Source organism: Coturnix japonica, chromosome 1 (genome assembly GCF_054131305.1).
Source record: "Coturnix japonica strain WE chromosome 1, WE-NBRP24, whole genome shotgun sequence".
Classification (NCBI taxonomy): domain Eukaryota; kingdom Metazoa; phylum Chordata; class Aves; order Galliformes; family Phasianidae; genus Coturnix; species Coturnix japonica.
The window spans coordinates 85,016,524-85,088,612 of NC_140663.1; the positions used below are offsets into that span (position 1 = coordinate 85,016,524).

Genomic DNA, 72,089 nt, shown 5'->3' on the forward strand with positions numbered 1-72,089 from the left:
CATGTATTTCTATTTCTTCCACTTTTAACCTTTCATTTAAAATGCAAAACAATTTTTGTTTCATTGTTACTGAGAAAACACCTAGAAGGGTGTTCTTCCAACAAACCAGGCTGAAAAAATGCAAGCCTTAAGAGCCCAGAAGCCTGAGATCTGCTAATACAGATGTACTCATTCTTAATACGCAATCTTTTTAAAGTCAGTTTTGAGTTATGACTTTAGGGGAACACTGACTTGTGAGTTTTGATTAAAACGCATCAACAGTAGTGCCTGATCAGGTTATTGAAAGGGAGAAAATAACCATCTGTTCCTACCTCATAGGCAATCTTCAAGAAACAGTTGAAGTCAGTGATTTTTTTCTTCTAAGAAAGTGGCAGTATAGGAGTGGATGAATCAGATAACTGGTGGAAACTGCTATACTCAGCTATTACTGCTGAGGTGCCTGCTAAGTGTCAAATAGAAAAAGAAAACAGTCTTTGTGATTATTAGGGAAATATGTTGATCAGAAAATAAAATTTTGTCTGAATATGACAAGCCCTGAAATGACAGCTGCTTACTTTGCAGCCCCTCTGAAACGCATTTGTGAAGCACTGGGATGCTGCCGTTCTCTTCCCTATTCAGCACCAGCTTCCATCTCCACGTGTCCGCACAGCTCTGCCCAGAGCAAAACCTCTCAACTTTTTGAAACTGTGGTCCATCTAGTGGACACAACTCGATATTACAGCAGCAAAATTCCCAGCTGCTTATTTAAGGTATGCTAACATCGCCTATGCTTGAAACTTATTATTATTATTTTAAAAGCTTATTTGCAAAATATTCAGGCCTGCTAAAGAGCTTCTCTGATGGGAAGCTTTCCTAAACAAGCCTATTGTTTTTGACAAGGTTATATTCTTGCTTTTCAGATTCACACATACATCCTGATGATGCTGGTGGCACTTCCTTCAAGTTCAAAATCTGGACTCAGTTTGGTTGGCTTCCAGCAGATAAATTCCCACCCCCAGAGGAGAAGTGGAAATTTCATAGAAGAATGATTGATTATTGCCTGAGAGATCTGAACTGTGTAAATGAATTAAAGATGCACTTCTGCAATCTCTTTCCGCTTCCTTCAACAGACGTTACAGGGAAGATTCCTGGGAGATTTGAATGAATCCTCTTGCTTGTATGCCCTAGATCTTGCTGCCTAGGAGATGTACAAATAGCATATCTAATAGGCAGAGTATCTGAATTGCATCTAAAAATAGGAACTCTGAAATTCAAAGGAAGAATCTTGAAATAGCCTGATTAACAAACAGATTTTCATATCAGTTTTACCTGAGAAGAAGAGTTAAGAATATTCTGAGTCCCTTTTAATCTTGACTGCAGTAAACCATGGAAGTAATCCCAGACAAAAGAACAGGAAACGTATCACAGAACCCTACTCAAAAACACGATATGATTTTGAGACCATTTTATCGAAATTATTCAGATGTAGAGCTTTTTCCAGCATCAAATCAGAATGTTTTCCTGCTAGAAATGGTTATGCTACTGATTTCACATCTGCTACGTCAACATGGAGGGGTAGAACTGCTGCTGCCTGCATGCTATAGTCAGCTACTCTCCCTGAAACCTCTCTTCACTCTTACTGGCTGAGTGAATGAGTAACTGATGAATCTGTGTCTCTGGATCACAGCCAGCACCCCGATCAACCCTCCTAACTCATCTTGTTGACTTCAGCCATTTAACAGAAAGGCCGTAACCACAGTGCAACTGGAATGTGGTTGCAGGTCTTGCTTTGATTGTCTTCGAGCACAGAATGTCCTGCTGTGCATGCTCTTTTTCTCCTTCATGTAACAGTATCTGGCTAATTAATTGCACAGTAGGCTGTGATACCCCTAGTGCTTCACATAATGAGTGGGGCTGATTTTCTTTGACCAGTAATGTCATTAAGAAATTCATATTTCAGGTTTGACAAGACACTTTTGGTAAGTTTTGTGTGCTTGGAAAAAAAAAAAAAGCAAAAAAAAAAAGCCATTGAAATAGAAAAGCTAAAAGAAGAATCTTTAAGCTTACCAACTTAGCGATTCTGAGGTTGAAAATTACATTCTGAAGGAGCTTTAGTTCTAACTGCCTTCAAGGCCTCTTTAGCCAAAGACAGACAATGAAACCCTATGTGAGCTGTCATCTGGGAAACTCAAAAGCATAATAGTGAGTTGGATGCTAAGTGACGTATTGGTATATGTTGGTGTGATAGCTTAAGCTTCTTATTTGACTAATTTGAACTCAAAATTTACTGTGCTGTTATTTTCTATTGTTTGTTTGTTTGGGGAGTGAAAGCCAAGGATGAGTATAGTGAATTTACACTCTTTTGAACATGGTGGATGTTGGTTTTTCCTATTAATACTAATATTCATATTACACCAGTTCTATTTCTTGCATACAAAATACATTAAAAACCTTCCAGCTGTGTATGATAACATTTACATTCTCTTCAGAGAGGTGTAGGCGTGAAGGGAAGGAGTTGTTCTGGTTATAAAATTTGCTATGCACGTCACTGTGTGTTTCATAGAATAAAATTCCTTACACACAATAGAAGAAATATTGAAATCTGCAAGGACTCTGGGAAAGGTGTTTCCATTTTTATCTACAGAAAGTTCTGTCTTCTGTGGAGACATGTGGCACCTTCTGTCTGTGACTCTGGAAGTTCTACCCTTACTCTGGAGAGGCAAAAACCTAATACCAGGCAGGCTTTGTTTCCAGCTCATTTTCAGAATAGAGCAGTAAGCAATCTTCCCAACGTCAGGGGGTGGTCTCCAGGCACTGATCATGACAGCAAGTGAAACATAAAGCAAAACTACTTCTGGCCCTTGTGACCTATTTTGTTATTGTTTTGCTACACAGATGCTATTCAAAACAATGGAAATCTACTAAGGTTGAATGTTCTGAGAAAAGTGTAATTATCTTTATAAATATTGCAATATGCCTACAGGACAGTGTTTTTATTACACAGCATTAATTTTAAAAGTAGTCATATCTCCCAGGAGTGCAATGTCCTGTGAAGTGGCATAAGACCAACAGAAAACTCAACACATCCATTTTATCTTTACTGCTTTCTCTGTTATGCCCGTATGTTATAAAATGCAGCAAAGCATATAAGAAATCTGGCGGTCCCACTTCTGTTCATACTGAGGTATAATGCAGGGAATCGAGAATGGAGCAGCTGCCTGATTTCTAAACCATATTGCTTTTATAGACTCTTACATAAATCCTTTTTTCTTCTGACTCTGTATTTACCAACTCAAGGGTCTGTCTCATTGTTCCACTAGTGCACTACCTGAATTCACAGCAAACTAATAAAATATGGCAATAATGCTTGTTACATATGGTATGTGGAACACAGTTCGATCCCAAACACTCTCCTGAAAGAACCTCAGACCTCTCAAGCAAATATTAATGTGAGTAAAGTTATCTGCAGCAAAACAAAACTAACTTCTTCAAAATGGTGGTGTGTAAATGACATAGCACAAATGCCATTCTTTGGGAAAGCAAGATTTTTCATACAAAGAGCATATAGAGCCACCACTGGGATGTGTGAGTAGAGTGGAGAGTATGCTTCTATGCATGCCTTTCCCGTCCTTACTCCTAGCAAGACTCCAAGTGGGGCAAGATCTCCAAGTGAGGTTACAAGCAGGAGTAATAGTGATAAAACAAGACTTTGAATTAAAAGAGGGAAGACTTAGGACAGATGTTAGGAGCAATTTCTTTACTCAGAAGGCAGTGAGGGGCTGCACAGAGAAGCTCTGGATGCCCTGTCACTGGAAGCATGTGAGACCAGGTTGGATGAGGCCCTGGACAGCCTGAAATATTGTGGAGCATCCCTGCCTATGGCTGGGGGTTGGATCTGGTTGGCTTTTAAGGTCCCTTCAAATCCAAAGCTGTTCTAAGATCTGGAGGCTGTACCTTACCTTCAGACTGCAGCTAATGAGCTGGCAGCATAGCTTGATCTGGGTCCCGCTCATTTAGAGGATTCATTTTCATGCTTTGGTCTAAGGAGAAGATGCTTTCATTCTTTGTTATGGATAGAATATCTGGATCATTTGTTCATTGTAATTTGGAGCTCCTAGCACTAACAAGAATATCAGAAGCTTTTCTGCTTCAGCTTGTGCAACTGCTAGGTCTGTGACATGTCTTTTGATAGGCCTGCTTACTTTGCTGTATTATAACTAGTAATTAAAAATTTATAATTAGACTGATATATAACCCTTTCCAGAGATACATGTAGCATTTTCCTGTCTACCAGATGAACATTCCTTGTGGCTGACACTCCTCAGAGCAGCAAGCTGCCATATCTCCCACCTCCTGGCTGCACTGAGCTACCTTTACCCTGTCAGGAATGAGGTGTTCCTTGGCACTCATGGAGCCCAATGTTAGGTACCTGGAGAACTTTAAAACTGAAATAGGTACTGTGTAGGTTTAAGAGCCTTAAGAGTTGGGTAGCAGCTAAAGAGAAGCATTTAATATCACCATTTATAATTGCAGCTAAATTCTGCCCAGTTGCCTGCTTATGCGCCTCAATACCTTTTTGGGATCTGGCCCTAAGGGTTTTTTTTTAGACGTACTTATGCATTAAATAATAAAAAACAGGCAATTAAGAAGTCTTACTTAACTGCGTTAGCCTCTTGAAGAGAGCTACAAATCAGCCTCATTTCCTCCTCCTGAGAATCGTTAGATCATTTGTTACAAGGGCAAAGGGAGGCTCTGCAGCAAGCCTTCAGCCTATTTCATCGTAGCAGAGTGCAGGGCTGTTCTGTGGAGCACTCTTGTTCACTTGTTTACAAACCATATGCACTAAATTGAGCATCCCTGTTGGATGTTTAGTTTGAAAAGTGATATGTCAGTGGCTGTTTAATTAGGACTCTGCAGCCCACCTTTCTAAGTTGCTGCTGCTTATTATAGTGTTCCCTGATTGGTAATATGCAGATGCTGTTGGCAGAAGTAGTGGTTCCCTTTAGCCTGAGTGAAAGAGCTTTGCCACCTCTAACTTGGAGTTATGTCAGCAGACTCGGACCCCAGGGGCTGGGGGTAAATGTGGAGGAGACAAACAGCCTTCTATTCTCTGCCCAAGGAGGGTGCTGTCAGTGAGGGCTGTTGCTGTGCTCTGTGGCCTAGGAGAGGAAATGTTATGCTGTTGCTGCCTGAGCACCCTGCTCAAGGTGCTTCCTGAGGTTTCTCTGAAAGAGTTGCAAGAACAGGTGAGCAAGCTCTTTGCTGCTTCTCTGTTTGGGCAAGGATGTGAGGTCATATAACAACCAGAACTGCTGGAGACCAGCACCTCCTTGGATGACCTGTATAGAATGAGCTGCTTCCAGTGTGCCTCATTCTCCAGTGATGCCGCCTTCTCTCATTTGGAAGGCAATTAGTATTTCTTCAGAAGATTAAAGGCCTTAAGTCTGCCTTTATTCAAAGACATGCTCCATTATGCTGTACTGAAACAGTAAAATACTTCTGAAATGAATTGTAGTATGCTATTCCAGTGTCCTGGTTTAACATTAGCTTTCCTAACTATTTCCTGTCTCTCTGCTACTGCAAGCTTTAGGGAGGAGGGAAAAAAAAGCCTCACCGCACTAATGGTGCTCATGGGAATTGTGGTACTGATAGACTCTGAGAATTAAGTCGTTCATTCATACTGAGGTATAGCAGCTGGGCCTGTATTCTTAGCTCATGCAGTTTTTCTGCCTATAATGTACCTTGCTGGAAGAGACGGTTTTCTCACACCAGTTCTTTTTTCTGACATTCATCTTCTTTATTCATCTAACATTTTCAGAAGAGCTAACGCTAATTGAATAAAATAGGAACAACATGTCAGTACTTTCTGCCTTCTCCAAAACTCTGAATTACATTTTGTTCCCCAAGTTCAGTTCTAGGGCCAGCCTAGAATTCAACATTTTTATCAAGGATCTAGATACAAAGGTTGAATGCATCCTTAGCAAGTTTGCCAATAACACTAAACTGGAAGGTGCTGTTGGCTCTCTGGAGGCCTTGCAGAGAGCTCTGGATTTGTTGGCACACTGAGCAATAATTAATGGCATGATATTCAACAAAGGTAAACACTGGTGCTGCACATGGGATGGATTAACGGTGGACATAGGCACAGACTGGAAGGTGAATGGCTGGTTTGTAGCCCAGAAGAAAAAGACCTGGGGGTGCTGGTGACAGCAGTCTCGGTGTGAGCCATCAGAGTGCCCAGGCACCCAAAGGGGTAAACAGCATTTTGAGGTGTGTTAAATATGGTATAACCAGCTGGTTAAAAGTGTCGATTCTCCATCTATATCTGACACTGATGCAGTCTCACTGGTAATATTACGTGCAGTTCTGGGTCCCATATTATAAAAAAGACATTAAGATACCAGAAAGCGCCCAGAGGAGGCACCAATGCTGGTAACAGGGCTAGAAGACACATCTGGAGGGCAGAGGCTGAGAACACCTGAGCTGTCCCACCTGGAGAAGTGGAGACCAAGAGGTGACCTCACTGCTTCCTACAGCTCTCTGAGGAAGGGGAGGGAGGTGCCAGGCTCTGCTCCTGGGTAGCAGAATGGGGATGGTACAGAGCTGCCAAGGGAGGGGCATTAGGGAAAATTTAATTACCCTGAAGGTGATCAAACATTGGAATAGGCTTCTTAGCAAGATGGTTGATGCTCCATGTGATGCCGGTGTTCAATAGGTGTTTGACAATGCCATCATTAATGTGATTTAACTTTTGGTTAGCCAGAAGGAGGTCAGACAGTTGGACTCACTGAAAGTCATTCCAGCTGACCTATTCTATCATCACATTATATGCACTTTTAAGGAAGAATTTCTTCTAGATGGTAGAGACAATCCACATATACGTTCAGGCATAAGGTGCAAAAATCCCAATGCGGGAATAGGGTGGGGTATGCAGCTCAAGATGCAGTTCTTTTATTCCTTATTTTGGAACATTGTCCCTATTTTGTAGCTTGCTTTATCTTGGGACAAAGTTTAAGCCATTCTGCTCTATTTTTCCTCATTCTCTGGCCTGTTATGAAGTGAAGAATCATCAGTGAAAGCAATATACTTCCTTAAATGGCTTTCTCCAGGCAGTTTCAGGATGATAGTTTTGTTTGTTTTAAGACTTTCCTTTTTCATTAGGGCAGTCATATTTTCTAGGATGGAGATGCAGGGATCAGTCATGCAATGAATGTTGCTCCCTACAGAACACCAAACAAGAGGCATGACTTAAGCCCATGATCTTGAGATGACACCTTTCAAGTGTTAATATCTCCATTTTATTCACTGAGAGACTAGCAATAGTCTAGAAGTGGTTTTTGGCCATTTCCTTCACCATGCACACACATTCTTTTGATGAGTGAAGAAAAGCCAAGGAAAAGCCTATGATAATGAGATCGTAAGAGCAATATGAAAAGAAACTAGAAAATGCTGATAGTTTTTATTATTATGGTAATATGGCATAGGAGCAATTTTTATTACTCTAATATAGACTCTTCATGAAAGCAGTAAAAGCCAGAACAAGCAAAGAAAGCCAAGCAACGGTTAAATTGTTATGGGTATTTAAGAAATTGTACACACAACAGCAAAACTACTATCCACTTAACATGTTTAGGGCTGGGAAGTGGTGCTTGATATTAAAAACATTGCAGTAGCTCTTGTAGTAAACACTTTCTGTCATTTAAGCTAAAGAAAGGATTTGCATATCCCGGTTTCTGCAAACAGAAGTATTCGTCAAGTGTTGCTATAGTCATTAATCACATCCAGTACATCTTAAGGACTGGTTCATGCTGAACTGTTGTAGAAACCGCTTACACTGAACAGAAGAAAAGGAGGAAGAAGTAACATGAATGAAACATAACTAGGTGCGGTACTACAATTACTCTGTTTTGTAAGGAATTACCTACATGTGTGCTATCATTTGGTGACAAAACTGTAAAATACTGATAGAGGCCTTAGGGTGAAACAGGTATATAAAATCATTCCCATTCTCCTGAAAATTGTGATATATATATATGTATGTATGTATATATATATATATATATACACACATATATATATATATACACATACATATATATATGTATATATATATAATGTATATAATGTATATATACATATATACATTATATATACATATATATATATATATGTATATATAATGATAGGATGGGGGAAGGTGGTAGAGCCAGCTACATCAGCAGGGATGGCTGTAGAAAATCCAGGCATTGTTTGGATGTGAGAAAGTCAGATTTTAAGATTGTTTTATTCATACCAATAATTATTCCTAGTTAAATCATTATTTTGCTGTGTTGCTGTTAGCTTGGGATGGTGTTTCTGTCCTATTAACCTGATATGCACACTTACATCTGTTGAAGGGAGGCAAAGGTGAGTGAGGAAGATGGAAGGGTTTCTTCTGACAGCAGTTATGGCTAAAGTGTCATCTAGAGCCTTGGCTGCACCTTTGGGCTTGGACTATCTAAAAACTTTTGAAGTTAGCTGATGGCAGTATGCTCTGCTGCAAATTCACTTTACAGGTCCAGATTTGATTATAAATGTGATACTGAGCTAATGGTTTACTATGGGCTTTCTGCCAGGCCAGGCAATACCAGCTTGCCCCCAGCTGTGTAAAACAGACAAGCACTCTGTATAGTGTTCATCAGAAAGTGTTTGTATTCACAATATTCAGCAGTCATGGATGTACCAATGACTGGAGGACCACTGTATGCTGTATGTAGTTGCACCGAAGACAGCAGGATACATCTCAGAGCCAAGTGTTGGTGTTCACCTGTCTCCAGCTCACAGAACAATAAAATCCCGTTCCACCAAGCTTTGAAGACATTAGGCACCATTGGGCTTCACCCGAAGTTGTTCCATATTCACCACTGCTGCCACAACCCCTGGGTTGTACCAGAGGAATAAGAAGAGTGTCTGTGTCCCATCCGTGGCCAGGTGGGGCCAAAGCAGCCTTCAGGCTGGGAGCAGCATAGAGCAGCCTTGAGCTGGGCAAACTGCTGCTGCTGCATCAGCTACTAAGAGGACACTAACGTGCTCTGTGAGAGTGCTGGAAGAGAAAGGCTTCATCCAGCAAAAGAAAATTTCTGTTCTCGGTTACAGTTCTTCCACAGCTGCTTTGCACTTCCCTTGTAGATGCAACAGGGCCCCAAAATTCAATTGTTGGGATGGAAACATGTTCAATAATGCATTATGAAAAAGACATGGTAAAAGAATTCCAATATAGATAGAGAGTTTTAGTGCCAGATTGTGCCCTGGGATTCCAGCACATATCTTTCATTTAAGCCATTAAAAACGTTCATGTTTCAAGGAAGAATTTGTGCTTTTGACACAATTCCCTCTTTTTCTTTGGGAGCCAAACATTTTCTGTGGTAACAGAAAATATTATAACAAGAATAATATAATGCATTTAGGCATTAAAATGAATAACAGTCCTTGATCTATTTGCTGAAGATTACAGGAATGAGATGTGAAAGCTGTTAGTGGCTTAAAGATAGACATTTGGTGTAATTGGTTCTGCAGCTTTCTTTTTATTACACAATACAAAGAAGATGACTGGAAAGGTGTCCAGATCCTCACACAACACAGAAATGTTGCTGCGCATCTGATGATCATATCTTTGGCCAGTTGTTTGCTGCATTTCATTGCTCTTTGAATTGAGTGATGTGAAATCTCAGGGCAACATGCTTGCCACACATGAGTTGCTGCCTCCATTCCAGAGGGGTCAAAACCTTAGTGGTGAGTGTGTAATTGCTATATATATAAGGGAAACATTAAGCCTGTTTCCTGTACTCACAAGGTGCCTTATGAATGAAAAAGGCATTGAATGAATGGAACACTTCTTTTTCCCCCAAACGCTCAGCCCTTCAATTTCCCTATTGTTTCCAACTGGGGCAATATAAGTGTATATAGAGAGAAACTTTGTCCAGGAAGAAAGAAATAATTCACATCCTTCTCCTCTATCTCTCTAAATGATTAGGATAATCTCAGTGTATTTCCATTCAGTTTGTTTCAGGAATGGATTGGGTTGCCTTCCTGCCCTGAAGTTATGGTTCTTCCCTGGGGTGTAGGGAGAGCTGGAGCTCAGCCCAGTGTTTGTGGAACTCTCCAGTGCCTCCAGCACTTCTGGGACTCACGCCTTCAGCTGAAGGTGAGGTCAGGGTGGTGGTGGCACTGCAGTTTTACAGCAACATCCCTAGGAGCCCTTGAGTCCTTAAGTTAAAGTAAACTCCTCAGTGAGCAGATGGGTGTGAAACCATCAGAAATCTATGTGGCAAGCTCCACCAGAAACCTAGCTTGCATTAGAGGATGTTTGTAGAAGTTGAATTTTCTCCACAAAAATGCTGTTTTGTCAGAATCAATTATTTTTTTTGTCATCTTACGAGAGAATTCCCAGCTTCTTTCTAGCAAACATATTTTTCACCCTTTCCATTCCTTTATGTATAAGGCACGGATAACGCCCGGTGTTTATTCCCTGGGAATTCAGTGCATATCTTCAGATTTGGTCTCTTCTTTTAGGAAAATGTAATGCTCTGCATTTTTGGCTGTTGAGTGGACCGCAGTAGCAAAGCCAAGGGGCTCTGCTCTTAGCTGCTAGCCACAGCTAGCTGGGTGTGGTTCGCAATGGTTTAAATACTTACAGGATGCCAGCGGAGGGTGAAGTGAGGCAGGGGGGAAGTGAGGGAGAGGACGTGTTTGTTTGCTTTAATCTAAATGTACAGAGTTCTCTCCTCAAGAAAATACTGAGAAGTGACAGCATCGTGGTGAGAAAGGAGGGGAGGATCCTTGCTTTTTTGTTGCTGTTTTTCAGAAGGTTTGAAATGTTTGCAACAGTTCTCCAATATTTGCTCCAGCTTCTGTGTGAAGTTCCCGATCTGTGGAAGCAGTGAGCTCCAACAGGAGAAGGTCAATTTGAACAGCCAAATGCATGGGTTCTCAGCACACCTGTGCATAAGGTGACCACATCCCAGCACAGTGCTGCTCTGCCAGAAAGAGAATGTAGCAGGCAAACTGAGTTTCCTCAGTGCTATTGGCCATAGATCTGATGTACCAAGAGTGTCTGGCTGTGGTGGTCACCTGGTTTTCCATTAGGATTTTCTGGTCTTTGTTTTCCAGGGTTGCCCTTAACACTGCTGAAGTTCATGTAGTAATGCAGCCTGATGGGTTTAAGCAACTTGAATACACAGAAAAGATGAAGACTCTCAGTGGCTTGTATTTCAACTAACGTTTCCAATGAAAGAGTCATAGCAGCCATACCCTGGTCTGCTCCCTCCTCTCCCTTTGTCAATCTGATGCGTTTGTACCAGTATGCTGTGCTTTCTGTACCCAGGTGGTGAAAGGGGGCACCAGTAAGTTACAGTTTCTTTTTGGAAAGCCTCCATATCTTATCAGATCTGTCATTGCAACATTTCAGCCGAGTTCCTTATTCATAACTTTATTTTACTATTGCACCATCCCTCGTTGAAGTTGTGTGGTTTGCCACAGTTCATGGGTCCCCAGTGCTTAAAGTTAACACTGCGAAACAGTATGGAGATAGAAAGCAGAGACCCTCTCAGTTCCACTCTTTTATTTATTTATTTATTTAGTGTTCTTACTCCTCGTGAAATCTCCAAATTCGGATCTGCCCATGCCTCTAAAAGTGACACTGTATACTCCAGGGCACTGTTACACTGCTAAAAATGGAAACTTGATGCTGCTTCTTGTGGGGTGGAAGGGAAACTGCTGAGAGAGGTGGTGGCTTTACCCCAGCCGCCTCATGATGCTGAGTGCTGGGAGCAGAATGTTGTATAAGATCTCTGAAAATGCAGCCACTTACTGCTCTTCTATGTAAATTCCAGATTACGGGCCAGATTCACTGTTGACATAAGCAGATGCAAATCTAATGAAGTCACTGCAGTTACTTCTACTTGTGCCAGAGGTGAAATTGTCCCTATTTTTGGAACACGCTAGTTTTGTGCTGCAGCACTGACACTGTATTGTGTCAAAATCATTTCTGGTATGGAGTGGTGCCACTGGCTGGCATGGTACTCCATGCCAAACATCTGCTGAGCAGTGGTGTTGCTCCGTTTTCTGATGGGATGTATTGTGCTTCCGTGCCATACCTGAAGGCATCCAATAGGAATTGCTGCAGGATCTGAAATAATGAGGAAATGTGCACTAATTGAATACCTGAGAGTTTCAGTATCCTGTGGGAAATAACACTGTGCATGTCAGTTCATCTACAAGCCTCTTGCAATCCCTTCAGGTGCTTGGGGTGTAAAGTGATGTTCAGTACACTCCCACCCCAACACATGGTGCTGGTTTAGTAAATAGACAGTATTTCCATGTTTTGGCATCGTTCTGGTTTAAGTGGATTTTCTCAACAAACAGATACTTGAGTATGAGAAGAGCTTTCTTGTGATCACAGTATTCCAGGCTTTTTGTGGTCTGTACTAACTGCAGGGGGATGGGGAGCCAGAGTGGGTGACGAGACTCAGGGGTGGTCTCCTCTCTCTGTTGTCTAGCAGTAGAACCTGAGAGAATGGCATGGAGCTGTGTCAGGGGAAGGGCAGATGGGAGTTAGGGACCAGTTCTGCACCAGAGGGCAGTGTGTATGGCACAGGCTGCCCAGAGCAGTGGGCATGGCCCCAAGTGTCGCAGTTCAAGAAGCATCAGGGCAACTTTCTCAGTCATATGGTTCAGTTTTTTGTGGTCCCATGTAAAGCCTGGAGTTGGACTTGGTAATCCTATGGGTCCCTTCCAGGTCAGGATACTCAATGATTCTGATTCATGTGGAACTGCAGGGCTGTTGTATTCAGCACAGCCAGCCTCACTGCTGGGGTTGTAGAAGTTGAGGGAAGGGGGTTTAAGAGAACCATATAGCCCCAGTTTACCCTGGATGGACAATCCAGTTGGCACTGGGTTTTCCTCTTTTTTCAAAATACTGCAGCTGAATGCTATAGAGAAATGCTTTCTATAAACAGGGAATCCTACCAGGGTCAGACAGAGCTATTTTAACCTTTGTGCATTTGTCTCACTGTTCTGGCAGAGGAGACGTGTGTCTGTTTGTGTGCATCTACAGAGAGAGAGAAGGTACACATTTAGAATATTTGAGGTTTGGGCACTATTAAGTATAAGTTAACTTCAAAGCAATTAATTATTGTTATTAATGAAAAAGAAATTTGAAATAATTTAAAGGGAAGAAAACAAGAACAAACAAGCTCAGTAGTGCCCAGACTTATAACCTGGGGTAATGCTACCAAAGCAGACACTGACTCATTTCCGTGTGAGGAATGGGATCAAAAGCCTACAACAGCGGTACTCCAGTGGGGCAGCTCATGGGCAAAATTGCCCGTGCAGAGGTAGGCCATGATTAGTCTTTGTTCATTGGTTCTAGTGATACTCTGATTCAGGGCTGCTGGGTGGTTTTCAAGTCGAGTAGCACAATTAATTAATTAAAATATGGAATTGTGGAATCATTTGCACTGAAAAGGACCTTTAAAGATATCTAGTCCAACTCCCCTACAACGAACAGGAAGCATATATATAAAATAAAACTGAAAAATTTGGTGGACCACAGGTGGGAAGAGATTCTTCAGGGAGCTGAAAACACATCCCATTTGCCAGCTTCTATAGGACAGGATCCTTCCTCCTTTATCCTGGATGAATTTCCAGACAGCGCTTCCAATAACACAGAAAGCAGAGATGGGCCATGCAGGTAACTCTTGGCTGGGGGGTTGTCCCCGCACCCGAAGGAAAAGTTACCGCTAATAAATAAGATGCCAGCGGTGATGTAGCTGTTAGTTAGTTACCCGCGCTCATGCGGGTCAACTACCGCCTCTCCTCCGGGGGACACCCGCAGGTGCCTCCGGCCGCGATGCGCGCCCGCGGGGCAGAAGGGGGGGGCTGGGGGCGCGGCCTCCTCCCCCCCGCCCCCGCGGCCGCTCCGCCGCCACCTCCGCCGGGCGCCCCGCGCCGCCGCCGCCGCCGTCTATAAGTGCGGGCGCGGGACGCGGCCGCCGCCGAAGATGCGCTGGCAGTCGGCGCTGCGCGGGGCCCCGCCGCGGCCGCCCCGCGCGGAGGAGGAGGAAGAGGAGGAGGAGGGGGAAGAAGGCGGTGGCGGCGCGGGGCGACCGCGGCCGCGGCCATGAGCTGCTCGGACGTGGCCATGCAGCAGCCCGGCCCGGCGACGTGCGGGGTTCCCCGCTACGCGGGCCCGCCCGCGAGAGTCTGCCAGCAGGTGAGGAGCGGGGATGCGGCGGGGAGGGTGATGGGGGTGTAGTAGCGGCCCCCCCCCTCCCCCTCCCTTGGCGGACTGCACGGCGCATCGCTGCCTGCTCGGGGCGGAGACCTCCGCCCGATGTGCCGTGCAGCCCCCGGCGCGCTTTGGAGATGCGGGGAGCCGGTGAGGGTGCCCCAGAGCAGCGGAGTCTGGTAAGACTTTGAAATCAATCTGAAAGCCAACCCCAGTGGTATATACCTGGGGCGCGAGGCTGGCGAGAGGAGAAAGTTGCTTCTCGCCTCCGTCTCCGCTGTGCGCTCCGCAGCCGCGCACTGAGCTGAGCGTGCGGCCGCCTCGGGGATGGGACCGCGCTGCTCCCGGCGCACCAGCCGGCTCTCCTGCGGGATCGCTGCGGCGGGTTGCTGCTGAATTTGGTGATCGGATGTATTTGGAAGGGAAAAAGAATAAAGAAAAAAGAAAAAAAAAAAGAAAAGAAAAAAAAAAGTGAATCAGGAAATTCTTATCAGGCTGACAGCATTTTTAGACTATGCAGTGCGTGGGTGAAGTGGGACTAATATTGACTTGGCCCTAATGTAGTCATCTGAGAATACATTTTTTGGTTGTTGCTGCATTCCATAAGGTTTTATCATTATTATCCATGAAGATTGTTTTCTCCGTACATGGGAAGTGACCCCTAATATCAACTTGCCTGGGAGACACAAATATGGGCTAAACCATTAAAATTCCAATCGCTTGTTATTGTTTTTTCTGTATCATTGGGAGGAAGAGTTTCTGCAGAACGGCACCGAAGCAGACTTTGCCAGGTTGCTCACGTTATTCTCTGTAAACATGGGCTCTGGAAAGCTTACGAGTTTAGTCTGTTTCAGTGGTGCCTGCGTTATTATTTCTTCTCTAATCTAGGTCACAGCTTGCAGAACCCTCACCTTGTTCAGTGGTTTTTAGCTGTGAACTTTGAGTATCTGGAGCTCCTGTTAGTAGCCTGCTCAACTTGGAGGGGAAAAAAAGTAACCTGAAGTGAGTAGACTCCTCGATTAAGACACCTAGAAGTAGAAAAGTGTTATTTGGGCCTGGGTGGACTTTTTGGCACTTGGCTCTGAAGGCGCTTGGCTGTGTTTCTTTTCCAGCTTTTGCAGCACCTCGTACGTGAAAATCTCTTGAGCACCCATTAGCGGCTGCGTCGCACTCCCCGTGTGGTTGCTCTTTATTTTTAAACAGAATCAAGAAGTTTCTCCACCAGCTGTAATCAGCACCACATCAGAAACGTCCCACAGGCACCATAACAAAAGCCAAAGTTTCTTGAAATTTCGTTTTAAATAAACTGAGTTCCTGTGGCTTGTGCTATTTATGAAATGTGGAGGTAGAAATGCAAGGCAAGAAACACAGCTCTGTTGAGCCAATGCAACTTAGGAGCCATGGCCAGTACAACGTATCCCGTTTCCACAAAAAAGCATTCTAGAGCTCTCTGTCCCAACCGTTATTGACAGCTTGTTTTAGTTAATTCTGCTTGTGCCAATTTCACTGGAACATTTGGAGCTGGAGGGTCTTCACAAACCAGTCAAGTGTCAGGCTGGAAAACCAAGCTGCTCGTACCGAACTGAGCGCTGCGCCCTCTGCCTCCAGCAGCCACAATCTGTGGGGCTGTTCGTGGGTTTTCCCTCAATCCAGTGCTTTTTAAAACATAAGAAGTAGTAAAGATGGGATAGATTCCCCATATCTCTGCAGTCTTGGTCAAGTGATTTCTTGGGTAATGCATGACATTCTGCAAGTCTCTGTTTCTTCCAAATCATCCTGTCAAGAACATTTAATCAAGTGGTAAAGAGCCTAAGAAAGAGGGAAGAAGAGTCTGTTGCCAGGTTTTTTGTTTCTCTTTCCACATGTGTTCAACATGTAAGACACTCCTGTGCTCTTCATAGGGATGATGACCGTTTTAAAGAATTTTCTTCTTTGCTGGAGTCAAAACTGTGGTTTAAAAATAACAATGAGGGAAGATGTATTAGGGGGGCATCTTTAAAAATAAAGCCCTGCACTGAAGCTGACAGAGCGGAGCTCACCCTTAAAATATCCAAGGACTCCATTGGGGCATTTTCCAGTGCTTTCATACTACCCTGTTGTCTTTCCATAGACAGTGGAGGAATTTGTGTCCCTTGACTACCCTGTTAATTTCAGTGAGCTGGAGGTGTGTTGCTTTAATTAAATCTTATGCGTCTTCATAGGTCCTTGTAATGCATCTGTCACAAGCACAGTGGGTGATGCTGTTTCTGTGTCACTTTTGTATCCCTTGAAGATCAAAGCAAGTTCCTTAGCAGTGGAATTACCATTGCAGATAGACAGGTTTGAGCTCTGGGCACAGCACCTCTCTAGAGGCCAGCTCCTTCTCCTTCTGTAGGTTGCACACTGCATATGTGGATATGCAGAAATGTCTCTGGCAAGCAGCTGACAGTGTTACTACTCTGTGCCGAGCAGGGTTTGAACAGTCATCTCTTTTCTGTATGTAGCAGAATTTGGGTTGCTCTAAATGATGGATCTTATGTGCCTAGACTGTATTTTATGTTGTTTTTCTCTTTAGAGAATGCCCCATCATGCCTTGTTAGAAGATATTCCACTCCAATGGTACTCCAACATTTCTCTTCTGTAGTTGTCACTCTACTGAATCAGTGCAGATCTGATTTTGACTTGCACAGTGATGTGGAGTTTGTGGAGTCCCCACTTTAAACATTTTGAAGCCAAGAAAGGACATGCTAGCAACTTAATTTAGATGAGACATTTTCTTTTAAAGTGCTCAGCAGACTGAAGCCTGAATTCCTATTGAATGTTAATGGGAGTGAAGGCTTAGCACCTTAAATCTTTGAGACTGCTGAAGTCCAGAGTGTTTGCTGGAGAGAACCGAGAGTATGTATATATAGGTGCTTACATGGTGCTACAAGGTACTAAAAAGGCCGTGACCCTATTCCAACAGATAAAATGGGGCTTCTATGTTCCTTTGCCAAAATACAGAATGCATATGTGATGGTGTTACAGTAAGAACATGTTATTGTTTGTGGTACAGAGCCATGCTTGCCAGAGTGTAAAGCTCTTTGGTATGGTGAAATTGAAACTCCTCTCACAGTTCTGAAACTGCAGTAGTAAGTCTTGGATTTCTTATATCTTGGGTGAGGAATGGGTGTAACAAAGCTTCTCGTTCAAAGAGACTGGATACACTTAATTGGAGAAGTATTCTGATTTATTCTTGGTATACAGGGGACACATGACAGCTTGACAGCTTGTTGTTTAGGGACAGTGAGCTGCAGAGCTCAGGCTAAGGTAGGATTCACCCTGTCTCACTCACAGCTGAGCTTAAGAACTTTTACATGGGAAGTTACAGTAAATGGTAGTTTTGGAACATCTCCATGGTATGTAGATGTGGAGAACTAAGCCAAACAGCATCCTTGCTACATCAGTCTTGCATAAGGAGCTGTGATAATGCTCAAGTCAGACTTTCTTCTGGCATTGTTGTAGACAGACTTTTTCCAGATAAGGGCTTGTCTCTGTTTGCAAATTAGGTCACTAATTCAACTCTTCCTTCCAGACTAACAACTCTGCAGACAAGGACAAGTCGTGCTCAGCGTTCTGTCAGGTGGCTGTAGCTAAACCCTTGCTTGCATAATGTAACTCAGTTTTCCAGAAAAGTTCTTTGCATCACGTGTTTGCAGCATTGAGGATTGATTTACAACACTGATGCTAGGTGTGCATGGCAGTCCACAGCATCCGATACAGCAGACAGAAGGGCAGAAGGAAGCTTTATGTTTTGTGTTTTCTTAGCTCAGCTCCTTCCTCAAAGCTTGTTCTAAAGGCTGATGGGTGCCCTGCTACTGGCTTCTCTACAGAATGAAGGGCTTCAAAGACTGCTTTCAGAATTACAGGTTGCAAAGCTGGGATTAAGTTCTCTGGAGGGGTAGGAGGAGGTTGGCTTTTTTTCAGGGAAGAATTTTGTTCTTCTTGTTTTAACCTCATGAGAGAGTACCTGCTACCGTCAACGATTTGGCTTGCTTTACTGGTTATTCTGATATGGACCAAACTCCATTTGGTCTTCCTATAAATACATACAAATGGAACTCAAGGGTCTGATGCACAGTTCTGTTCAGAAGTACTCCAAGAGATGTATAAATTCAGACTTCTTCCACTGCTTCCCTCCACCACCTGGATATTGTGAGGCCTTCAGGCTCTGCTGCTGAAAATCCCATCTCTCACCTGGAAGAAAGAGTGTAGCTTTGCTATCTGATTTCTTGATTGAAAGGGCAGTAGTTAGCACTTCCTATTTTCAAGGCACACATCAAATGCTGCTTTCAGGCTTAGCATTCCATTCCATGATTACTTGAAATTGTCTTGAATACTTTCTGTGTTATCAATAAGAGCTCCACAAACAGAGGACTGTCCATGATTTGCCTAGGGTTTGTTACTGAAATTCCTTCTCAGAAGCTCATGTCGAATGACAGCCTTTTTCTCAGGATAGGGTCATATAGTATTTCCTCAGTGTAGTGGTTCTTTATTTTTGGTTCCTGTTCTTTCTCTCATAATGGAAAATCTGTAACAGGTGGCCACAGGCACACCAGACTTTCATGCTTGGGAGCATAAAGGACCATATGCTGCACTATGGCATGTATGGAGATAATAAGTTGTAGGAACAGGCAACCAGCTTATACGTAATATAAGAGCCAGCCTGAATTTTTGATTCAAACTCAGCTTAACTAAAACTTTTTCCGTTCTCAACTGTGATTGGTAGATTTTAGGGTATCCTGCCTACTGGCTGCTTTCAGCTGGAAATGAATTTTTTTTTCAGTTTATGAAAAGGAATGTTCTGACATTTTTACCAGACACCCCGGCTGAGATCCGGGACCATTGAAGTCAATTGGACTTTTGCCATTGGCTTTCATGTGGCCGGGGCTTCACTGCATGAGGGCATTTTCCCCTGGTTCTGAGTAGGGTATGTCAGAAAATAAGGGGAATCTGCAAGACAGAGATTTTTTGGGAAATTTTAATCCACGAGCTTTCTTACTGTAAAAGATCCGAGCTGTCCGTTTTTCTCCTAAAGACTGTGTGATGCTTATCTGGCATAAACCTTCTCTTCTTTAATATTTCCATATTGCTGATTAGCTTTGGACCTTTAGCTTCCGTTTGTTAGATCACTTGCAGTAAGAGCTTGAATTCTCTTTGTTATAAATCTGTGAATATGCAAAACATGAAAAATAATATTGGTTTAACCTGAATGGAGCCCACGCTGTACAGTATTATTTACTCAGAGATTGGACCATTCATCCCTCAGCCACAAACTTGTGTCTAATATTGAATGTGGTATCAGATGCTACATACACTGAATTTTTCATTTATCTACCTATTTTCTAGAATGTTAAGCTGAGTTTAAATTCTATACTCTGTGTCTTGGCCAAGTTGAGATTTTCTGTGTTTGTTTTCTTTTTTCAGAGGCTGCTTGATTTTGTTCTCTAGCCTAGGAAGAAGGAGGTGAAAATTATAAATATGTAAAACTATTACAGATAGGAACATAGGCAAGGCAGAAACAGTGTTTGGTCAGCACATACACTTTATAAAGACCTTGCAGGTACTGTTGACTGCTTAAATATGTGCCAGAACTCTTTGTATGAAGGAAATAGAAGTGAAACCAGGCTAGCCCAGCTTGGTTATCAGAAACCTAACTTGTGATGTTTGTTTTTTTTCTCCTTCAGTTTTATTTTTTCTTCTCTCATCAGAGTGGTACAAATTCATTTAGTTTATGGTCTTGCCTACTTATCCACTCATTCAAATGCAGCTGGAAATGCAAAGAAAAAATTACTACTATGGTCGGAAAATGTAACGTGGAATTTACATGTACACAGAGGTATAATTATGTGGGAGTCAGGGAGATAAACTTTTATTTTTATTAAAGGATGCATGCAATGTAAAAGGTGTATATCCATTGCATACAAGGACAATCTGCTTTATCTCTCTGTAGTTTCTTATTACAAACAACAACAAAAGCAACAAAATTGGCTGATAATTTTTACCTGAAATACAAATTAAGTAGTATCTGATCACAAAGTTGATTTGGTCTTGAAGCATCTTTTAATTAGGACATTTTATTTTATTTTATTTTATTGCAAAAAGCTCTCCACAAAGCATAACTTTTCACTGTAAATATCTTAGGTCTGTACACAACCCCTTGTAGTTGTCTATCAGTACTGCTATCTTTTTTTACATTAAAAAAAAGGACTCAGATTAAATGTTTTCAAAAACAGCAAGTACTTGGAATGTCTTGTAATGACTACCCATGGACTGGAGGGGAGGGAAGAGAGTTGAAATGGAAAATGAATTAGATTCTTAGGCTGTAGAAAGGGGAACATTCCTGCACAGAGAAGCGGCTCTGGAGATAAGTTTTAATTTCCTGAGCCCCAGTCTATATGGGAACACTGAAAGACTTCCTTCCTGATAACCAAGTCAAGCCAGGGGCTATATTAAACAATGTGTTTCTGTATATAATTGTGTGCTTGTGTATGTATTTGTGTACATGAAGTGTAGATACAAATAGTGTACCTATAATGATAGAAACTAACTTTGAAAGTGAGTTGCATGTATTCAGAGTCTAACAGACATACTGTATCTAAGATGTTGTAATATGTCAGTATCTATTTGGAAAACTTTAAACGATCCCTTCCATACTTTGTCTCTATTTAAAATAAATAGTTAAGAATAAATAAAATTAAAAATCTCCTTCCCAACCACTTTTTAAGAGGATCTGAGTTGTAATGAACCTTTAAACATTTTCAAACCACTGAGATAGGTGTGTTATTGATTCCTAATGCATGCTTCTCCTGTGTATGTGATAACTGTTTCTGTCTTGTTGAGGTCTCATCCTTTGGTGATTATTTAGACAAAACGATAAAGGTCTCTGTGAGTGATATGTGAGCAATTCAGAAGCAAATGTTACATTTTTTGTTTGGTTGGGTAGAAAATGTGTAAAACGCTTACCATGAAAAGTACAGGTCACTTCAAATTCTATGTTTATAAAAGTGAGTCTGATATTTTCAGGCTATCTTTAATTTTAGCAATTAGTTTCTAATAAGACTTTATTATTTGTTTTTTTTTTAATTTTTTTTAATTGCTGTTTATTTGTTTTGTTTGTTTTTTAGCATCTTGTGCTAAAGCTGTTTGTCCTTCTCTAAGCAGAGCCACAGTACTACTTACTTGTGAAACAGAGATTTATTTGAATTTCAGGCCCTTTGCCTAGGTCTCCCAGACTTTAAAAAAAAATCTGGTTACATCCCTCAGTGCAGTTTGTACAACAACAGTGTAGTGTATAAGTGTTGTATGTGTTCCAGTTAATCTACCATAATGTCAGATACACTGCTTAATTGCTGTGAGCCTGTAGTACTGTAGGGTTTAGTTCCACTTGCAAGGAGATCTTCCTTATAATTAATTGGTTTTAATAACCACTAATAAGAATTATCTCCTGAATTTCTAATTTGTGTTACAAAGGGATAATTTTTATCAGCTTATGTGATTTTAGAAAGCACTGAATGTACGTAAATTGATAGTATACAAGATTGGAGAATGGCTTACAATTATTTCTAAGTCTGACAAATGTATTTATTGTATAACTGGAACTTTATAGATTGAATAGTTGTTTAAATTGCTCTACAGAACAACTCTGGAAAATGAAAAAGAAAAAAAAAAAAAAAGCCATAAAGTTAAAGGGATTCTGATGGTGCTAAACTGTTGCCAAGCAAACTATAAAAGATAAGTCAAGCTGTAAGACTATAGAGAAGCGATGAAATACTTCTGCATATGTGCTGTAGTTGTTTTTGGGTTCCTGAAGCTGCTTGTGTGTAAAGTCAGCTGTGGAAATGGCTAGCTGGCTAAAAGCTATGATTCCTGCTGCACAACTGTTGTGGGGAGCTTTTTTTTCTGTGAAAACAGTTGTAAAGTGGAACATCTGAAAAATATGTTCCATGCAAAATGGATCTTCACACACATTTATTTTGACATTTAGGTTTGATTTGAGAGAAAGAGAGAGGATTCAGAAATAGCTGTTCACAGATGGCTTGTGCTAGCTTGATTTTTTTTAAATGCTTCTCCGTGTTTTTAGTTTGGAGGGATTTTTTTTTTTGCTTGTGTTTGCAGACTTGTCAATCCCCCTCTTCCTCCAGATCATATGTTTAAATTTTTTATTGCATGAATTTTTCTCCTTTCCTCCAGAAACTTGTGTTAAAACAAACAAACTAAAAAAGAAAACTCTAACAGCATAAAATTCTCACCACCTGAAGAGTTACTTTCTTGTGACAAAAAAACAACCAGCCAAAAAACCCACACGCTTTCCTGGCCCTCAGTAACAACATATGTATTTTGTGAACTTCTGAAATGGAGAGGAAGACTTTTAATGGATAGTGAAGTTCACCCACTGTTCCTGTCTTCACACTAGGAGACTGCAGCTGGCAAAGCTGGGTGGAACTTAAGGTAGAAGGGTGAAACATAGAGGTTGTGTACGTGGCCACCGGATTGCAGGGCTGGACACAACCTCTGCAGCCCTTTCCGATGAGAATATCCTTTCCAGGTGGGAGTCAGCAGTGAATTGTTAGAGTCTGCCTGTTTTCTTTTGAAGGTATTGGGTGAAAGCCATTGCTGTTAAATTGCTTGTGGCTGTGAAATGTGTCTGAGGAGCAAGTCCATCTGTGTGTGAGGAATTAAGATTCTAAGTAAGTGCCGCTGGTAATCTCTTCTTTGTAAAGTGTTGGTGCAAAATATCCCTGTAGTCCAACTGCAATGAACTGAAATTAATATTCAATGCATTCAGTTATTTTTCTTTAAGGAAACCAGATGCTGAGTTTGTACTTGAATGCCTTTAGTGATACATCTCTTGTTTGTTTTGTTTTTAATCCCAGAAGAAATTAGCTGTATACAACAAGATGCAGGAGTCTCTGGAAGTGACCCTTCCCAGCAAGCAAGAAGAGGATGAGAAGGATCAGCCAGCTGAGATGGAGTATCTGAACTCTCGCTGCGTTCTTTTCACCTACTTCCAGGGAGACATTGGTTCAGTAGTGGATGAACACTTCTCAAGAGCCTTGAGCCAAGCCAGTAGCTTCAACCCAGAAACTGCCCTTACCAAGAGCAAGGCAGGGCTAAGTCCTTTGTGGAGAGGTAAGAGAAGCAGGAACTTGGGCTACATCATATGATGAACATTATGAACATTACATTGCGTCTGAAATTTTGCCCCCCTGTGCATGTTGAAAATTTTCCCCCAGAAATGAAAGAAATGAGGAGCTGCTTGCAATTGATCTGGTGCATTAAAGGGGAAGGAGATTCCAAAGGCGTGGGAGAAGCAGGAGTCTCCCACTCTTCCCATAGCCCATGGCTCTGCAAAGGCCTGGAGGGAGCCTGGAAGAGCTGATGTGGCTTCATAAATGTTTGCTGCAAGATTTGAGGCTTATTTTTAAGCTCTAGGTGTGAAACTTGGACTTCAAGCCAAGTGTTTGGAATTCTGGCTGTGGAAGTGAAGAGACCCATGCAGCATACTTGGGTAACTTTGCCAGGTGATTAAGACTCATCTGTGGCTCTGGGTAGGGAGGAGCTGGAACAGGCTGGAAAAGACTTGGGTGAAGCTCTGGCCCATGTGACTGTAGCCTGCCCCCAGCAGAACTCATAGGAGCCTTTGCTATGGACTTTCTGCAGATCAAGTAGGGCTGACAGTACTCCGCTTCCTAGCAGGGAGTAGAATCTTGGTCAGTGTTGTGAGGCATTTGAACAGCACTGTAATGTTCATGCTTTATAATGAATATAAGCATTATCAGTATAATATTGAACAGATATTGCCAGATGAGCTAGATAGATCTTATAGTTAAGATATTCAAGTTGGTGGCTGGGGAAAGGTAACCATTAGGACACTACTTCCACTGTGTTGCGTGTGTCAGTCTGTGCAGTTTTTCAGATACACAATTGCATGAATTCTGATCTCTTTATATGGATTGGCAAAAGGATTGTAAACTAAGAATAGTGAGTAATGGCCTTGCCTCAAGCTAAGTGAGAGTTTCTTGGAGGATCCTTGTATGAGTGGTGGTGTTCGCAATCAGTGATGCTGAGGTGAGAGTACTTTAATGAAAGTCACAGATAATAAAGAGAGGATTTTTGGAAACCACTGTGAAGAGAAAAATAGCACAGAAGGACTTGCTTTCCAGAAGGATAATGACAAATCCAAGGAAGTTTAAGAAAAGGTCAGCAGAAGTGGCTAGGGAACTAGAGGAATTTATGGCTTGAGACGAGACCATTAATGTTAATGAGAAATTTTCCGTTGACTTGACTGAGAGTAAAACTGAGTCTGTGTTTACTAAAAAGGAGACTAGAGCATTTATAAATGACCCTGACATACTGTAAGTGTTTTAGAGATGGGATCAAGGCAGTCACTGGAGATCCATGCCTACAGCAGACCTTCTCTACTGGATGTTGAGACAAATCTCAGTGTGGGAGTTGTGTTCTTCTCTTTGACCTCAGACACAGCCTATTTTGCTCTGACCCTCTCAATTGTACACGACTCCACAGAGTTACTGGGTTCAAGATGAACTGGCACAACAGTTCTTTACACATGCTGACTCCTTAGCCAAGGTGCCCCATGCCATTGGATCATGGAGGTCTGCATGTCTGGAAATTGTTCCAAGAACAAAGTATGAAGATAGGCCCTCTATCATCACTGAATCTGCTAAAGCAGTGTGAAAACACCCAAGGAGGTTGCTGGGCAGGGCTGCTGTAGGGAAGATTACCATGTTTGCTTCTCCAAAGAGATTTGGCAAGGGCTTTATTGGACCCAAATGAGCTTCAGAAATACAACCATTTGAAAAAGCGGGGAAAGAATGATGCTAATGCTTTAGTCTTTTTGTTCATCTACCATTGTTGAAGCAGCTCATTTACAGCAAATGCATATGAATTTGCATTCCATTACTTTAAGAATTTAAAATAACACTAGATTGAAAATCTTTAATGAATATACTTTGTGGAAAGCCTGACTTTCTGTCAATAAATAAGAAAACATCAGTAATAAATAATAAATTGCAAATAAAATATTCAAAAATCAATTTAAAAACAATTAAAAGGATTTTGCATTTGCAGTAGCTGTTTTAGAAAGTATAGATTTAAGTGGAAAATGTGTGAGAATTAGCTGTCTATTCAGCTCATTGTATTATCATTTCTTTGCCTGAAAGGAAGGACTGTTTTCTGCTTTTTTTTTTTTTTTTTTTAATTTTTTAAATTTATTTATTTCATCTAATTTGTAGCTTTTTTAGTGTTCTGATGGATATGTGAACTATAATTTCAACATTATGGTATTATTGCTTTTTTTTGTTGTTGTTTTAAGAAGGAATTTTGCTTGTGTGTAGAAAAGAGAATCAGTTGTCTTTTGTATACTGAAAATACTGATCAGATTAAACTAAAATTATTTTCAAGATTGACCTTCTATGAACTAGAGATTCCTACAGTGGTCTCAGGTAACATGAATCCTAATACCTGATATACCTGAAATCTTTTTGGGGGGCTACACTTGAAATTGATATTACCTTTATAGTGTTTTTATCAACATGTTTTTTCCTAACTGAAGGGGAATTATTGTTTTCTTGGTGGCTGTTATTTTTCCCCTCTTGCCTCAGTGGAAAAGTAATGTTGTGCTTCAGAAAATTCCATACATTGTCTTCTTTACGGCATGTGGGCATTGGCATGTTTTCCTTGTGTGTTGGCCAACCAGTAACATTTACATTAGTCACCACTTTGTGGTATCTGAGATCTTGCCATCTCCCTGCCTCCTTCCACTTCAGAATAGGAAATAGTGGTAACTAAGTATCTTCCTTGGCACACAATTTTGGTTATACACCTCCTCCTTCCCTCCCTAAATCCTCTGGAAACAGCTCAGTTCACTTTTTTGTTTCTGAAGTATAGTGCTGAAATGGCTGCCTCTCCATTGCCACAGAGGCCAAGCATTTGGCGTGATAATATCTATAAATGTCATTGCCTGAGCTCACTGCTTCAAGGGAAAGAACACTCTTCAAGTACAGGGGAAATGTGTGGTAGTTGTGGATTGTAGTTGAACACAGAGATGGTTCTTTCTGATGATGATGTACTCAGTATTTAGCAGTGTCCTCTGTGAGCATTCTGATTGGATGAAGTTTTATTGCAAATTCATATAACATGAATGGGCACTGTACCCAGAGTGATATGAGCTCACCTTGACCAAAGAGGTTGTCCTTTGCAGTTATGCTCACTGGTGTGAACCATGACAGTTTCTGACAGTGACAACAGCTTTGTGAAATGGACATGGGTCTGACAAATGGAGATGATCAAATGTGTTTGCTGTGGCCTAGATCTGTTGTCTGATTGGTGAAGTCAAGATGATATGCAATCTGGGATGAATTCATATTGGTAGATTCAGTGTTTTAGAGTGTACTCTCCTGATATTAAAATTATCCTGCAGATAGTTTGTGGTTTTCTCTCCTTTTTTGAAGTGAGGTGGTTTGGATTTAGGGCTTTTCCATTCTGGTAACAGCCAAATAGTTTTCAAAACTAGCTCTCCATGATAGTGATTAAATTTCCAGAATACTGATGAGACATTATCAAGTTGTTTCCCTGCTAAGCAGTGAGGAAAATAGTAGACTGGCTATGAAGAAGCTTGTTTTTGCTTTTCTTTTTCTTTTTTTTTCTTTTTACAATCCTATTGCCAACATTAAGCCCTGTAAACTCTGTGTCTCAGCCTAATCCTAACAATGAACATATGAACGATGAACAATACTGGTTTCAGAGGGGTGCTGAAGCTTCCATTATATGCTTGAAGCTCTCTCCAGTCTTCTAGTATGAATCACATTAGGAATATAATGCTAAAAAAAGATGCAATCTTTTGAAGAAAGCCATATTGCAGTTTGCTAGATAGGTTTGCATCCTCTGAGAGGGTTTGGCACAAAGATAAATTCTTTACGATTGTCCATAGTGCATTTGGGAAGGTATTTCCAATACCAGAAGTTAATCAGACTCAATAAATTCCATAGATCCCAGCCAATTGATTTGTGGAAAAAATATCTGTTATTTTAAAGGATTTTAAAATAGATATCTAAGTGTTGTAGTGATACAGTCAGAAAACACTTTTACAGTTTTCGTTTCCAAAATATTTTATGTAAGCAAAGTTTAGAGGCAGGAGTGTTTGAAGAATCTGTTCATTCTCAATGATGTCTTCACCCAAATCTTGTTCCAGCTGCTTGTTAAACTAAGCAAAACAAAAAGTTGTTTAGAAAAAATATGATAAACATTTTTGTAAATGCTATACGCGGGATAGAGAACTCCTCACCTTGTCAAATATTACACTTCCATGGCATTATTTCTTCATAGGCTATTTTTTTGACTTTGTTCTTTAATGAGAGGTAAAGTCCTGTATTTTTATGTTTCCATCTTTGACCAAGAAAAAACAACAAAACTAATCCAAGCTATTCGAGCTGTGACATATTGCATGAAGCAGTACGTTTAAACATGAGTTGGCAAGAGTGATGTGCGAGCGGAGATGCCAGTACTTTCCTACACATCAAAAACACTAACCGCTCCTTCAAAAGAGGAATTTTTAGAATGTGATTTCATGATGTAGAGTTATTGGAATCCTTTTAAACACAAGTTGAGCCCTAGCTCTAAGAAGCAGCAAGACTTTTATTTCTGACAAAGACTTCTTTCAGCTACATAGGTGATATTGTTAGCCTGATCCTATTGGATGTAGGCAACATGGTGCATTCTAGAAGAAAATAACATGGGGTGCATTCAGTTGATCTCTACCCTTATTAAAGCATGCCATAAATTTGAAGAGAACTGGTATTCTTCTAATAGCCGTTTGTCTCATTTTGCAGTGTGAGCTGTTTCTCTGTCCCGAGGAGCAGTCAGAATCACAGAAGCTGTTTTTTTAAATGATATGTTCTGGTCTGGTCAGGAGTTAGCATCTCCTCATATTTCCTGTGTCAAGACCCTGAGTGACCTGTTACCGTTCAGCCTGGAGAAGCATCCTCAAGGATGTCTAACGTGTGTAAAAACCTGGTATGAGGAAATGAAGATGAGGGATTCAAGCTTTCCTCAGTGGTGTTTGTTGACAGGACAAAATGCAATTGGGCATGAATTACAAAGCAGGAAATTCCATCTGAACACAGGAAAATGCTTTGTTTGTTTGTTTCTTTATTGTGAGGGTGATCAGTCACTGGATGATGTTGCCAAGAGAGGGTGAGAAGTTTGGTTCTTGGCCAAAACCTGACTGAATATCATCCTGGATTATCTTCACTGGGTGACCTGCTTGAACAGGATTGAACAAGATGATCTTAAGATGGTCTCTCCACCTCAACCATCCTGTGATTCTATAATTGCTGAGGAAGTGTGGGTTCAGCATTATAAATTCGAGAGTAGAAAATAACTGAGGTGATTTTGTCATTAAATCATTTTTTCAGCTCCACTCATACTTAATTTCTCTCCCCTCTTCCAGAAAACTCAACAATATCAAGCCAAAGGAGCAGTTTCCCAACTTCGTTTTGGACCAGCTCTTATCAGCCTCCCCCACCACCATGCTTAAGTGGAGTACACCCCGATTTCCCCATTACTGCACCAGGCACCTTCCCAACACCAGATCCCAGCAGCTGGCCAGGACACAGCCTTCATCAGACTCCCCCACCTCCTCCCCCTGCTGCAACTGAATCTTGGCATTATCCTTTAGCATCTCAGGTGAGCCCTTCATATGCACACATGCATGACGTGTACATGCATCGCCATCACCCTCATCCACACATGCACCATCACCATCCCAGCTCGCACCGCGACCCCCGCTATGGGTCTCTGCTGATGCCTTCAGTACGTGCAGCCAGGATTCCTGCTCCCCAGTGTGACGTGACTAAGACAGATCCTGCTGCTGTCACCAGCGCTACCTCAGCATGGGCTGGAGCCTTTCATGGAACGGTGGACATTGTGCCAAGTTTTGGGTTTGATGCAGGTAAGATAGTTCAGTTTTGTCTGTGGCTTGTTTTAAGAGGAAGAATTTGAGACAAGCATTGGAGTCCCTACAGCTCAAGTAGTATTTTTTCTCAGAGCCTTCTCCAAATACATTTACAGATGGGAATCCCTCCTGAAATTGTTGTCAGGGCAGACATACTGTGAAAAATCCAGCTCTCAGTGACTTTTGATGAAAGACCAGTGTCTCTTTTGCTCCCACTCAAGCCAAATGAGTTGTAGTATGATGCACTCTTTTTTTTTTTTTTTTTTTTTTGTCTGGTTTAAATACTGTGGGAAATAATTAATTACACTTCCATGTGGACGCTTCCATCTTGTTCAGCTAGTTAGTGTGTCCATTCACCAAAATATAGCTCACAAGAGGACTGAACTAATAACTTCTCAGTACATGAGGGTTGCATCTTACTGATTTAAATTGGAACAGACCAGCATTTCCTTCCTGTGTGTATCCAGGTGTCATACAGTGTGGAGATGGTGGTTAAGCTGCGCTCACCATCACACTAAACATTATCATGTAGGCTCCAGGCAGGAGTCTCCAAATTAGATTTATTCTACTCCTAACCTACAGAGTCTTCTGTAAGCTACATCTTCTGCGTCACAGGCAAGTTTTGATTTGAAGGCTCTTACCTCAGTATTAGGAGCAGTCTGTCAACCCTCAGTGTTTGTAGTCATTTGGTATCAGGTGATGGGTGACTTTATTTCCAGTGTCTCCTTCCACACTCATGTACAGTTATGGCCTCCTTTTTTAGCTTGGTAGTTTTCTGACCAGCAGAAATCCTTAAAGATTACCACTTAGACATCTTTGATTACTTTATTAAGGAAATAATGGGTTTGCATCTCTATTCTCCTTAGGGTGTCTCCGCTTTTGTCTTCTTGAAACTGTCTTCTTGATTGCTCTAGCTGACCAATTCAGTGTATGAGAAGAGCTTCCTTGCTTTGTGTAGTGTGTAGAAGAACAAAGAATTGGCGGTGGGGAAAAAAGTGCTGTTTCTGAAATATGAAATATTAGCAGCCACATCCCAATTATTACCAAGTGAACCTACTAAAAACCTCTCTTCCCTTAATAGTAACCAAGAACCAATGACCTCTTGTCAACACCATGCCACTTGCTCCTTCAAGAGTTTAAGAAAAAAAACAATAGGATTCTTTATACTAGACAATTTTAGTCTTATTAATAACATTTCCAGCCATGCAGATGATACAAGAGGTATTGCATTTTATGCTTATAGGTATAAGACGATAATCTGACAAGACTGTGATAGTAAGTTCTGTCTTTCTGACAAATTCCAAAATATAGGTTGCTTTCTCTAAAGCAGGAGAAAATTGCTGTTGCCACTGATAGAGGGGATTAGCCAGCTGGTCTGACAGTGGTCCCAGTGGTCTGGCTCCAGAACTCTGGAAGTTGACTTACCTTTTGGAGGATGGAGCAGGGAATGCATCAAGGACTGTTAGTCAAGAACCACTTCATGAACCTCACCTAGGCTGTGAGTTATTCCAGCACTGGGCAAGTTGGCTTGCTTACTGCTTCTTTGTTCTTCTAATAAACCCTCTTCTTTGAAGAGTGTAGTATGTCAAAATAACCTGTGAGTCCTAGTACTGTCCTACAGGGCTAATATAGTTTTTGCTGGTGCTGCATTCACGTTGTGAAAATCCCTGTGGAAGGGTGCAGCTGGATGCTAATCTCCTCAGGACCCTGATTTGGCAGTTATTACCAGTATCTTACATGTCCTATAGTTGTCTATTCAGGGTGGGAGCAGTGGGGAAGGCATGGACAGTCAGTTTCTGGCGCATGCTTATTGAGTAAGTCCATGTGTTCCTGTGGGAGAAATAAAAAAGGAAAGATGATGTGTGACTGTTTTGTAGAAACAGAGAATGTCAGCAGAGATCTTTGCTTGTTCCCTTTCCTCTCCAAGGTGGGTTTTTTTAATGCACAAATCTCCACATCACACACAATTTCATTGCAAGTATCTCTGCTGAGGGCTGGCAATCTCAGCAAAGAGTCTGAAAACTGGCAGGTCTGGAAAAACATACTCTCTTCTCAGAAGAGGTTTCCCCTAAGTAAGGTCCTAGTGACAGGAAAACCTCAATTTTTGAATTCTTTGTCCATGACTCCCTAGAGAATAAAAGCTATTGTCCCTGGAACTATCAGTGTGTTGTATTCCATGAGCTTCAGGTGATTTATATGATGAGAAGAAAAGAAAAGAAAAGAAAAGAAAAGAAAAGAAAAGAAAAGAAAAGAAAAGAAAAGAAAAGAAAAGAAAAGAAAAGAAAAGAAAAGAAAAGAAAAGAAAAGAAAAGAAAAGAAAAGAAAAGAAAAGAAAAGAAAAGAAAAGAAAAGAAAAGAAAAGAAAAGAAAACTCTCTTGAAAAAAGCTAACACACATAGAGGGTGCTTTTCTTAGCCCTTCCGATATATGAGTGCAAATGATTTTTTTTTTCCTTGCCTCCTTACAGTGAGTCACATTTCTTATGCTACTGTCATATGGGATTATAGAAACATTTGCAAAACTCTTCATACTGAATTAAATGGAGAGATATCTTTGGGATCAGAGCAGGCTGGCTGTAACCTTACCCTCATCCAGCTACATTGTTGCATCTCTGCCATACAAAGCCAAATATACCACCTCCTGAACGGATGATACTGAATCCCTGAAGAGGTTAAGACGGGCTCCCCTTTCATGCTGGGTGTCATTTAGGAATCTGTTTCAGAACAGATTGTATGGGACTTCAGCATCTCACTGTTTGCAGGGCTAATAAAGTATTGATCTGTCATGCACATCTGTTTGAACTTACATGGTCCTGTTTTAGAGGGATGAGTAGGGATTTAAGTACCTGATTCCCATTAAATGTGGCTTAATCCTCGTGCTGTATGTTGCAAATTAACCCTTTTAGGAGCTTCTGTGTTGGTACAAGTAGGATTAAAGAAAGCACTAGTTTAAATCAAATCTACTGCAACTCTTGTGGCTCCTACTATACCATGACTTTCCCAAGCTGAAGTGCTCAAAATAAGGACCAGTTTTGTATCAAGTACTGAGCATAACATGTTTATAGACTAAGCCTTAGTCCTCTGTCTTCCTAATGCCAAGCAAAGCAAGGTCAGCCTCTAACATGCTGACTGCAGCTCATGGCACATGTAGATACAGCATTACTACAAAATCCTTGTGTTCATATTAAGGGTGTGCTAAGTTGGGCATGTAAAACCAGGGAGAATTTCTGCCTTGTTGCCCCTACAACTATCAGTGCTTGCCTGTGTGCCCTCAGGAGCAGAGAAGCCAGCACAGGCACTCTTCAGGTGTTGGTCAGATCCAGCTGTGCTGCCCTGTGAGGAGTAGAGTGCCTGCTGTTGTAGAGCGTGCTAGAAGGAAATCTTGCCCTGCTGTTGGACAGATGTGCTGGACAAGGCTTTCTATAACCCCAGCACATTCAAAGCAGAGCAAAATTGTGGCCTATCTGAGAGCTGCAATTCTGTGTTCCAAATGCGCTGCACATCTGTCACCAAATGCAGGTGAACAATTGGTGTTCTCTAGTTCTGGCTAATTTCTGTAGGTCATCATGTCCCGCTGAACACAGACTTGGAGTGATCAGCCTGTTGCCTTCTGCAGAGTTGTCTCTGTTCATACATGCTACGAGTTTGTCACCATTCATCAGGTTTGTTTAGATGTTCCCACACAGCCTGTGTTCTGCATGTGTGTCAGGCAGCAAGCTGCAGCTTTGGCCTCTCGGAGATGGGGAGTTCTGCTGGTGCAGAAATACTGGCTCATGCAGCACAAGCTAAGATGTCTTTAAGGAGGAGAAAATATTTGTTCTAGCAGCTGTCTGCAAGCTAAAGCTCTTGGTTAGCGAGTAGGGCTGCACTTGGATGACTTGTTAGAAGCGCAGTTAGTTTTGCCATGAAGAATATGGGAATATAATGAGGAAAAGGCATGGAAAGTGTTCCACATTCAGATCTGTAGCTAAGGCAACTTTATTTTTTTGGATTGTTTTCCATGGTTGTTTGGACTTAATGGCTATACCTTAAACCTGTCAGATGCAGTTGTTTCTGCGTGTTGCAAAGATGTTTAACTAGGAAGGTGCCTGATCAGTTGGTATCTCCCTTCTACTGGTCGTTACCATGAGATAGATGTCCTCTTAAACAGATGTGTGTATAATTTGTTTTTGCTTTTTAACCAGTATGAGCCATATAATCTCTCTGTTCTCCTCAGCTTTCTCTATCTTTGGGGCCCTTTGTTGGACTGATGACCTTAAATGACTCCCATACACTCCAAAAACTTCCTGTTGACTCCCCCCCTTTTTTTCCCCCTTGCTTTAAAAAAGAAAAAGTAAATAGAAGGGAAAAAATATAACAAAATTCTCATCACTAACTTTGACATAGCTTTGAAGTAGACTAACAGCAGCTTATTATGTCTCTGTCTGTAAATGATACAGCCAGAAAATCTCTTAACTCATAAACAAAAAGAAATAATCCTCATCTAGTAAAATCTCTGAATGTGGCTTACCTTAGTGGAGGGATGTCTCAGTTTTTTCAGTCCAGAGAAATATATGCAAATGCATGTTAAATGGAGCAGAGTGTTTGGCTATATGATCAGATATGGAAATGGGTGATCTGTGTTCAACTCTTCTTCAGTTCTCACCAGTTACCAAACAGGCAGCGTCAGTGGCTGCAACATCAGTGAAATCTGAGAGAGTTGCACCTATTTAAATTAGAGGTGGATTTGGACTTAAATTCACAGCACATCAGGTAATTTGTGCATTGGTTGTAGCATAGGAAGACAATATATGGCACAATGCAGAACAGAGCATCACTGCCCATACAGCAGTACTGGGAATTGCACCTTTCACAAAATTTAATTTGTTTGACACAAAACATCAAAGGGCAGGTTTTACACCAGTGAGGCGTGTGTTACTACCTCTTAAAACAAGCGCCTGCATCTCTCCTTTTCACTTTCCCTGTAAATGAGCAAAACCATATCTTCTTTGGGAAGTTTCAGCCCCACCTCCTCCACTATGGTCTGGATTTTAGGTATCCGCCCTGTTGGGTGTAAATCTAGCATAGATTGAATCCCTCTGGAATAGAGGAATCCCAGATTGTAACACAGGTTCCAAGTCCGTAATGCTAAAGCCACGACATAGCACCACATTTATTAGATAGTCCTCACTTTTTATAAAGGAAAATGTTAGAAGAACTCATAACAAATGCAAGCTGAAAACCATTAATTTTTCCCATGTGGAAGCACTAGCCATTCCTGGCTAAAAATCTGACACTCTGAAGGTGAAATTATTTGGGTTACTTTTTGTATTTTATTTATTTATTTATTTATTTTACTTGCTGAATGAATACTTTCCCTTCTTCCTCCATAAGGTGAAATGCCATAGAAATGGTGAAATACTACAGTGTTACAGATTTTTCTGAAAAGAGATGGGGTCAGTTGCTGGCCCCTATCAGGAAAAATGATGATGTTCTGTAGCGGATGGTCTGCGTGGACCTTGTGGGGGGATTTTATCACACCCGGCTCCTTTCCAAATGAGGCCAAAACAAGAAAGCGCACATGATTTTATCAGAATTCCTGAACTGTTCGAGCCAATCTAAAACTTGAGTGGGGTTTAAGCTTATCCCATGTAAATGATAGAATTGGAAGTAATAGGAGTGTTACTAACAAATCCACTAGGATGGTAAGTTATATTTTTTGTTGTTGTTGTTGTTTGTTTGTTTTGTTTTTAAATTATTATTATTTTTCTAATCAATAACTTTTTATCCTTACTTTGCATGCTTGGGGAGGCAAGGGGAGGGTGAGGAAGAAGATATATCAGATTTTAAGTGTTACTTTTCTTTTCTGAAATCCAGGTCTACAGCATCAGGACAAGAGCAAGGATACTTCTTGGTTTTGAAGTCCAGATATAACTTAAGACCAGCTAGAGCTGGAGTCAGCGCAACTTGGCGGATGACATAAGCATCGCTGACTCCTTCTGCATGGGACAAAGGACACACGTGAAGATGGAGAGCCAACTATTCTCGTTTTGCTATTGAGCCTTTTAATTGCAAGGCCACTTATGGGTCCCACAGTGTTGGAAAATGAACAACAGAAAAACAAACTCGCTTTTCTTTCTTTCTTCATCTGAGCCTGCTGCAGCTGGGCAACCTAACTCCTTTCTGCTCTTTTAACAGTGTTTTTTGTTTTGTTCAGCTTGATATTTTTATGAACAGTCTCAACTATCGGGAAGAAGACTCCCCTGACTGCAGTGCGCCTCCTTTCAGGAATACATTATTTTGTAGCTCTTTGTGCATCTATTTTTGTAGAAATACAGAAAGTTTGGTTAAGGATTGATGGGCTATTTTAGGATGGCATATTTTTTTAAAAAAAAATTGTAAAAATTGTTAAGTTCTGTTTAAAGAACTTGCTCTCAGAGAAGCACTGGCAAGAATGTATAAAATGCTATTTTTAGATGTCTGTGATGTGTTTGTGCATTTTGTTTTTGTTTTGTTTTGTTACCTCAAATGTCTGTCTTTCCCTTCTTTTTAAAGAGCTTGTTTCCACATTGCTCGATCTTGATGTTTTCATCCTTTTGTTCTAGCTTAAGCAAGTATAATACACACCTAAAGTTTCAGCCAAATATTTTTGCTGCTGGTGTTAGATTCTAGTAAGGGTGTTTTTATTCATGTTTCTAAAGATGGCTTTGTGCTGTGCTGTCAGAAACTTGCAAATGCCTTTAGCATGGATCAAAGCCTAGAGTTGCAGGAACTGCATTTCCAACCCATTCAGTCTCTTAAAATGGACCAAATATTTTCATGGATTTAAATCAGACCTGAGTTTGGACCTCATCCGTGATCCATGGAAGCTGATGAATGCAGTTTCCTATGAGTAACACTTCAGGCTCTCACAGTAATCATAATTACCAGCATATTCTTATTTTAACTCAAAAGGCAAGACTTTCAGCTAAGCTATTTCGAGGGTTTTAAATTGTAACATGAATGTTTAGGAAGTAAATGTCACTTTCATAAAAATGCATGACTCGCAGAAACAAAATATTTTCAACTGGCCTCATCTGTCTGCTGAGCACCTCATGGGAAATGCTGAAACATTCAGATGCTGTTGACTTCAAAATCTGGTTGTCTAACCTAAGGTTTGCTCAGGGCCTTATGGATCCCAGCTACTACTCTTGAATTTTGTAAGAAGTTGCACATGCTCAGCACGCACAAAAGGTGGGCTGCATTGCTGCCAGGGTAAGAATCTGTGCTGGGAAGTGACATGGCCATGTCTAGTCACAGCACACTGCAAAGTGTATGAGGAGTCCCATTTCTGGCCTGGGCCTTGGGTCTGACTTACTTACTAATGACTTTAGCTGAAGCCAAGAACATGATCCAATCCTGAATAAGGGCTGCAAGATTGCCTTTAACAGCCCCACTCCTGTGATGGCGCTGTCCAGCCTTAGTAACTCCAGCAAGTGACAGTAAGTGCTTATCAGACTGAGCACTGGATCAGGATTGCCAGATCCTGCCTGTTGCTTGGAAATGTTGCCTTTCTGCTTTGTATACCTTACGTGAATGAATACACTTGGAATCACTCTGCAACGCTTCCCAAGGCTCTCATAACTTATTACTTTTCTGTTACCATTGTTTTCAGGCATACCTGTCAAAAAGACAAACCACCTACATGGAAACCAAGACCTAAGCATAAGACTGATATAAGGAACAGTATAATTTTAAGGCAGCGAGTATTGTGAATGTAGGCTTGTCAGGTGGACACCACATGGATGTATGTGTGAAAGGGGAGGGGGCGTGTTGGGATGTGCCTGCCAGTCTGAAATTCAGGCCTTCCTCCCTTGTACTGTTTTTTCTCGCCAAGCTTTTGAACCTGATTCTATGAGGTGTTGAGTTCTCCCTTGACATAAAAGAGGGCTTGACATACTGGCATTGTGGGCAGTAGGATTATATCACAGTTTGATAAGACCTTTAAGCGTGGACCTTACTGATGTGAGGTTTCACACAGTGTTAAAATGCTGAACTGACTACCCCTATAGGTTACTTAAAAATAATAGGGTTATAGTTCTATGTTGGGATGCTGAATTAAATGCTATTCTCCCCCTTTCCCACCTCTTATCTTTACAGTCTATCAATATTTCTTCCTTTTATTGAGATTCACTCTTTTGAGAGTTCTGTATATTATTGTTGTTCTGGTGGAAAGGAAGGTATCGGAAGCCTCCATGACTTGTTTATTTATTGGGGCAGTATCATTCAGGAAATATGAGTTCCTGAGGTAAATTAAAAATTAGGAATTCTTACAATATTAGAGATACTGAGGAAAAAATCCAAGCTTTTTTTTTTTTTTTTTTTTTTTCCTCCCAGTCTTGGTAAAGCTAGAAGGCAAAGAGGCAACATTTCACAAGGGAAACAATGAGGAAAGTTGTAATTTAGCTCTTTGAACATCAGAGTTGGATAGTTTAGGGCAGAAGAGAGCAAAGCAGTATTTCTTTTTGAGATGTAATATGTTTGACTTCCTGAAACAGTTTAGTTAATGTCTAGGAAGAACAGTCACTTCATTGCCTTTCTCTTTGCAAGTTCAAATGGTAAAGGATCTCCTCTTATTCCCTGTAACTGTCAAAAAGGATTGGGACAGGAACAGGGAAGACTGAAGTTTGCACTGAAGTTTCCCTTCTTGACTGTTTTATTGAGATAATGGGTAGAGGGCATGGACGTTTCCTCAGGGACTGCTGTTATGTGCTCAGTTTCCCCGGCTGAACTTGTGAATGTTCTTACAGAACTTGTGTTACTCTCCAGGCTCTAGGAGACAAGTGCCAACAAAAACCTGCTATCATCTGTAGCTGTTCACACGCCAGTCCGCCAGCTTTGGAAGACAAATATGTTCAGTTATTTTTCCTCAGCAACAAACAGTCCCCTGTACTAACAACAAGTGAATGCCTGAGAACATAGCAGTAGCCTTGCTTCTATTCTCTGATTTGAAGGATAGGAAAGAAAAAAAAGATTCTGTGACAAGTTTTTAAGTTAAATTGGGCAGATATGATTCTTTCTCACACATGCTCCTATACACGCACATTTACACACACAGAAATATGCTTATGAGAAGCAGATGCTATGCTAATGCCACTCTTGAAAGAGGAGAGGAGTGCTCACTTGCGATGTTGCACTTAAGGCACACTGATGGCAGTTATGTGTCTTAATGTGTTACTAAGGGAGTTTCATTTTTTCGTTTTGTGTGTGTGTGTGTGGTGGATTCTAATGCTATCCCAAGAAAGTGAATGATTCATTTTCTGAGGTCTTATATAAACATGATGTACTCTGTCACTATTTCTAGGAGGACATAGGGAAGCTATTGTTTTATTTCAAGAAAACCTAAACATTAAAGTCTTTACACTTATCCAGAATTTTATTTTCTTCCTAGTAATGATGAAAAATTTGATCTGTTTTTGTGTCTTGTTTGCTTGAGGGCAGGGGATGTTCAACCTGTCCACCAGATTTTGGAAATAAGATACCCATTTTGTTTCAGCTGGGGCATTTCCATCCCTAACAAGATGATGTAATACTACAGCTACTAACCACCCAGCAGATTTTACTTCTGGAAATCTGAATAAGCTATGCTTGATGACAATAAAATGCACTTTGTTATGATTCTTCTCTTCACAAGACAACAAATTTGCTCATCAGCTTTTCTGATGCTTCTTTCGTAGTGTGAAGTGTTCAGTGAATGTCAAGATTCTCCCAATATTCTGTTTCTCCTGCCTTGAAACATGCTTTTAAGGATTATTTTCCTATCACAGCTTTTGGAGAGACAGGTTGCACACCTCTTGAGAGCAGAGATTGTATAAAGGGAATGTTGTGTTTTCCCCACTGTACTTATGATCACTCACCTTGGCATGCATCCACCTCTTCTGTTTCCAGTCTATCATGTGCATCTTGCTCTTCTCCCACACATCTTTGTGTATATGTATGTATTTATATACATATATATATACATGCACACACACCTAGTTATACCTAGTTCCCTCTTCCCTCCATTCCACCCTCATGCTTCAAATGCGCATTCTTTGGAAATAAAGCAAATGACATTACTAAATCTCATCTGACTGAAACAACATTAGCAACAAAAAAATAAAATAATTTTTTTTTAAAATGTAGGCATTTTAATGCATTCTCTGCATTCTCCATAGCCTCAGGAGTGAATGGAATTTTTCTATACTTAAAAAACAGTAATAATAAAATTAAAAAAGGAAAAAAAAAAAAAAAGAAAGAAAGAAAAAAAAAAAAAGAAAAAAGAGAGAGAGAGAGAGAGAGAGAGAGAAAACAACCTCTCCCCAAACTCAATCTTTCAAAAGCCCTGATCTGTTGTATGTATCTTATTGAATACAATTATTTTAACTAATTTCAGGTACAATATTTTTTCTCCATATCAATGGACCAGCAACTTATGTTTCTTTCAAGCAGTTCAAAATTACATATATACATATATATGTTTTAAAATTGACTTCCTGGCTTTAATATGTCTGCCTTTGAGCTTTTAAGGAGTATTTGGATGATAAATATTGTTTGTTTGTGGATTTTTTTAAAAGCCAATGCATGTTTATTGGAGCTGAAATCTCATGTAAAGCAGGATGGTTTTTAAAAATAAATACTGCTTTTATGTATTAGCCCTATGGGCACAACCTGACAGCTATGATGCAGGAAAATGTCCCTTTAAAGACTAAAGGACTCTTGCCTGAGCGAGGTCAGGAGAGGTCTTCTTGCAAGAGGAGCTGGTAGTGCTGTGAGCAGAACTGATCTTCAGCATTGCATGTAGGTGGTTGGGCAGATGCTGTACAACATATTAAAATTAGACTGTACTTGCAAGTTTACACTCATACCCTTTTATGGGATGAATTAATTGCCAAGGGGAATTAAAGATATCTCTCGAAACTTTTGTTTTAGCAGCCATTGGTCAGCACAGTGTCCATAATCCTCTGGCTGTTCTTTTTCTGTGGTCTCCATGACACTATGGTGGGACCTGTGACAGCCTGTTTGGAGTTTCCTCTGAACTACAGGATGTTTATAGCTCCCAATAAGCTTAGTTTAGGGATGGAGGTGATTAAAACATCACAGTTCTTATGCACCCACACAAAGGCACAAGCCTTCAAGATAGCTAAGCTGTGTATCATTGACAGTGGTGTTTTGCATGCAGGAGCCCTGCTCCTCCTTTCTTCCCTCACAATCTGTTGAAGTCTTTGATGGCATTAAGATCATTGGGACCAGCTGTGAATGCCTAAACTGCAGACCATTGTTGTCTGGAACAGAGTGGAGGCCCAGGGTCTGGTCCAACGCTGGTGGACATGTATTGGAATCCACACAGATTCTAGAAAGCTTGGTCTCAGGTAATTTGTACAACCAATGTTCATAGAAGTTGAGGTTTACAGTAATCTAGTAAAGTATCTGCAGAACTATGCTGCACTTTCCCTGCTAGGTGTTTGTAGTTATCATTTAAAACCATCAGTCAAGGCAGGGTCCCTCTCCTTCCCCACCTGATTCCCAATCCTGCTTCCCTGAAAACCTCCACTGAACGTTTTGTCCTTCTCATCAAAAGTGGTGAGAGACTTTGTATGAAGAAAAGTGTCACTGTTTTAATTACTGAATAAATAATTTAATGTGAAGTCTACTGTTTTATTTTTAATGTAGTACTTTTAGTTTGGTCTGTATTTCTCAATAATTAGCTAATGCTTTCTTTTTATTCTTACACAACTGAAGAACTCATAAATTTCTTTGTAAATTACAGCATCCTGAGTTTCTTCTTCTTCTTCTTTTTTTTTTTCTTAATATATCTTTTTTTCCCCCATGAGATTAATTTCTACAGCCAAGAGTTTGTCTCCAGTTGAAAGCATTGTAAAACAAGTGTCCTAAGCTTATTCTCTCCTGAAATAGAACAGACCAAAAGGGTCTAAAAGGGCTTTTGCATGAAGACACTAGATAGGGTCTGTTGTTTTGCTGTAATGTCTTCTCTTTTTCTTCTTCTTTGATTTTATTTTATGACAAAGTTCAGTAATTTCCATCAAGGAAGCGACTATGCCCTTGCTAGAATTATTTTGCAGCTGTTTAATTGAATGATGTTTGCATGTCTGTGTTCTGGATTGAGGGATGAAGGTTTGGTATTTTGGTCACAGATATACCCTTTACTGTTCCAGCAGAAGGGGAGGGAAAACCTCCAAACTTTGGCCGAGCACAGAGCTTTTGAAAAATTGCCACTTGCACGCGATCAGCAGGGAGCTGTTAAGAGTTTAGTTGCAAAATTCTGTTAAGATCCTGACCATATGGGCTATATGCTGTATCAGAACACCAGTAGATGAGCAGGAATTTCCCTGTATGTCTTGCTTCAGAACTTATTTCCAGGGCTGGACAGTGAGCAGAGAGTTCTGCAAACAGAGTGCTTTGCTTCTGCTAGAATCACCCTTTTCTTTCTTGGTCCATGAGTAATAGGCATAGAGAGCTGCCAGCCAGAAATTCAAGGAAATGAAGACCAGGGAAAGGGGAATTTGCATTCAGACCTTCCTGTAGGAGAGAATGTGATTGGGAACTAGTGGGAGATAAACAGTCTGCATGGATGATGGAGGTGAGGATGGGATAAGGACCATTGCAAAATAAGCAAATGATGCCTAACAATTGCTTGGCTTGTACATGAAAGAAGTAGAAAGGGACATGACAGCCATCAAAAAATACCAAAGCAGTGTGAGGACTTAGAAATTTGATACAAATTAAGTGTCAAGAAAAAGCTGGGATAAACACTGCAGGAAACTTCTCTCTTTGAAGTGAGCTGTGTACTCTGTGGTTTAGTCTGTGAGGAAAGATCTGGGAGAGCCCTGTTTCTTTAAGACAATCACAAATGGCCTCAGTGAAGTATATGTTTTTTAGGCAGCAATAGTGCAGTTAAACTGGGGGATGAGTGAGCTGATGTGCTTTTTCTCGTCTTAGTAACATCTACTATTCTCACCAGAGTAGAGCACCAGCTGCCTTGCCCAATGCCTTGGTTTCCACATGCTCACAGGTGTTATTTCTGTATGTCTGTATGTACTCACTGTATCACAAAAAGAAGAGGGGAAGATGTGATGCTCCAGAATAAGCATTGTTTTGTGACTGATTTTATTCAAGCTGAGCCACAGCCTCCATTCATGTATATCATTGCCACTCAGTTGGATTTACTGACTTCACATCCATCAAGAATCTCATCACTTCCATCCAGATAACTCTTATTTTGTGTTTTATCGGTTGCCAACTGAGTTCCTTCCTGATGCCAGGGGAAAGAGCTTCCCTTGGTGCCAGGAGAGAGATGGATAACCTCTGCAATGTTTAGCTTGCCTGGCATGAGGGAAATGCCATGGAAAATGTGAGGATTGAGGCTGGCATCTGCCCTGCTGGTGAGAGAGGTAAGTGTGGCTGAGAGCCAGATGCTGGGGATAACATCAACCTTCCATGTTGACCCCTAGCACAGTGGGTCTGGCCGTCCCAGCAGGACCTCAGGCTCTGAGGGGTTATGCTGCCTGCGTGACGTGGGAGGCCGGGTGGGGACCAAGACATCTGGTGAGAATTCCTCATGGCTGAGCTGTGTGTCGGGCTGGGATGCCAATTAATTTAGCTGATTTCTTTTTTGGGGCTGTTGGGAAAAAGAGGGGGGCTGGATCCTGCAGCCTTCCAGTAATCGTCTCTCTTTCAGAACATTACTTTTGCTTTATTTCAAGATGAGTGAGAAATGATATTTAAAAACAAAACAAACAGCACAATCACCACCAGGAACTACACCAATGTCTTTGCCTTGACAATAACTGTACATCTGCAATGGTTTATCACTGAGGGAAAATGAGCGGGTAATAAAGTTTTGATGTTGGCCGTTGCGTGCACAGGGGTATTGCAGGCTTTAAAAATGATTTGTTACGTGAATGCCCATAGTAGCACTACAGTTCAAAGAGACGTGGTTTGTTTTTCATGCCCACTTAGTTATGAATAACACCAGCTCTAATTTCCTCCTCCCACCAGCAAGCAGAGTCCTACACTGGAAGCCAAATATAGCAACAAAGATTTCTATCTCTGGCCAAAACCAAAAAATCTGTTCCCTTTTAAGAATAGCACTCTATTCTTTACTGGTGGAAATAGATAAAGAGAAAACTCAACTTTCAGGAACTTTCTCAGTGGGAAACTCCCTAGTCTCTTTCGAATGTCCTTTTTAAGAGTAAGAACTTTTTTTTTGGCATCTATGTAAAAGTCAATGGGGAAGACTTCAGTAGAGGTTGATCAGTAAAGAAGTTTTGGAGAGGCAGTCTGGATAAATATTCCTTTCTGGCTGGTAGGTTTTTTCAATCCTGTTTTGTCTGTCTCCTGAGAAATAAATGCCAAATGAAAACTCCCCAAGCTGCACAACTACTCCTACTGTTTCTTCACTCTTTTCCTTTGGGTTTGCTTTTGTGGAGAAGTTAATTCCTTTTCTCTGACATGCAGATTCCTGCTCCACATAAGTAAGGTGGTATGCCGCAGTAGCATCCCTCTTGTGCTCCTTTCCTTCTTGGCTTTCTTATCAAGGGAGTAAGTGGGAACCAGCCCTGTGCTCTATCCCGTGGCTCTTTTCCATTTTAAAGTTGTGTAGTGCCTACAGAGGGGTGACTGGGGAAGGTGCTGCTCCACTCCCCATCTGGCTGGATGAGCTGGAAGAGAAAGGAGGTATTACAGACTAAACCCAGAAATGCTCATATCCATGTGCTTCCTCTGGTGATTAGTTGATCTTTCCCAGTCTGGTCTTGACAACAAACATGGAGATGGATATAACCATACCTTTTTTAAGTTGGAATTTTTCACTCAGAGGGTGGTGACACATTGGAGCAAGATGCCCAGAGAGGCTGTGGATGCCCCATCCCAGGAGGCATTCAAGGCCCAGCTGGATGTGGTTCTGGGCAGCCTGGTCTAGTTGTTGATGACCCTGTCCACAGCAGAAATTAGATGATATTTGATGTCCCTTTCAACCCAAGCCATTATGTGAGTTTGTCTTTAGGAGGTTACCCACCCTTTCTGAGCTTGAGCAGTTTTTGTTTGTTTGTTTGTTTTACTTCTGTGCACCATCTGAAAAAGGATATTCAGTCTTTCCTTCAAAGGTTTTGTTTCCATTCCAACCTATCCCCACCACCAACCTGCAGGCAACTGGCATGAAAAAAAAATATCCCATTCTCTAACCAACCAGCTGTCCTTCCTTCAGAAACATTGCCTCATTCATCTTCAGACTGGTCTTTGCTGTGGAGTGAACGCTTTAGGAGTACAGAGTTAGGTCTTCCTTCTTTGGAAATGTGAGATTTGCTGTTACTGACTTCAGTTGAAGCAGGCTTTTACTCCTTGTGCATCTTAAAATCGATGCAGGGATGTATCATGCAGTGAATATATTTGCACTGGATCTGTTCTGTGAGCCTTGTTACTGACGGAGTATTAGCTAAACGTAGGGATGTTTGGAAATATTTTGTGTATATAAATATGTAAAATATGCAAAACAAAGCTAACAGCTGTGGGGTGTATTCATTCCTCACGTGAGGAGAATTTGTGTAATGTTTTTTCCATCATCCCCTCTTTATTTAAGCATCTGCATCTGTTCCAAGATAATCACTTCTCTGTGATTCCCACTGGGCAAGGAGGGAGGAGGCTGGCTGTGTCTGTGTGATACCATAAAGGCTGCCTGAACTTCTGCAAATAACCGTACTTCATTGTGAAGACTCCTTTCCACAAAGTACAGGAGCACATGTCCTGAAGGCAGCATGCAGCAGTTAATGCATTAGAGGTGGGACACACTATGAACCTGAATGGACTTGGCTGCTCCAGAGTGGTAATGCAAGGCACAACACATAGCACAGGACATTTGCAACCATCCTTGAGTACTTTGTAATGAGCCTGACAAAAGCATTAGTCACCACTGTATGAGTCTTAATTTCCTGAATTGAATCTGTTGCTTAGGAAAGGGTGACAGTTCTGCAGCCTCAAGTCCTTTATTTAACCAGTGGGAGTTGAGGCCCACGTATGCATGAGATTCTGCTGAAGGTTTCAAGAGTGCTGCAGTAGAAAGAGAGTCACCCAGAACAAGCTCAGTCCATAGCATTAGTAGGCTCTTCACATTTATTCATTTTTATTATATGGTTTGTTTCTTTTTAGACATCCTTTCAGAGGGGGTAATTCATCCTCTACGTACAGTGAGGCTCTGCTTTGCTTCTGAATGCATCAATACCACAGGATGCTCTCTGTGACTTTGCCACCTATTGTTTTTAATGATTTTTTCCATCCTCATCCTTGCTCTTGTTTTCTATTTCCACTTCTTCAAGAACAGTCTTTCAGACTCCTGGCTGCCTGGTGATGTGAGTATCCAGGCTCTATATCACACAATTAGCATCTGAGTGTACAGTGAGTTTAACCTGTATGTAAGCTTGGGCTCATGGATTCTGGAGGATGTAAAACAAATGCAAGCTCCATTTGTTTGCTTGGTGGTCCCAGTAACAGCAAATGGAAGTGCCAGACATGAGCTGCAGCCCTGAGTAATGGGCAAAGTGGAAGTGGAACATCATTTAGCAGGAATCCAGAAGACATCCTGGCTCTTAGAAATACCTGTGTTTACTCTAGCAAAGGAAACAGTGTAGTGTATTCCCCAGAGATTTATTACTTTTCGTCCTACATGCTCCCTGTAAGCATATGTATCCCAAATATGTGATGTAGGAGAACCTAAGCATGGTTCTGGTTACTCCAGGCCCTCTTGCCTTGCTGACAAAGACATTTTTGTGTAGGTAGGCTTGAAGAGATTTTCTTATTTCCAGAACTTTCTCATACCAGGTGCAGCATTCCCCTTCAAACCTTTAAATAACGCACGGACTTTCTAAAGACTCAGTCATCCTGTGAAGGTTTTAAGGGCATTTTATTTCCTAGGAAAAAACACAGTGATAAATCTAGTGATCTGCTTACTTTGAATGGAACTAACCTTTTACATGTAGTTTTAAGCATTTGGGAAATGTTTTCTTTATATAGGATTTATGTGTCTGGCACTTCCTTAGAACAAATTCACTTATTCATGATCCTACTACCATCAGTTATCTTCATTAGATAGATAGACAGATAAATAGATATATAGATACATCTATGAGATCATAGAAATGTAGAATGATAGAATGGCTTGTGTTATAAGGGACCTTAAAGACCATCAAGCTCTGACACCCTGCCATAGACCAGGCTGCCCAGGATGCCATCCAAACCAGCCTTGAACACCTCCAGGTATGGGGCATCCTGCCCAGCTTCTCTGGGCAGAGACATTAGAAACCTCATCCCAGCCTTCTGTACTAATGCAAAAAAGCAACAACAACAAAACCCCAACTTAATGGGGATAAGACTCTAGCAACCTATAGCATTTTATGACATATTTGTGCTATATTTTCCTAGTTTAAAAAGTGATGGGTTCATTAACTCTTCTTTCTTCAACTCTTGTCTAACATTACATTTAGAGATTCTACCACCCATTTTCCCTATCATGGAAATTGGTGCCAGCCTGGATGGTACAACGAAGCCTTCAAGAAAGAAAGAGTATTTTGTGGCTCATATGTTGTGTGGTTGTTATTATTATTATTATTATTATTATTATTATTAATATCTTCTTGTTTTATGTGATAGAGAAGCTGTTATTTTTGGGGTTTTTTTGTGTTTTTGTTTGTTTGTTTGTTTTTTAAACTAGATGCAAAATGACAAGAACAATATATGGGTTGAACCAGACCCTGAACTTCTTGCTGTCATCACCACTGCAATGCCTATTTGTTGTTTTAAAAGGATGGCATTTTATTCCTCACCCCAAACATAATAAGTGGAAAGTAGTTTCTTTCCATTGTTTTGTGTTCATAATACTCTGCAATATGTGCAGTTGTCATCAAATCTGGACAACAATTACTGAAACCATTTGAGTATATGTTTAGCTGCAGTAGCTGCTGTTCTTCATGAACAAACTCATCATTCAAAGTGTGTGCGTAAAAAGCAGTGTTTGCAATGTGACAGTTTGGTAATAAACAGGGAATTATGTTGATCTTATTATTTTGATTTGAAATATAGTGAAGCATAGGGGAACACTGAAATGGAGTAACAAGATGTAAACTTCAAGCTGCAAATTTGGCCCTTCTGTAATGATTCCCTTCTAGTATTTCAAATTGTATTTTGGTGTTTCTTAACAAAAGTTCTCTGTAAAAGAAAAAACTGCTGATTACTTTTTGCTGATTTGAAGAGGTCTGAGAGGAAGTATAGAGAACCCAGATCAACCAGTACCAGAACCTCCAGTTACCCCGTGCACAGCTTCTTTGCAAGATCTCTTCTGCAGATCTCAGATCTGTTATTTTCTCAGTATGAAATAAGCAATCATTATAATTTCATCTCAGATGGAACACTATTTTGCCTTTTTTTTTTTTTTTTTCCCCCCTTTTGATGGGTCAGATTTAAGCCATCTGCAGGCAGATGGAAAGGAAAAGTGGAATTATTGTTTTCACCAAAAATTTTTGCAGCTGTCAGGGTGTGTTTGACAAAAGCCTCATGGCTGAAAACAAAGACAGGACACTTTGTCCCGGCTGGATATCAGAGAGGATAAAAACTCTTCATGGCTAGCTCTTGGAGATCTTGGGGCTAAATGAGGTAAACAAGAACATTACTTAGCCATACACTAAGGCTTTCCAGAGGAAATTATTCACTGAAGTACTGTTTTTGCTGAGCTCCAGTGAGACCCTATTGGTTTTGGCGTGGGGTGGTAACTCTCCCTAAATTAAAGTCACAATATATTATACAAACCACTGTTTTGTGAACGGCATACCACACGGCAGTGGCTGAAACCATCAATTCCAGTACCTGTCATTACATATTGCTTTTATGATTCAAATAATTTATGGCCCCATCATTAGTAACTGCAGACAAGGAGAGAGGGATTAGAAGCGCTTTCTAGGAGGGACACCATGAGGTATGACTCAAACCCTCCTGGTGTGGACTAGAAGATTACTTCACCACTTTATGTCCAAACACTGCTGGCTCCTAGGTCATATCAGCATTACTTCTTGTGAAATCAGACCTTTCTGAAGGAACATGAAAGTCTACATGAAAACAGGATCCATTACTGGAACTTGCCTTCAAGAAGCATAGACGAGTTTCCAACTGGGCTAAAGAGCTGATCTTCTTGCACACTTACAGCTGTCTTTGCATGTAGGAGTGAGACTCTTCATTGGCAATGTGATGTTTCTCAACACAAGGCTCATCTGATATAATTTCTTTACCATTTGATGGAAGAATGTGCTTTCATTGTGTGTTTTTGTTTGTTTTTTGTTTTTTTGTTTTTTTGTTTTTTCTACTTGAATATTGTATTAATATCATTAACATGAGCTAAGATAGTTATCATCAAAATTTTATCATTTTCATCATGAGTCTTGAGAGTGATAATCCTATGAAGTAATCATGAGATCTACTTTTGTTTTGCTCTGAAGTGACAACCATGAATAATCTCAATCTCCCAGAGCTGACACTGTCTTGTTGGTTTTCCCCAACTGGTCTATCTGTATACATCTGCAGGCAAAATGTGCTTAAACTAAGCTAGAACTAAGACAATAAGACATTCAGAAACTGTGAGGTATTATATGTCATAAGTCATCTGAACTCTTGTGGTGGACAAATTTTGAGTCACACTTTTGTTATTCCGTGGTTACTGACTGTGCTGTAGAATAGCTCAAGTTGAAAGAAGTTTGGAAACAGTTCATCATCTAGTTCAGAAGAGGCTGCTTCACACTGATCTTGGATCAAGGTAAGATGGGATCATGCTGCTACAGTTGTAATTTGGCTAGCTTGATGGGAAGGAAAGCCCTGAAGATGTTCCAATTCCATTTTTCGCTCATTTTTGGAGATCAGAATTTTAAATTCAACAAGAAAAGCAAGAAACCAGAAAGCTATTAGAAACATCTCCTCAGGGATCCCTAAAAAGGAAGGTCACATATTGCAGATGCCAAGTCCTGTTCATGCCACTCATAAATCCAGCAGCTGTTCTGCTTTTGGAAGTAGTTGCAAAGTTCTAGTGCATCAAAACCGTTTTTCACAAAAGATAATATTTACTACTATTTCTGTACTTGATAGACGGTGCTTGGACAGGTATTATGTAAGGCCTTAGCAAGAGGATGTAATAGGCCATGTTCCCAACCAGGTATTTTGCGGCCATTTACTGCAGTACAAAGTGGGTGTGAAGTGCTCTCATTGAGAACTGATGATGGTCATTCGCACCTAGTTAGCAGGGCTGTTAAGGACTCTGGAAGTGGCCAGAAAAGGGAAAACCAAGCCCAGCACCCTGATGGAGCCAGAAGCCAGACCAGAGGACAAGCCTGATTTCATTGAGCAGTTCTGTGAAGAAAAAAAAGCAGCAAATGATGTATGTATGCTTATTCATTTCTACTTATAGCTATCTTTGTAAGTGGGAAAGAGATGATACTAAATATCATCAAGGGGCTAAGGCTGCCCTGATCTCCTGGAGCCAACCATATTACTGAGACTGTAAGTAGGAAGGAGTTTAGAGGAACAACATATTATTACTATCAGCCAGTTTTCTGTGTTTAGAGGTATGATCATTAGTCACATATGTGGCTTTGGTTTCCTTACTAAGGGAATCATGCAGCTTTCTGTATTTGTGTGTTGTTGTTGTTGTTTTTCTGAACTCCTCTGGGAAGTTTCTAGTGATGTCTGCAGCTGAACTGACCTCTTCAATGGATGTGTTCTTTTTATCGGGTTGGATGCACAATAACAGGTGTGCTTCAGAGAGTGGATCTGGGAGGATCAAGTCCCCTTGAGTAAAGTTATTTTGCTATTAATTTCACTAAGGTCCCAGGGTGTTGTTTCTTTGTTTGTTTGTTTTCTATGTTGGTTCTTGTGAATTGTTCAAATCATATTGTGGACAACGTATGCATTCAGTTATATTGGTATAAACTGCCTTCTGCGTGCAATCACAGCTGCGAGGAGCTGGGAGGACAGGGAGGTCCCCCTGCTGTCAGCAGGCAGGTGACTGCAGACTGCACACAGCATTGCTGTGCTCCTGTGGAACAAATATCTCCCTGGAAAATGCTGTAATGGGAAAGGCAACAGCAAGTAACATTCATTATGAAGATGAGAGTTTTAAATCAAACAAGCAAATTGAAATCCTGAGACAGATTGTTCAGAATTTACCTATGTTGATTTCTGTATAGATGTCTGTAATTGTGACCACGGGGCACGGCCTGGACAACAGCTTGGCTGTTATGTTTAGAAACAATTATTAAGCAGTATAGTTAATTACAAGCTAATTTATTTCCTAAAGCAGCTTATGCTTGAAGCTTCTGTGATTTAAACGTGAGATGACCCCATTATTATTTTATTCAATTTATATTGGCTGAAACTAATTAGCATATAAAAGTCAAATTAGTTTTAATTAGAGAACCATTACCGGAACAATTCTGTAAATAGTATTAAGGGTGGAAATGTTTTCAGTGATACTGAACTGTTAAGTGAGAAGTAACTATGAACCACTTTGAAAGCAAATAACTTTGGGTAGAATATACTATATATATATAGAGAGAGAGAGAGAAGTTTGGTCTTACTTTTTTTTATTATTTTTTTTTTTTCAAGTGGCAGAAACTGTAATTGTAAACCTACCCTTAAAGACAATACAATAGGTCTGATAAATTATTTTGAAGATTCATCTGCGCTTCCTTTTGTTTTCCTGGTGCACTATTAAAGAAGGCTACTTTTCTCTCTCATAACAGAGAAGCTAAAATTGAGCTAATTTTTCTCAGTTATACAAGCAAGGTCTCATTCACAGCAGGGTAATTTTCTGCAGCTGTTTATGGACTGGCCATGAACAGCTGATCTCATCTGAAGAAGTCAAGCTGGGAAACAAGGGGAAAATGGTGTTGAGCAGGAGGTGAAATGGGTAATAGCATAACTTCCTGTGAAACTGGTCAATCAAGAAAGCTGTGTGTTTTACCTGTGACTTCTTTTCCAGCGCTGTTTGGTTTGCTTAACAATTTTTGTTTTAACATGATAGTTTTAGCACTGTAGAATTTATACATCACTGCTATTATAACCACCTTGTGATCTCAGATGTGACCCTTAAAAGAATCACAGAATGGTTGTGGTTGGAAGGGACCTCAAAGCCCACTCAGCCCCAGCCCCTGCCATGGGCAGGGCTGCCCCCCCCAGATCAGGCTGCCCAGGGCTCCATCCAACTTGGCCTTGAATGCATCCAGGGATGGGGCAATTACAGCCAGTGCCTCACTGCCCTCTGAATGAAGAATTTCCTCCTAACCTCTAACCTATATCTGCCCTCTTTTAGTTTAAAGCCGTCCTCCCTTGTTCTGTTGCTATCAGGCCATGTTGATGCCTCTATAAAATAATGAGCTCCCTTCAACTACTATAGTGCTTCTTGACAAGCTTTAAGATTCCAGAAAAAAATTTCTAAACTCCTGTAATAAAATCAGAAATACCCATTAGAGCAATTTCAAGTATACATCCTCCAGTACTGTTAGTAGGTTGTTAAAAGTATATTCAGAACCGTAAAGAATTTGATACTACATGCTTGTTTTGTATTTCTGTGACTCCAGTCAGTGAATGTCATCCATCACTACAATTGCAGAAATAAATATATGAATTTTGGTGACAAAGGAAATACAGTGAGGATAAGTGGAGCAACTGAATGTCTATTCAGTACTAAAAACCAGTGGGAAAATGAATCAGTTGTATTACCAATTAGACGGTCTCAGCTTCCTACAGGCATATTGTAAATGGTAGCAGGTAAGTAGAATGTTATCCTCATCTTTCTTGCATTAAAAGTAGTGAAAACTGCTTTGTATGTCTTCGAAGGACATTACTATAAATTCTCATTACAAGGCATTCAAGGATTCATTCTTATATTTAAACAAAATGGAGAAAGAAATCGAGTGGAACGTGATAACATATTAGCAAGCAGAAAATGCTAGCATAAAAAATTTATCAAATGGATCAGTGCAGTTATGTCTATAAGGGAAAGGATCTGAATGTAAATTATAATATTCTTGTTGTGTATCCATAGTTTTTTCCATGCTCAGTTCATCATCTAAACTTAAAGGTTTTGTACAGCTAATATGTTGTTTTAAATGTAATAAATGTACAGCTAAATGACTGCACTTATGCACCGGCCTTTGGCTGAATTTCAGACTTTTAATGAAGGTAGTGGTAAATTGCAAAGCAAACAAGGAGCCACCCAGCCAATAAAAGGAATGCCCCCTATCAGCATGTATGTGTGTAAATGCTAAATTAAAAGAAGTCATTTGGATACAAAGCCAAAACAACTTTTGTGCTGTGTGTCAACACGGAAGTGGTTCATGCTTGAACCACCTCGCTTTGAAGTTACAGACATACAGCTTCAGAATGAACCCTTCCTCTGGCTGTGCAGATGTCACTGAGCATTGCTGCTGGATGCAGGGATATGGAAATAAAAAAATGCCTTTGCAAAGCTGGCATTCTTCGACTTTGAACTTAACTAACTATGTAGGTCTTGCCTGTGGAAAAGATTTGTCTGTGCAATCTCAAAGCAGAGTAATGGATTGTCAGATTTTGTGGGGTGAATTCAGACCAGCAGTGATCCTGAAAACATTGGAAAAGCTTTATCTATTCTCACCTGACTGGGATTTAAATTTACATGCTATGTTTATACAATGGAAATGTGGTTCTGTTTTAAATATGAACAAAATTATGGTGAAAAAAACAAGGTAGAGATGCTATAGTAGCAGAAGCAGAGCCAAAGAAAACCTAATTTATTCTACTACAGGGGAAAAAAAAAAGGCCAAATCCAATTGCATGGATGTGAGGGAAAAGATCCCCATTAACCTCTGTACAGCTGGATGAAGCCTTCAATTAGCGTCACTAATTTTCTTGGTGGATCATGTTCTAGATCTTTTCCTGTATGTCATTAAACTTCTTCAGCTGCATACTGCTTTATGTAACACTGATGGTGCTCAGTGTTTTGTCTCATTATTTTCTGTTTTTATTTTTATTTAATTGCATTTTAAGTATGGGAGATATCACTGAATCCAAGTATATAGGAATGTGACAACAGTGGATAAGCTTGGGTCTGTGCCTTCAAAACCTGTTTTCTGAATGCTGTGGGAATTAGTCAGATCCTCTCATGCAAATGTACATAGAGCTACTGACTCTGGATTGATTCCGAACTTCTGGAAATCAGAATATCTTCATTTATTATCAGGAACTCATGCTAAGATTTTTAAAAGGTTTATAAATGTATAAAGAAGCCAAAGGGTGTAATTAAGAAAAAAAAATACACAAACAGAAAGGAGGTGCTGGCTGACAAACGGATCTTTAATTTTTGCTTATACACCATGAATGCAGCCTAAAAATGTTGCTCGGTCTAAAGGGGTCTAGATTCCTTATAGGAAAAAAGAAAAAAGTAATTAACAACAAAAATAGGTTTCTGTGACATTATTGAGCAGCCATTAGCTTTTATAAGTTACTTTTTCCAGAGTCCAATTGGTGGCCTGTTAGGAGCCCTGAACATTGAGCTGTCAAAGCAACCCCCCTTTTTTGTTTTATTTTTCTTTTTTTTTCCCCTATTTTTTACTTTCTCATCACATTCCAATATAATTAGACAGATGATTACAGTAACACAGTACCATCTGTTTGAAGCTTAATACTGTTTAAGTGTTACCATCCTTTTATTTAAAGGTACTGAGACATATGGGAATCATAAGCCACTTCTCTCTCTCCTTGCTCTGCTAAACTAGACGTTTGTATTCAGATGCCAGGCCAGTGTTTGAAGAAAGGGGGAAAAGAAATAATATTTCTGAAATAACCTGTAATAGCTCCAGCTCATCTGTCCCATTCATGCAAGTCCAATTCCCTTTTTTCTCCAGTTCTTTGCTGACATTATTTCTCTGGGCACAGAAAACCGACAACAAGGCAGAAAAGGATTGGTGCAGCTTGCACAGCCCTAAACCTCATTTAATGGCAATAAAAAGAATAATAACGGTAATAAAGGTTTTCTTGGACTGCTGTTTTTCTTGAGAAACTCCTTGAGGCAGCAGATGTATCCTTTCTAGCTGGGGCTGCAGCACTGCCCAGGCAGCTACTGGAACTAATTTCTCTCCCAGGATTCAGATTTTCTGCAGCAAAAGTTGCTGTCTGTTTTCAGATAGAAGCATATTTTCTCACTTCTCCTGTATAGTTTTAGAAGGAAAGCTTATACAAAAGACCAAAAACACAAGAAAGAAAAATACAGCAGTAAGTAATTTAAAGATATCAAAATATTATAGCCAAACTGACACTATGCAATATTACTCAGAAATCTGCAGAGTTATTCCAGGGATTAAACTGACCACAGAGCTTGCATTCCTCGTTGTTCAGAGCTAGCTTTCTGCCAAAGCACTTTAAGACTTTGGCATCTTTTGCTTTCATGTAACCAGGATTTGGGTCCTATAGCTTTATCCTCTCCACTCAGAGCTCTGTTCAGTGAAATCCCTGGGCTTTGCTTTCAGTGTTTATGACGGGTAAGAGGAATGTGCAGAGGAAAGCGTGAAGGAAGAAGGAAGCCAAGGACAATAGTGGATTTGCTATTGCAGTGTAACAGGGTTCCTCCTGGCACTGGCGTATAGCAATGTCTACAAGCAGATCAACAAGGGATGTTCTTAGTGTCTGTCGGACACCAATATTCCTATTGTTTCACCAGCCAGCAGAATGTCTTTGTGCTTGGAGCTGAATATCCTGGGTGCTCAGTAGGATTTTTGTTGGGTGACCCTGAGGAAGCCACCCCAGCCCAGCGGCATCACAGCATGGCTCAGCTCAGCGCTGAGGGCAAGCAGCAGGTGCAGTGGCTCCGTGTCAGTCAGGCAGCTTGCCTGGACTCCAAAATGGCTTTTGCTTCAACTGGAGATTAAAAATCTCCTTGAATGAGCTCTGTGTTTTGGTTTCATTTTAAGGTTTGTGAAGCTGTGGCCAGTCTCTTTTTAAATATGGAATGAAAATCAGCATAACAACTGCTGCTACTCTTGCTGTTTGCAGAAAGTACAACATGCCTGTTCTCATAGGTACTTGAATCCATGTTACACAATTGGAATTAGTTCTTGTAAATTCTAAGTAAGAATTATTGTACTAACAACTGTTTTGTAAATGCTAGTAACAAAGCTCTGAGGAAAAGAAAGGAGAAATGTAGCATGGCAGAAAAATTAATTTAGAAAAAATCTTGTATCGTGTTTTATCAAGAGCATTTTCAACAGAACATTATGAATGGATATTCCATAAAAGATGAAGTGCTTTTTCCTTTCTTTTTCCCCCATCCTTTTTTATTTTTTCTCTTCTCACTCCCTTACTACATTCAGTTTTGGAAATGAATCCATTCCAACAGGCTGATCCTTTTTTTTTGATGTTGAGTCAGTGAACAACTGAGCTATTTCACACTTGGGAAGCCAAATTTTGTCTCCTATTGCACATGTTCAAGCCTAAATTTGGGCCTCAGATGTTTCAACAGAGACAAGATTACTGCAGGCACAGAGTGTAGAAATTTACACTGGAGCTCATGTAGCTATGCTAGCAAGATAATGATTTCCAGGATGGGAAATCATTTCACCTTTAATGAAAAATGTTGGAGAAAGAAAACTGCTTAAAAAAATGAAACAAATGAAACAAAACCACTGATATGTGGTTTTAATCCTTAAGGGGGCTAAAGGGAATGTTAAAGTTAAGCTCTTCCTTTTGCAAGGCCAACCAAGTCTCTGGCATAAATCAGAGAAGCGTATGGAATGTTCTACTTACTGTTGATCACCAGTGACGCTCCTTTGCTCTGCTTTGGCCTGATGCTCTCTGGTCCTCCAAAGAGGGTGACACAATAATCTTAGTGCTGTTTTGAGATGAAAGTCTCCTACTCTCACTCCACTGTGACAGATGTAGGGAAATTCACTATGATCAGAGCCAGATTGGTACTTACTCTGCCAAAACAATGTACACAAGAGCTCTGAGATTAAGGTAACTCTTAAAATATGTATTATACTTTTATGTGCTATTGGATCTTAGTAGAAAAGTGGATACCTTAAAGATACAATTTTTTACTGGGACAGTCTCTTTAATGCTGGCATTATGGTGAGATTGCGCAGACAAACAGTGCTGTTTCACGCTTAGCAGTTGATTGTCCATGGCCTTAAGCAGAGGAAAATACTCTCAGGATGTGCTGGATAGGATGCTGTGATGAGCCCTAGTCTCCATCTACATAAAGGACTTCTAGAAAGCAGTGTTCAATGATGGAGGAGTAGCTGGACTTCAGTGTAAAAAATTAAAAATTACCTGAGTAATGGTGTCTTTGGCAGCTCTGAGTTCCTCCTACATATATATATTTATTTTTTAAATTGTAGATTCCCTGCCAGGATTAAAACAATGACATGCTGGTCAGTTGGCTGACTCTGAAGTGAATATATAGACTAGTATAGTGCAAGACAAGAGATGTTTTGAGGAAGCTTTTCTCATTTAACTATTACACAAATTACAAAACAACTTACCAAAAAAAATTAATTTAAGAATTAAAAGTGTATCTCCTCTTCCTCAGTTGTGTTGAGAAAGCCAGATGTAGTTTTCAGTATTGAAGTCTCACATTACTTCAGCATCAGGTTGAGAGCTGAGCTGTGGAGATTTAGTTTGGTCTCTTTTAATTGTGCTAAAAGATATATATTGTGTATGGAAATTGTTGCTATTAAGAATTAAAAATCTAATGAACAAATTGTAGATTGCTAAGAGAGTCACAGTGTTGGGTTTTTTCGTTTGGTTGATTGGCTCAGGTTTTTTTTGGGTTTTTTTTTTGTTTTTGTTTTTTTTTGGTTTTTTTTTTTTTTTTTTTTTTTTTTTTTCATGAACTAGAAGGATGATGGTGCCAGAGAAGTGCAAGATTTGCTGCTTAAGACTCTGTCCACTTCCTTTTTAAGAAATAAAAATCCTTATTTTGAGAATATGCAAATTCAGTACCACACAAGTTCGTGAAGGACAGTGCTTGGAGTGTTAATATCAGCTTATTAAAAATAAGCAGACTGCATGCTCTCTCTAATGCTGCCTTCTAGAGTTGCATTCTGGCACCTTTTAGTGTGAAGTGGAGTGAAAACTATAACCAGCTATTCAACACTATGAATGCAAGGAGGTGAGATGCCAAAACAGAAGCAAAAGGCTTCATGATTTGTGAAGCTATTTTGATTAAGACACCCAATGACTCCTTGTGAGTAAGTTTACAAAACAAGGGCCCATATATATGGTGCTGATAAAGTGGCTTATTGCATGTCCAGTCTTCACAGGGAATAAATACACAGCTTGGTGTATGATACAGAAATTATTCATACTCACTGAGTGCTTGTCTGCATATAGATGGCTCATTATCTCATGGAAAATAACCGTGAGATAACAACAGTCTGTGGCATCCTGGTCATTTTCATGACAGAAGTTGCTATTTACCAATACAAATTGCTTCATATTTCTCTTACACAAAATATGGTACTTCTTTGTCTAGATAACAAATGGGATAGACTGAGTTTAGCTCATTAGATTAATGCAAGGTGTGAAAATGACCACAACAAAGCCAGTGCTCTGAAGGGTTTGACACGCAGACCAGTTTTGCTGGTGTCAGGTCAAAAATGCAAGTGGACTTTGGCCTGCACTGAGCTCTCTAGGGTTTAGCTATTCATACTTGAAACTAACCAGCTACATTTGATGCCAACACAGCCTGTGGATGCACCTGTTTGTTGGTGAGCAGCAGTTAACTTGTGAGTGAAAATGGAACTTTCACTTTTACTTGGATCATGCTCTGGTCATAATTCAGAGATGTTTTAATGTATGCCTTGCTCTGAATGCTGTAGAAATGTTATATTCTTGATGATAAAATCAAGCATGAGGCTATTATCAGACTTCTGAAGAGACAGAAATGCAGCTCTTCCATTTCAAAGGTATTTGGAATTTTCTATGGATTAGCTTTGGTACCACAACTGTCTATTTAAAAGATCAGTACGTTTTCTTCTCTGTGCTTCTTAGCATGAGACAGGCTCATAACACAATATATTTTAACCATGAGACGAAAGAAAAAGACCACTTCTGGTAAGCCACAAGTATTTTGTACAAAGAGATGTTTTGATTCATCTTCCTTCATCCATCCCAGACTATAATTTGCTTTACTGCAAGATCCATAGGACTGTGCACAACACGTGTGTATTTCTGGCTCATTACTTCAAAACAATCTTTATAACTTATAGAAGGCAATTTTGAATTTTAGCAGAGGAGGGAAAAGAGTCAAGAACTTGGAAATTATGATACTACACATCCAGTAAACGTTTCTGCTCAAAATATCAGAGATGGCTAGCTTCAGCCATAAAGACTCTTAGAGTCTTGGAATAGGGTCCAATGCCTTGAACTGCTTACCTGGTTCCTTAGGTTGCTTCAAGGACTTAGAGCTAACAGTGACTTCAATAAGCAAGGCTGTCTTGGTAATTCTGGCTACCCATCTATCTTCTTTCCTATATCCAAAAGACAGTGCCAACACTTCTCCAAGTGTCAATTACATGATTATTTACCTTGTCTAATCTTTCTGTATAGCCAATGGTTATAATTAATTTCCAAAATTCCTCCTTTAGTTTGAGAATGAACTGTGTAAGCTGTGTGATGAAGGAGGAACAACATACGTGTTTGATTGTATTGGCATACAGAGAGCACAGTGTGATGAGTGTCTCTCTTCCTTGGACTCATCACATCTGCCTCTAACTGTAGAGAAGTGGGGCAGGGTGACAGAATTGATTTTTTCTCTAGCTTCACAAGTGTGAACAGTTAAATGGAGGGCCTAAATCCTTCTTAAAATGTGTTCACTATTGCAAGGCAAGTGGAAAGTTTGTAAGGGTGGGTAACTTTATTTATAACCGTCCTAAGTCTTTTTATGCAGCTGAAGAGTATTACACTCTTAATGTCAGAATGGGACTGGAAGTGGAAGACAGCTGGAAATCAGGTCAACTGGTTTGGGGGTTTTTTGGGGTTGCTGTGTTTGTTTCAGAGGTGTCTTTCTTTAAGTTACTCAAACATTTCCTTACTTAAGGGAATCAATCTGAGATTCCAATTGCAGGTGGCATAGTGTACATCCAGAAGGCAGAGGCAGCATCAACAGTTCAAGGCTCTGTGAAATATTTTGGATACTTGCCAATTATTTCTCATGCATTTAATAGCTTTCTTAATGTTCTGGCTTTCTGGATTTGCAGAGAGGCCTTGCAAATGGAAGCCAAAGAGCTCTGTGTGCATGCTCATGGGTGATAGGCACAAATTAGAAGGGCTGTGGGAAAGGACCCCCCTGATGTACAGCTGTTGTGCCATGTGCATGGCTCTTCTGGGAAGGGGAAGGCAGGTGGTTTTCTGATCAATACTGTTATACTTGTCCGAGCAACCTTGTGGATGCAGTTATGGATTACACCCCCTGACATAATATGAATTTATGCCTCTATCCCCACAGGAGAATTGGACTGCTGTGAATTATACTTGTATAGCTACAGTATGGTTCAAATTATGTGAGCAGACAAGACTTATTTCCAGTTCTTAATGAAACAATAAGGACAGATCCAAAGACTGTCAAAATTAACGGCAGGATTCCTGTGGGCTGCGTTTATTCAAGAACCACCTAAGAGGCCACCCAATCCCATAATAAAAGAAAACAACATAAAATACAATTTTCTACGACTCTTGGGCTCATTTTTTTCCCCAGACTAGTGAAGAGGATCCCTATTACTACTTCAGGAGGTGGCTCAGGCTCTGGTGTTGGATATGAGTTCATTGAGAATTGGAATTAGGAAATACATTACTTCCGTACTTTCATTGCAAATATGTATCACTGTAATATAACGTTGTTAAAAAATAAATACCCAATATTCTGAAAATATGGAACAATCCCATTTGTTTTAAGAATGGAAGGAAGGCTACACTGTCTCAAGATCACAAACATACTGCTGCTGAAAGCATGCTTTTCATTGAATTCTAGAGTCACTGGGTCTTTGGCCCATGCATGCATTGGTGTGAGTGTACCTAACTGTTGGATATATGATGTATGAAAATTCAGCAACTATGTGACTACCTAACAAAGGCAGAAATTCTGGTTCTCCTTGAGAAATAAATTTATCCTTCTCATTGCCAGTCCTGCAGGCTTTTGGAAAACATCTGTTGGGTTTGCCTATATGCTGTATTTTGTGTAACTTGTGTGCACCTTTGCGGGCATCCTTTCTTGTGTCCCAGTGAAAAAAAAAATATATATACATATATATATATATATATATATACCATCGTTGCTAGTGCAGAATATTCCATGTGATTTTCTTCAGAATTTTTGGTTTTTTTGCTTCAGACTCTTACAGTGGAAAAGAGAGCACTGATTCAGTCAGAAGTCAGTGACATTTCTATAGGCTTAGAGTCTTATGTGGATCTCAGTACTTATTAGGTTTAGAAGTTTTAATTATGTCTATTAGTTGCTCAATCCAACACACAAACTTCTTGAACCTGTATGTTGATAGCAGCTTTACTTGACCTAGACCTTTTTTTTTTTTACCACTCTTGCTTTCCTGCTCTCTGCCTATTTTTACGTTAGGCCCTGGTGTAGATATTGTTTTGTTTCCCATGGACATGGTTCTGCCTCATCTCTGCCTTGCTGACAGCTGATATCCCCCTGGAAAAACTAATTTGTTCAAGCAAAAGCAGGTAGAGGAGATGAGCTTGAGGCTTTTGTTGTTGTTTTCATAGAATTTTAACTGAAATGTTTTTTATTTGACCCAAATATACTTCCATCATTTCTTCAGTTCTACCTTTTATAATTTTGTTTTTATTTGAAAAAGAAGAATTCAGGCAAAGCTGTGTCTTCTTTTGTCTGAACTTGTGTTTGAAGCCAGAGGAAGCATTTTCAGAATTTCCTTTTATACAAAGTCAGTTTCCTTTCATTCTAAATCCACAGAAATGTCCAGTGTAAAATGCAATTCACACATGTCAACTTCTAGACACTTTTCTCTGAAAGTCATTTGTCTGGTGCCATGGTGATCTAACTTTAACCGAGGTAACAGTCTAGATGAGATTATGCAGAAACCAGTGTTTGAGGTAAATAGTACCCTCCACATGCAGATGTTACCATGACAATTGTTGGCTCCCACTGCTTAGACAATGTTCACTCAAATGATGTGCTCCTATCCATCTTGGAGCTCAGGTGAACATTAAGGATAGGTACAGCCTGGGAAGGAAACACCTGAGGCAACTGCTGTACTGCCTTCTGGTCTCCTGCACCTCACTTGTTGAGTCTGTGCTGCAAAACTTCAGTATCAATTCAGTATAAATCCCAGCTACTGAAGCAATATAGTGTCCTCTGGTAAAGCTGCAACTAGGGTACAGCTTTCTGCTGTGAGATACAAGATCAAAGCACCAAAAACTGAATCTGTTCTTAACTGGGCTGCACCTCAACTGACAGTGGTCCTGGATCCTTTGTGATGCCTGAGAACTGGCTTTTCTGGCACTTGAGATCTTGCAAGTGCCTTGAATCCAGGCCTGCTTCCACTACTTACTTTACCTTGCACCATTCTGACTGAGGAGTAAGAGGCCCAAAAATGAGGGAAGACGGCAACTTTATCCCTGCTTCAATCTGACACCAGACACAAAATTCTGGGGAAGGGCAGACATGGTGACAGTATTCTTTAGCCTGGAAAAGACTTTAAATGCAACCATGTCTTTTCTCATGCATCTTACACTCATATTTGAAGTGCCAGTTACTACTCTCTGTATAAATAGCTTGCAGGCTCCCATTATGCCCACTGAATTAGAACTGTGCAGCCCGTCTCCAATTCCTGCCCTCCTTGAAGTGCAAGCATAATAAGGTTCACAGTTCTGCAATTAGATGTCCAAAATGTTTCTTCCTCTGTTCAGTTAGGTTTCCTAAAATGTAGGCTTGGAGTCCATTCCTTGTAGTAGTTGTCTTTTCCTTAGCAATAGTATTCAATAAAGCATTGAGAATAGGATATTCATCTTTCAAATTTACAAGCACAAACTCACGAGAAAACTCTTCTCTGTAGACAGCTGGACTATATGGATAACCTGTATTTTCTTACCGTGACCTGTGCCTATGGGTGGGAGGAAAAACTGTGTTAAAGCTAGACGTTATTTTCTTATTTCACACACATTAAAAAGTACCATATAGAACATTCACTACATTGCCTAGCAAGTTTGGCTTTCCTTAACTGTTCCTTTTTTCTTTTATATTTCAAAGCAAGTATGCATGAGTTTAAATCATAGAATCATAAACTGGTTTGGATTGGAAAGGATCTCAAGGATCATCAAGTTCCATCCTCCTTGCCACAGGCAGGGTTGCCAGACACTAGATCAAGTACTAGATCAGATTGCCCAGAGCCACATCCAACCTGGCCTTAAGCACCTCCAGGGACGGGGCATCCACAGTTTCTCTGGGCAACCTGTTCCAGCACCTCACCTGTCCCTTTGTAAAACAAACTTCCACCCTGAATCTAATCTAAATCTAAATCTGCCTTCTTTTAGTTTAAAAGCATTCCCCCTGTCCTATCACTATCTCCCTGTGAAAAAAGTTTATTTTGTTCATGTTTATAAACTCCCTTTAAAAAGTGGAAGGCTGCAATAAAGTCTTCCCTATTCCAGGCTGAGAAAATACAAGAGTTCTAGGTAGATGTTCCTTTCTTCCACTCATTATGGTTTTTAACCTCCTCAGAACAACACTGCGGTGTTAACAAGAACTGTAATTCAACCAGACAGCCAGTCACCTTAAGTTGCTAAAAACTGTTCAGCATCTTGTCTTTACCATGACAGCATCTGAGTGCTCTCTCTAACTAGAAAAGGGTCAGAAGTCTTTTCTTAGTCAAGATAAAGTTAATACAGTCAATAAAATTTAATTGTAATTTCTTTCCATAGGGAAGTTATGGAGACAGTTGTTTACCTAGCTGCTTAATTTTAAGAACCAAGTATATGTGTCTGTACAGAACATGGAAAATTGAATGCCTCAGATTGCTGTCATTTTGGGTTCATTCATCAATACTGAATTACATGGGTTTTAGCCTGAACCTGAAAAAGATGAAGCACCTATATTCAAGAGATATAAGTGTCTGACAGAGCTGCTGGTAGCAAATGAGAGCGCAGTGAAAGACTTAAATATACAGATAAACCTGAGCCTAATTTTAAAGGATATTACTGACGGAGCAGAACTAAGCTTCAGCTCTCCTAAAGAAAAAAGTTGCAAAACCTGAGATTCTTGCTGTTCTTGTATGTTGCTTACTTCTAATTCAGATTAATTCCAGATCCATAATCTTGCAAAGAAAGGACAAAAAGTGGTGTAATTGGAGTCAGATCATCAGTCTTGAGGAGATGATGGACTCTCTGAAGTGCAATATCTGTTACAGGCAATGCAGCACATGAATCAATATGGAATGCAAGTCTTGAACTTGTGTCCTCTCCTTGAGAATCTCTTGATGCATGCCTTTAACCATTGGAGACAGTTCTGTAGCAACTGCATCCCAGAAATGACACTGTCTTTTGCCTGCAAGCATAACTCTTCTTGCGTGGGTTTAATTCTGGCCAACAGTTTGCAGTGTGATGAGCTCAACCTGGCAGCCGTGGGTAATAGTAACTAAACTCTGACCCAAGTTGCTGAAGAATTCCAGTAATATCCTTGAATCACTATTCAAGCTCTTCTCCATTTTCCCCAGTGACAACAGTAAAGAAGCTTATGAAAGAAAGAATAAATTGGGGTTTCATTCCATGGCTCTATGCAAAGACTTACCAGAGTAAGGTGGGCACATAAATGACTGCTTCCTCCTCCTGCCAAGAAAATAACATTGTTCTTGTAATACTCAGCTACAACACCTCAGAAGCATAAGCGTAGTTCATCATAAAGATAGCAGAATAGCCTAGAACTTCCATTTGGTTAAAATGTTTTGGTAGCAGTCACTATCATAGCACTTGGCATTCTGTTCCAGAGATTAATTACTTTGTTGGCTGCCCAGATTCTAGTCTAAATTTAGACTGCAACATTGCTGCTACAGAAATGACGCCAACCCTAGGAGCAAGTCTCTGCCACCTTCATTCCTGTTGACTCATTATTTGTAATACCTAGGAAAGACTCTGAATGAAGAAACTCATTGAAATAGACTTGTCAGTATTCTTGCAGTGATGCTGTTGGCAATTTCTGCCCCAGAAAAGTGAAGGAAAAGGTAGTTTTCATTAAAATGGGAAGACTGTTTATCAATTACTGCAGCTTAAAGCAAGTCATTAATTCTCCCTAGCATGATGGAGAACCAGCAGCTTTCCCTTGTTTGATTTGAGAGGGGTTATGGAAGTCATACCCATACAGAAGGAAGTAAAAAACAAGAGGTGACTCTGCCTTTAGTGGAATAGATCTTGATGCTGATTTTATACTTACATTCTTGGATGGCATTGCTTCCCTTATTCAGGGAGATAATACTAACATGCAATAAAGTAGTCTTATTTCAATGATAATGACTCTCCAGTACATTATGAGATTTACAGGCTGATCTCCTCTCCCCTACCTCATCACAACTCACAAATACTTCTTAATAAAAAAAACCAAAAAAACTTGCTTTACTAGCAGGCAATTCTTAGTAGGTTCGTAAAAGACTTAGTTTTTTCTTCTCTGACTCACTGTAACCACACTGACAGAAAGATGGTTTGAGGCTCTCATAGTGCCATCTTGAACAAATTATGGACCTTTCCCTACTTCATAGGAAAAGACCACAGTGATTTTAGTGACATACCACATGGACCCAAAACTTCTTTAACCAGTTCTAAAGCTTGATACATTTTGGCAAACCAGGCATCTGTCTGAATTTACTGCAGAATTCATCTTCTTTATGTTGATTCCTTTGGTAAGTGGAAAAGAGTTTTTCAATGCTATTTCACTTTTGTGTTATTTAAAATAAGTAAGATAAATACTCTTTAGGGGAAAATTAATATTGCAGAGTGTCTGAAAATCTTCAGGATATGATATACATTTGCACATCTTTTATAACAGATATTATTAACAGATTTATAACTGGGTATTTCCCCAGCTGAATAGAAAACATTGAGGTGTTTTTTTTTTTTAGTCTTTTTTTTTTTTTTTTTTTTTTTTTTTTTTTGGGATTGAATTTTGTGGATAGATGATTTCATTACACAATTCAGCAAAACAAATTACTTACCTGGAAACTTCACATTATTACAGACCTCACTTCTGCCAGATTAATATGGGATTTAGAATGTCACGTTAAATTTATATTTTCTCAGATAAAAGAACCTTTATAGAATGATAAAGAATGATACGAGCTTTTCTGACTTCAGAATTAGTTTTGATTGCTTTACTGATGAGAGTTGTAGAAACCAGAAGCTGTGGATGAAAAACTGATAAAGACATATGTTTGAAGTTCTCTAGCGCCACTAAATTGCATGCCAAGGGAATTAAAACAACCATGTAGTATGTAGTATCATTATAAGTCAGGACCCTCTTACAAGAATGTGATTCACCATAATTTGATTTATTATTTCTTGAAAAATAGGAATTCTGTATTTGTAATTCATCTAAGCTTTATGTAAACTATTCTTAAATTATCTTACTTTCAATAAAATTGATCTTTAGATTGGTTAAAGATGAATTTCAAGATTCATTTACCTGTTCAATCTACCCTCTCATCAGAAGAAGTGTTAATATAGCACATATATTTATTTAACCAAAGCACTTCAAGAACTCTGTATTTAGCACCCTCATAGTCTTCAAGAGGAGTTTCTTTTTTTCTCCAATCAACTAGACTTCATCATGCAACGATTCTGCTCTTTGACAATCTTCAGGACTTACAGGATTTTCCCTGAGTGTGAGAGTTTCTTATTAATAGCTCTTATCTTTTGTCCAGATCTGGACACCATCACTGAAACCTACCAATAATCCTGTGCAGCAAATAATAGCTGCAGATTGGAACAGCTCTCAGAGTAAAAAATATTTTATTTATTGTTCTTTTTTTTTTCTTTTTTTTTTTTTTTTTCATATGCATTAAAGTGTTCTCATATATTCTTGCATTTACCTCTCATACATTATTTCCAATAATTTATTATTCAATTCTCCTTTATACTTACTACCTCTTCAGTCATCTACTATAAATACAATAAGTTCAGTGACACATTTGGTTGAAGTTATTAATACCAAAAAACAAACTTGAAAACAAGAACTCAGTGCTTATAAGGATTTGGGACTAGCAGATATGGAAACTTGTGAGACTCGGAAGAGTCCATTTCATGTTACCAGATGTGTTAAAATAACAATCTCAAAGATGTTTATTTAAGAATCAAAGTTAGTTCATTACTTTGGGTATGCTTCAGTAAGTAGGACTTAAAGCAAACCAGTCTGCTTATTTTGACTGAAGTATTCAACTTTTCTCTCTCCTTGTGAGAGAACACAGGGTAATCATGCTACAATAATGCCAAGCAAGGTCAAGCAAAACGCTTTCAGAGAGACTTTGCTATGTAGAATATTTTGGAATATGAGTTGAGCCAATATTTACTTTCAGCTTTAAAAGTGCCTGTCCTCAACCAAATACTTACACAGATAATTATAAATACAGCAAAAATATAAATAATGACAAAGCCTTTCAGACTAATCCAGATTCCAAAACCTAAGAAACCAACAAAAAGACAGAAGTTTTCCAGAAGTTGTATGACTTGCTTTGTTTCTATGCGTTATTTTTTCCTGCCTGAAAGTAACCACAGGTAAAGATGTCTTCCAGGATTTCTTGAAAGTTAAGAGGATTTAGTGTGAGCCTGAGATGGCTAGGGAGAGCATAAATTGTGGATTACCCAGAATTGATCATCACTGACAAATAGTTCCTGCTCTGCAATTCAGAAGCTGATAATGTGAATAGTCCTGCTTGACTGAACTGCAAAAATAACTCAAAGGTAGTTTCACAGGCTGCTAAGGCTTAGACCACACAGGTCACAGAAAGCGCAGCTGGCCACTCAAATATTTAAGATACGGTTCTTTTTTTCCCTTGGAGTAACCTAGCCTTCCGGAGAGTTTAGGACAGGAAAGAGTCCTCCAGATGTAACTTGAAGATTACCTCTCACTGTCAAATTGTGGAGAGTCTACACTCAAGTAATAAAGTTTGAAGGTCCAACTACAGTATTCAGAACAAAGCACCAACCCTGGTATAAACTATTTAATTCAAGCCATATGAAATACATCCTTCAGCACTGATGTTTTCTCCCAGTTTCTATGGATATTAGTGATTTTTAACAGCAAGTCTTCTGGAGAGAGAGTAACATAAATGAAAATGCACAATAACTTATCTCTTTTATTGAGAAAAATATTTTCAATATTCCCTGTTCTTGAGATGAAGTCAAGATACTGCATTGATGATAAACCAGTTCTGGTAATGTTTGATTCTGTGATTTTGAAGTTGCAGCAAAGCACTAACTTTCTTTCATGAAAGAAAGATCCAAAAAGTTACATATTATGTTTGCCTCTGCAAATCTGTCAATGATGTTGCCTTCAGTGGACTGAGCAAGCTTCACAGCTAGCAGAGCAGACTTTTTTGTCTGGACTATGAGCAAGGGTATCCCATGCAACAAATCCGAGAATGAACATAATGCTGTTTTAGTGTGTCTTAGCTCTCAAACAAAGAATAGCAAAGCCTATTTGAGTTAAGATGGAGGATCTGTAGGCAGACTGTGAAAGCTCCCTTTAGTTGTGGAAACACTAAAATCATGAACTCTCTCACATCGTCACTTCTTGACTTCCGACATACTTTTGGTATTCAGCAATAATACATAACAAAAATATGCTTTGTGATTGTAAGTTGAAGTAAACGTACATTATAGGTAAACTTTTGAATCTGGATTTCTTCTTTCTTAGTAAGCCTCCAACTGTCCTTCACCCTTCTCAACCAGACAAGCCATAAATCGTTTTTTATCACTGCATTTGGGGTGATACTTATTGGTGAGTGCACAGTGTAAATCGCTTCATGTTGTTTAAAGTAACGCAATTTTTATTGTCTGCTGTGATATTCAAAATGGTTCTAGAACTTGGAGTGGTTTGGTGTTTTTTTGTTCATTTTTTTGTTTGCTTGTTTTTTCCTGTTTTAGTGAAATCTTGTATATCAATTATTACATGTCTACTGGAGTTTGCAGGAATAGAAACATGTATGCTCATGGGTTTTCTCCAGTACTTGGATAATGCTGAGAATCTTCATTAAAGATGGTGGGTGCATTCATTAAAGATGATGTATAATATATATACATCATATTATATACATATATACATATATATACATACATATATATACATATACATATACATATATATATACATAAATATATACATATATATTAATACAATATAATAATGAAGAAATAATTCTTCATTAAAGATGCATGTAACTGGGCTTGGGATACAGGAATTAATTGTCTAGAAATGTCATTATCAGGATGAATTCAGGTGAAAAAGTAAATCTAAAATTAGATTTCATTTTAAAACTAAGACATAACTGCAACAAGCTTGGTGTTGCTAAAGTTTTTCACTATGACCAAGTAGTGAGTTTGGACTGTGAAGCCTAGAAGAAAGCAAGGGCTCTGCAGCCTGCTGTATACTTCAACATCAACTACAGCACTGTGGCGTGTTTGTGCCTGCAGAAAGTCACAAAGGACAAATTGTCTATTTTCATTTTTAGTCTTAATCATCTTCACATAACATTTGTTCTTGATTCATTATGTGCATGAGTGTGGGACTGCTTCTTGTTGTGAAAGACAGAAATCAAAACAGTGAAATGGAAAAGACTTGTTTACCTGCATCAGAAAGATGAGACAGTTGTTGTGGGGAAATAACCCGCACTCTCCTAAGTGATAGAAAGGTTTTCTTTCTCAGCCATTGAGATCATTCTTCTATCGTGTGCCTCTGTCTACTTGGAGATATGAACTTTCCTCTAGTTCCATAAGGTGCAGAAAAAAGAAAAAATAACTGCATACTCCTGTTCTCAATATTTCTGAGCTGTGTTCTGTGAAATCAAAATTTTCCAACCAAAGAGAAGCATGAGTTGAGCATTCAGTAGGAAGTACCTGCCAAATTTGAAGCTTTAAAAAAGAGAGAAGGAGAGGGAAGGGGAGCTGATTTATTCCAGTTCAAAGAATTTGACTGCATATAACAGCTGGGCAATCTATTATTTTTTACACGTGGACAGCCTCAGAAGTGTTCAGAAATGATCATGCAGCTTGAGCATGAGTATCAGAAAAATTATCCAAAACAGTAAAGGAGGAAGGGAAGATACTAATCTTTTTAATGCAGTCTAGCCAGAAAATAGTGTCACAAATAGTTACCGCATGGCAGCAGTGGTAAACTAATGCTTGGGGACAGCAATTACAAACATTACAGTAACCTCTGACAGGTGCCAAATGAAATCTCTGAGTCAACATCTGCCCTGAGAGGCTGCATATTCCCAAAAGAAATATTCCCTCTTCTGCTCTTATCTCTCGTTCCATCCTCTTCTACCTGCCAACAGCTGTGAAGGCTGGCAAGCTGCCTAGAAGGCTCTGCAAAGTTTAAAATAAAGAGGCATGTTAATTTGGGAAGATTTCTTCAAAACTCTAGTAGGTGAATGGCATGCCATAATTCTGCCTAAGTCATCCTCTTCTTGTGAAAAGTTCGTCTTTCAAAACATATGTATACTAGAACAAATCTGATGTGCCTGGGATGTTTTTTTTCTTTCCCAGGTTAACTCTCTAGGGTATCCTCTGATCAGATGCTGGCAATCTGGCACTCTTGATTGTACCTATTAAATGATTTAAAGTTGTTTAGTGTTAATTTTCAGGCACATAGACCTATTAACTGTATTGGTATGAAGCAGTTTTATAAAGGCAGGAGTAACTACTCTCGTTTTGAAGAATACTTCTGGAGCCAGAGAAGATACAGCTAGGGCAGGAATGATAGTCTTTAGAAAGCAAGAAGTCCTCTGGGCACAATTTAGACAGCCTTGACGTTATTCTAACCTATAGTATAGGAAGATAAAATGTCTTCCAGCTGCCTGCTGGATCTGGAGGCAAGAAACATCAGCAGCTTTCCCCTGTGAGGCCCTGCAGAAACTATGTGCAGTAGCAGGAAGAACTGCTTAATTTTAAAGGAAAAAAGTCTGGGCAATTTTAGAAAAGTTTCAGAAATTAATTGCTTTGGTTTTTGAGGTTCAGAAGAGAGAGAGCCATGGAAGCCCTTTGAAAAAAGGAAAAGGGTTCGTGCAGGCCTCAGTTTAGTTTTCCAAAATTTCATCATCTGCCAGGGAGGTCTATGCAAGATTGCCGACCCAAAGGAACAACAACAAATCCAGTTAGCTTAAACTGGCTTTTCTGCCAGCTCGCTAAGACAAGTGGGAAGCCCAAGGTTTGTAATCTCTCTTTATGTTTTTTTCTAGAATTAAATTACTTATAGTTTGTTTGCTGGATCCACTCCCCTGCTTCATGCCTCATGATGATTTAATAGGAAAACCAAGGATAAACTGTTGTCTTTCCTCTCTTCTTAAAATACCTCAAACAAGTACAGAACAGAGCAGAGTGAAATAACCCCAGTGACCACTAGCCAAAAGTCACAAGTAGTATGTGCATATCTGAAATAGTTGGTGCACTCGGATAGGAAATCGCTGGATATTTTACACCTCTTGCAGTGGTTTAGTAACTGGCTGTGGAAGCTCATTCCCCACTTGAGAAAGTCATGAATTATACAGTTTTTACATCTGTTGAGCATGTTGTGCTTCTCAATCATCCAACTATACTGAGCCCTAAGTTTTCAGCCTTCACAATGAGATCACTGTTTTCAAGCACGTTCTAGTGGCATTTTGTCAAGCCATGTGTGTTTTCAGGATGGGGGCAGGGAGGGAGGAACAAAAGTATGCTGCCGTTTCGCAGGATTACAATCTACTTTTCAGCCTACATAGAAATGTAACTGACCCATCAACAAAAAATATTCTTTGTTTACTACTTCTTCTCCCCCTTGAAATGGTATTCCTGTTGTGGAGAAGAAAAGTGTATAAGGGAGGAATGAGTCCTTCACTTTGGATTTCAATTTCTGTTCTTCTAAAAACAAACAAAGAAAGCAGAACCACACCAAGAACCAAAAAAAATAAAACACAGAAAAGTCAGTTATCCTTAATCTCCACTTTAAAATGTATATCACTGTGTGAAAACTCATTTTTACTCCAGCTGTATAGTGTTTCAAGTAAATCTCAGCTATTAAAAAAAGGCTGACCATTGTGGACTTGAAGAGAGATTTAATATTTTAATTTTGCTTAGGCACGGGGATGAGGAGACTGCATATAATAATTAGCAAATTTTGAATCAAAGTACTGAAAGATAGTGATAGCAGGATATTCCATGGAGCTAAGCATGCACAGCTTGAAAAGGGGGTAAAGAGAGGAAACCTCTGTATGATTTATCCATTGGCTATTTACTGCAGCAAAGGGAAACAGAGAAATTAATTTATCTTGAGTCACCCAGGACTCCATGAGATGCCCCCGAGCTGTACAGTTCACAGACAGATACTAATTCTTTGAACTGAATGGATGTTGAGTATTTTTTGTTACTTTTTCCAGGGATGATCGTTCATTCTTTAAATAGTCATTGGCTAGTAGTAGTAGTAGTAGTAACACTATTTGCCAAAATTCAGATGTGAAGAATGCAGTAGTAATATATGTGATAAAAATTGACTACTGAACATTCCCATACAAACTGATAACAAGCATGGCACTGTGGAAAGGCACTGAATGTTACAGTGTCCTGTAAG

The 72,089-nt window shown here is 39.9% G+C and overlaps 1 protein-coding gene across 8 annotated transcripts; it reads left to right on the top strand.

The window, feature by feature from the left end:
* The first annotated feature begins 13,569 nt into the window (after nucleotides 1-13,569).
* VGLL3 (vestigial like family member 3) lies at nucleotides 13,570-40,881 on the top strand. Of its 8 annotated transcripts, none has more exons than XR_014938826.1 (6): nucleotides 13,570-13,708; nucleotides 23,140-23,395; nucleotides 28,734-29,234; nucleotides 30,104-31,703; nucleotides 34,610-34,920; nucleotides 35,093-40,881. XR_014938826.1 is itself a non-coding variant. In XM_085527316.1 (4 exons), the coding sequence occupies exons 1-4, from the start codon at nucleotides 14,138-14,140 to the stop codon at nucleotides 35,147-35,149; spliced, it is 642 nt and encodes a 213-aa protein (XP_085383442.1). In that variant the 5' UTR covers nucleotides 13,930-14,137; the 3' UTR covers nucleotides 35,150-40,881. The 8 variants fall into 8 exon arrangements, 2 of the variants coding, with proteins under 2 accessions (XP_085383442.1, XP_015735480.1); XR_014938822.1 differs by lacking the exon at nucleotides 13,570-13,708 and adding an exon at nucleotides 13,926-14,230 and having other exon boundaries at nucleotides 23,143-23,395; XR_014938820.1 differs by lacking the exon at nucleotides 13,570-13,708 and adding an exon at nucleotides 13,927-14,230.
* Nucleotides 40,882-72,089: the final 31,208 nt, after the last annotated feature.

Coding starts and splice junctions, on each gene's coding strand:
- VGLL3 (XM_015879994.3), top strand. CDS start 14,138: ATGAGCTGCTCGGACGTGGCCATGCAGCAGCCCGGCCCGGCGACGTGC. Junction 14,231..23,139: donor CCGCGAGAGTCTGCCAGCAG/GTGAGGAGCGGG, acceptor TTTTAATCCCAG/AAGAAATTAGCTGTATACAA. Junction 23,396..28,733: donor GCTAAGTCCTTTGTGGAGAG/GTAAGAGAAGCA, acceptor CCCCTCTTCCAG/AAAACTCAACAATATCAAGC.